Consider the following 72089-nt stretch of genomic DNA (forward strand, 5'->3'; position numbering starts at 1 on the left):
ATAGGAAATATTTAGATGTGTGGCAACAATATCATACATCAAGCTACCAGCTGCAAATACATAAGCTACCTTAGCCATTCCATTACGTTTCTTTCTTTTCTTTTCTTTATTATTTCCTAATTGTTCATGTCTTAAACATTACAAAATATTCCAAACCTCCTACATAAGGTATCAAGCCTTATAAAGTCCACTATTCCATTTTCCCCTTCATCCTTGAGTTCACAAATTCAAGATAACTCCTATCTCACTCTCCCACCATCGAGTTGCCAATGTGAGTTTTTCTCAATATAATTAGGGATTACCATGAATATTGCAAAAAAAAAAAACAAACACATGTCCCATTGGCTTTGGAGAAGCACAAAGTTTTGCAAACCTAGAATCGTGGCATTAACTATACCGCTACTTCATTTGTTATGTATACTTTTCGATATGCTATGGCATGCTTTTGAGTTGAGAAACGAGCTCCGTTACATTGATATTGGCTAAGGTTACATGCCTTGGTTGCTTTATTGGCTTATGAAATTTTTATGGGCTTGAAGTACATATTGGGTTTTATGCTTCCGGATGCATATTCTATGGATCTTGGATGTCTGGATGTCATTCAGATGTCTTGAGTTTTGCTTGCTAATTTGGTATTCAACTTTTGCTTCAATGGGAGTTATTTGGCTTCATGCATTGAGCCACATTGGCACTTGGATGTACTATAGAGGGTTTATGCAGTTGAACTTCAGCTTATTATAGTGAGACAATAGGACTCATTGTGATATATATATGCTTTCTTAATCTTTATTGGATGCAGATACCCTATCGTGGGTATATTTGGTCTCTTGACTTGGACATGATCTTATATTTGTTAGGGTGTTGTTAGTGGTATCTAAATGCTTTTGGATTATGTATTGAGCTTTTTCTCAATGAGTTATACATCTAGCAATTCCCTTCATTTACCCTTGAGACCTACGATGTGCATGATGTCTATGCCTATTGCATGTATGGTTTCTAACACACTATAGTTGTGATAGTCTTCAATGCCAGTTATTCCTAGCTTCTTCCTTCTTGGTTGCTCACAGTTGGTTGTTGGCATATTGCTCCAATTTATTATAGCAATCTGTCGTTTCAATTCTATGCATTCTATTTGAGGGCAATCACCTAGACTTGAAAGTTTTTTGCTTACAATTTATGGACAACTCATTACTTTGGCAATATCTCCAGCTTGATTTAGCAATGGTCTTGGGGCTGATTTGCAGGATATTATAGTAACCCTTCTGTGTACTTGCTTAGTTTCATTATGGATAATGGTTCTCACAACAATGCTATCTTTAGAGTATCTTCAATATTGTAAAATTGGATGAGACCAATTACAGCTATTGAAAGACCCAAATATTGCAAGTTTTAGTGCAAAAATTGCAGGTAAGACCACTTAAAAATAAGGATGCCAAGCCTGAAAACATTGTAGTCAAGGATTGGGATGAATTGAATGAGCTATGCAAGTCCACAATCATTTATCACTCTCTAAGAAGCAAGTTCACTACAATTTTATCACTGAAAATCAAACTACATATGAGCTTTGGACACATATTAATAATCTTTATGACAAGAAAAGTCCTGCATCTCAAATGTATTGGCTGAAACAATTGATGGACCTTCGCATGAAGGAAGGGACTTCTATGTCTATACACTTGAATGAGTTTCATTCCATCATTAGCCATCTAGCTTTGCAAGAGATTGAGTTCAAGGATACTTTGCATCCTTTATTTCTACTTGGTATTCTACCAGAGTCATGGGACACTTTCCACATGCCTCTTTGTGCTAAGGATGGGCTGAAATTTCAAGATGTTGAGAGTACCCTCTTAATAGAAGAGGTGAACATAAATAATGTGGATGCTTCCCATACATTACATGCATTGACTATGAGAGGCAGACATGATGGAAATGGGTGTGTAGAGACTCTAATAGGTCTCAATTTAGGACATGTGGACAATCTTGCAACAAGTGATATAACCATAAGTCTGATCTTACTTATCACTATTCTGGAAAAGTAGATAATATTCAGCCACAGTGTCATAAAATGCACGAAGATGAGTGCAAGGAAAAAGAAAAGGGTAAAGTGCATAAAATGAACGATGATAGCAACATTCTGTGTGTCGAGAAAGCCTAGTATCAAGATTAAGGAGATTAATGTGGTGCAACCTGATGTATCTTATGATCTTATCTTGGCAACTTCTTCTTTGGATACTTCAAAATTGACTAATGCTTTGTTAGGATATACTCAATGTTGGCTGATAGATTCAAGGGCTTTCATTTATATAACCCCTCATAGAGAGTGGTTTCACTTCTATTGCAATATGATTGGATCTATTATTTAGGTAATGACATGGCATTGAAGATATTTAGTATTGGTGATGTCCAGCTGTGTTTTGGTTCAGGAAGGATATTCACACTATATAATATACATCATGTACTAGCTCTCACAAAGAGCCTTATCTCTGTTGGCACCTTTGATTATGCATGCTATGTTATCTCTTTTGATGATTCCTCATGGAAGATTACCCGTGGGAATCTTGTTATTGCACGTGGTGCTAAGTCTAGTACCCTCTATGCTTTGCTTGTATCTAAGTCAGTTGACCATGTTTTGGATATGGCTGCAATTCCACATGTATCTCTTTAGCATCTTCGCCTTGGATACATGTCTTTGAAAGGAATAAAAATGCTTACTAGTTTGTAGTATCTTCCGCACATAGACTATAAGTGTTTTGAGTCTTGTGATCATTATTTATATGGCAAGTAGACACATAGTACGTATAAAAAGTTTGATATGAAGCACATGGGTGAGCCTTTGGCTCATGCTCATTCGAATATATGTGGTCCCATGCCCTGTCAATCACTTGGTGATATGAAATACTTTGTCACATTCATTGATAATTATTAATATAAGGTCTGAGCTTACCCTATTAAGCATAAATTGGATGTCTTGTCTACCTTTTAGTGTTAGCTTGCTCTTGTTGAGAATCACTCTAGATATAGGATGAATTGCCTAAGGTCAAAAAACTGTGTGAGTATATCTCAAATGCTTTTGAGCAGTTTTGTGATGAGCGGGGTGTTAAGCGTCAGTTGACCCCCTACACCCCTTCCTAGAATGGTATTGCCGAATGCATGAACGTGATGATTCAGGAGAGAGTCTGCAGTATACTTGATTAACCGGTCCCCTTACATTGTTATTGATTGCCAGGTTGCAGAGAAGGTATACACTAGAAAACCTCCATCCTATGCTTATTTGCACATCTTTGGTTGTGAGGCATCCTACCATGTTCCCAAGGACAGGAAAATAAGTTGGATCCTAAGTTCGTGAAATGCATCTTTCTTAGTTATAGAGATGCATGTGAGATGGGCTATAACACAATATTAGTGAGTTTGGGGATCTCCCAATTCCCATTTTTTGAATACTAAAAAGGTGGCACCCAGATAACATGCCCATAAGTTTCCCAAAACCATATGATGTGACCTATCATTGGAAAGTGCTTGAAAAATGGAATCTGTTGAGCTATAGAGTGCTCAATTTGGAGTTATAGTATTCAAGTTATGACAAATCCAAAGATTTGACCACGTGTCCCAAACTTATGGGAAATTCCCATATTTCCCAATATGGCATTCTATCATCTATAGGATTCGTCGGCTTGCAAGGTTATCTGTAGCCATGGTATCCTTTTCCACGAGGACAAGATGCATAAGCATCTTGAGCATGTGGTTTAGGTATACAATGTAATATTTTAAGAGGAGCCTCTTGCTCTTGTAGTACAGCCAGCTAGGCAACCTCCGGTAGAGGATGCTCCTATGGCCCATGCCCCACCTGTGGTGTAGGATCAACCTAATTTGAGATACTCTACTAGAGCTAGACATCAACTTGAGTGCTTTACGCCCTCCATGGATTATGTTATGGTGATAGGTGCAGGTAAGCCTCTCTCTTTTGATGATGCCATACACAGAGATAATAGTCACTCATGGGACATGGCTATGCAATCAGAGTTTGATTCCTTACAAACTAACCTAACATAGGATTTAGTTCATTTGCCTAGTGTCAAAAAGGCCTTGCTATGCAAGTAAATATACAAGCTGAAAAGTATCCCTCAATGCCCCAAACCTATTTATAAGGCTAGATTGGTAGCTAAGGGTTTCAAGCAGGAATATGGTGTTAACTTCGATGAAGTCTTTTCTCCTATGGTCAAAATGATGACCCTATGCTTGGTACTAGCATTGGTTGCTCAACTAGATTTGGATCTTTATTAGATGGATATCAAGACTTCGTTTCTACATGGGGACTTGCATGATGAGATCTATCTATAGCAACCAAAGAAAGGCTTTGAAAACAAGGTAGAAAACATCTAGTATGCAAGTTGAGAAAGAGCCTTTATGGCCTTAAGCAGGTACCTAGGGAATGTTACCACAAGTTTGATGCTTTTATGCTTTCATAGGGATATAGACGTAATGCTACATTAGGGGAGATTTGAGGTCTCAAAAATGCCCTGTAAGCGATCCTAGAGAGAGAAAATATTTTTAAAAATAATATCTATTTTTTATTTTTAAAAAAAATTATATTTTGGTAAGTAAATATATAAAAAAATGTTAATAAGTCATTGTCGCGATATTCTCGTAGTCACATCAAACCTAGAAATCTAGGCCACCATAAAGGTGACAAAGATTGTCATAATCAAGATCTTACTCATGCTCATTAAAGTGAAAACTAATATTTAATTTGAATTTTTTTTAACATTTGATTACTTCCCTCCATTCTCACTCTCTTCTTTCTTTCCCATCCTTGCTAGTTTCTTCTTCGTTTTCCTTCTTGTTTCTAATTCACATACTTTTTCAATCCAGTCTTCTAATCACATCCTTAGCTATGGATCAGTCATCCAATGATCTCTGTAGCTCTAGTAAAAGGCCTCTCTATCATCTTCATATTGAGTTGGATAGTGAGTATGAACTTATAAGGAAGAGAACAAAACCCATTACCATTACAGAGTCTACAAGACATATACTCAGGTTTGAAGGAAAGAAGAATCTTGATCTTTGGTTAGATGGCAGGCTATATCCCAAAGATCCTAGCAAAAATAGCACTATGTCATTCTATAATAACTCTTCATTGTTGAGGTTCATTGGTGATGGATATAATGGGTTTCTAGGTTATACACTTAACTTGGTTGTTGCAAAAAAGGATGTCCTCAAATTGGAGAACCATCTTTTATCAAAACATAACAATGAGTTACTATCGAAGCTAGAGGGCTATCAATAGAGAATTCATCCATTGGAGAAACACATCATATCTTATCAATGAAAGCAAACTATTTTAGAACTTTGAAATCGACAAAAGGCTCTTAGAAATATTAAGAGTCTCAAACGAGGAGGAGGTGGTTGTAGTAAAAGAATCCAAGCAACAATGTACATTTTTGTTCCACTTTAAAAATATGAAATATGACTTTGTTTATAATTAATTGTATTGATTTGTGATAGTGATTTTGTTTAGGTCTCTTCTTTAACCAAGTGCAAGTGAAAGAGATTCTTTCAAAGCATCTCAGTTTTCAATAGATTCAAAAGATATTTTGGAGAAGAAGAAATTTAAAAAGGCAAAGAAACAATGCTTGGAGTCATTTATAAAGGATCTCTCATTGGATACTAAGTTAATGCATAAGACACTAGATAATATTGGTATCAGTCGAGATGCTTATATACAAAATTTTCAGCTTTTACAGTTAAATATGAAGCAAGGACAAGTTCTCAATTGCATATTTCCAAGGCCATTTGTGATTAGAGCTATTAGACAGAGAGTGAATAACAAGGTAATGGAAATTCTAGATGAGCCTTTCCATATCAAGGCTAGCTTCAAGGGCAAGAAAAATGAAAATGTATTCAATGAATTTAACAATATTTTCCTTGACTTTCCCACCCTACAATGCTTAATGATTAGATTCTATGACTTGTCACTAGAAGAGACAAGAAGTTGCTAGATTTGTGGTTAAACTTGATGAAAGTGAGATTCTAAAATGTACAAAACTAGAGAGGGTCTCTATTACCTTGATGAATAGAGCACTTTCATCAGATTATTACAATCACTCAATGTCATTCAATGTTCAATCAAAACACAACATCTGGTGGCTAAGAGCATTCGAAGTCGATATAGAGGATTTTGATATATTGTATTGGGTTTTTCATCGAACACTAATACCTGATGTTATTAAGAGACAACAAGTAGGAGAAGAGCTATTTGTTGAAGAATTTGGAAACTATAAGATTGAGTGGCATATAGCTGGTGACTTAAAGACACTTAAATGTATGTACAATGTATCAAAGGTAGCCAACTCTAGATCTCCTTGCCTATATTGCATGTCCCCAGCCAGAGAGTTGAACTCAAGCAATTGGAATAGAGCTCCCTCTATGCACAACAAGGATCCACAGTTTAAGCCAGTCCTAGATATTCCTTTAGTGAATGCCGATATCTGTACACTTTATGCGCTTTGTTCAATAATTGAAAAGCTCGTTCATCTTTATATAGGATTGGCATGGAAGTTGAAGCCATTATCAGCTAGAAGAAATGTTATAACAAAGATTATAAAAAGTTTTATTTGCAATTGGTTTACATGGTGGTAATGTTGTTATTAAACCAGATCTTCAAAAGTCTAAGGATGGCAAATGTGTCCCCAAAAATCCATCTATTGGTAGAGTGAAGACGAAAAGTTAGACTTTCATGGGAGACTTGGTAAGATAAACTCTAAGAATAGTGGCTCAACTATTAGGTACAATCAATGGAAGTGTCTACATAATGCAGTTAAGGATCATGCTGATAATGGATAAGCTTAGAATAGAAAATCCAATGTTTGAAAAACACTAGACAAAGTATTTTTTTATTGTGATAAAATAGAGTGGAATGATGATAATCTCAAAGACTTCAAAAACCAATTAAACTTTTTTAAAAAGGAAATGACAGAAGCTTGGGATAATCAACACTTCACTCACTATATGGTAAGAAGTTTGCATATGTATGTCTCTTTATTGTCTAACTCATATAGGGTATTCTAATTGAATTTCTTTATTTGTTAACTATGTAGCATATTTTATACAACAATGCTCCATATTTTATCAAGAATATGGATCTCTATCTATTTGGTCAACCCAATGTATGGAAAAATCACATTATCAAGCAAGAACAAAATACTTTAGACACACACGGCATGGAGGTGGAAGATACAAAGCAAACAGTTTATTAGAGGTCTTTCAATGGTTCTATAGACAAATTTGACACAAATTCAAGCTCAAAGATACAACCACATCATGTAATACATCATCTTTGGCAAGAACTATATCCACTATTACCCAAAGAAGAAAAGAGGGACATTTAAACTCTTGTGCATTAGGAGAAATATGGACTCTCTTTTTTGCCCCTTAAGGGGTTTCTCTCACCTCTCTCTCTCTAAAAAGAGATTCCAAAATAATATTATAAAAAGAGATCTTCTACAATCAAGCAAATCTCATTTTTGTGTTTTCAATAGATTTCACCTATTATTTTATTCCCAAGCTGCAGGATAAGGTCACTTTTTCTCAAAATCCTCATAACTAAAAAAATACAATTCTATTTTTTCAAAAAACGCAGCCAATCATTGATACATGACTCTTTAATGCCCTCATGACTTTTCAACATTAAAATATATTAGAATCATTCTCATTCTCGCTTCTTAAAAGGGCGGAAGTTAAAAAACAATATAAAATGACGTACACATCACATTTTAAGATTTTTTTTTACCCAGAGATACCTTTTTTACTTGAGAGTTTTCTTGTAAATTTTCATCTTTTTTGGACAAGTATATACCTATTTCTGGGCATTTTTTCATTCCCTCAGAAAGCTCTAGTTTTGTCTCAAATTTTGTGCATTCTTCTCTTTCCCTCCAGAATATGGTTTCTTGCATACGAGTTCTTCTGAAGCAGCATTGAGGAGTAGTTTTGATACCATTTGTTGAAATCAAATAATCTCTATCTACAACACACTCTACCCTGCTACTACAAGCCATCTTCCTCTTCAGAAATATGCAGTAAGAAATCTCTGTCTTCAACAGTCTATACTACAAGCAATCCAGTGATAATGGAGGTATCTTTATTTTTTTAATCTTTGTGATGTTATTATTCTTCACAGTTGTTGTTCAGTCCTTAAGCATCAATTCATAGAGAGAGAGAGGGGGGGGAGAGAGAGAGAGGAGGGGAGAAGTGGGGGACAGAGAGGACTGTGTGAGATGAACAAAGAAAATAAGTGATAGAGTGACAGATAGTAAATTAGGGCAGAATATAAGATGATGTTATTGTTTTCCACTAGCCAAGCTTTGGTATGAATGTGTTTAGGGTTTCCTTGATGAATTTTTGTTGTGAGAGAGAGAGAGAGAGAGAGAGAGAGAGAGAGAGAGAGAGAGAGAGAGAGAGAGAGAGAGAGAGAGAATATTTTGGATAGAACAGAAGATAAGATTTGATGCTAATTAGAAGTAGATTAAAAGCCAAGATTACAGGCTGATTAGGGCTTGATTAGGGTCTATCAAAACTGAAAGCAAGAGAAAGAGACAAGAACCAACTGGGTTTTTAAAAAAACACAGATATAGTGAATCAAAGGGGTATAGTTCTCCGATTTGAATGTTAATCCAAGTTAACATTTGCATACTTTTTTTTTGCAGAATGCAGGTGTAGGATGTACCAAGAGAAAGAGAGATATTCACTTTCAATTGGAGGATGAATATGCACCAATGTTCAAAAGAACTGTGGAAAGAGATGATGCAATAAGATGCACGATGCAACAAGAAAGAAATGCAGGGAAAAAAAATGTGGACCTTTGGGTTGATGGGTGCATTTATCCACCCGATCCACTCACTCGAAAGCCACCACAATTTGAAGGGCTTACATCATTTGTAAAGTTTGCTTATGAAGGCAATGAAGGATTGTATGGATACACATGCAGACTTGTCACACAAGGATTAGCAGGGGCTCATCAAACCTTGACAAATATGCAGACAAGATTACAAGGGAATATGCAGTCTTTGATGGAAAAGGATAGATTATTGGCTGAGAAGGATAGAGAGAACCAGAACCTACAACAAGCAATGTCTGTCATTGAAGATGCTATGCATGCTACACACGTGCAGAATATGGAGTTACAGTCTAAAGTCAATGACTTGGAGAAGGAGAATCGAAACATAGAGAGGAAGCTCACAAAAACTTTGGAGATTGGGCCCACTTTAAAAACTAAAGAGGCACGTCGGTGCATCCGATCCGTTAAACCAATTCACCAATTAGCCAAAGGAAGTGGACAATATCATAGACGGATATATGCTCAATCTACTACAATGAGAAATATGTTTCCTTATGCAGAGAATGATACTATTGCCAAAGTCCTTAGCAAGGATATGGTCAAAAATGCATTGGAAAATCGTAAATTTAGGGACATTGTGGATGGTGTTGCTAGTGAATGTCTTAGGGATGTGAGCAACTTGTTTACTGCTACAGATGCTCAGGGATTATGTGACAAGGTGGGAATGAGTTCTGAGTCATATAGTATACTCTATCAACAATTGGATACAGGTTTTAAGCAAGTCTTCAATACTAAGCGAGTAATGCCTCTGCCAAAACCATTTCACATGAAGAAGGCTCGAAAACAACTAAATGAGAAAGTTTTAGAACTAATTGGTGAGCCTACGCATCTGGAACACACACACATATTGAAGTATGGTTCCAAAGAAGTTGCCTTTGTATTGAATGCATCCAACAACTTTGTATTGGATATATGTAGGGTTCAGATTGCTATGGTCAAGTTCTACAATATGTCTATGGAAGAATGTAGAGGCAAGCTTAAGTTTGTCCTCAAACTTGATGAGAGTGAGATTATCAAGGGGCAAAAACTTGAGCGTGTGAGTATAACACTTATGAATCGAGCATTGGATCCCAACATCGATGAAAAACATCCTTTATACTTCAGTGTACAATCGGAGAATGAAATATGGTGGCTTGCAACATTTGAAGTACCAAAGGAGGACCATGAAGTACTTAAAGTTTTTTTTAACCTCACTAATATACCCAGTGTTATTCAACAGCAAAATAATGGAGCAGTTTTACACGTTGAGGGGTTCGGGAACTATCAAGTTGAATGGCATCTTGCAGGTGATTTAAAAACATTGAAGTGTATGTTTGGTTTATCAAATGCAGCAAATGCAAAATTTCCGTGCATATACTGCATGCAAACTAGGAAGAAAGGGAAAGATGGAAAGAAAGAATGGCTTGCCAAGGCAGGACAACACGGTGCTCCGACACATGATCAGAAAGTCATGAGAAATGGAATGCTAATTCCAGTGGATCCAAACTAGCGCCCTATTTTGGAAATACCACTAACAAGGGTTCACTTTTGCACATTGCATTGTTTGGTTAGAATAATTGAGAAGTTAGTATATGAATATATATGCTTTGCATACAAGATGCAGCCCGTGTCAGAATTTGATGCTACATGCAAGAAGGTAGAACAAGTCCTCTCTGAAGTTGGATTGCACGGAGGCCAAGTAGAAATAAAAAAGGACGAGAAAAAATCGGGGAAGAGTGGAAATGTTCCTTGTAAACCATGCTTTGGCAGACCCAAGGCTAGGAAGTTTTTGTCTCCACCTCGAGATGAGGAAGGCAATATACTAGTAAAACAACCAGAGAAGTACGAAGCATGGAAAAAGTTGCACCTTGCTGTTTCAGATTGGAGCAATGGGGGATGAACGAGGATTGCGAAGGCAGAAGTGTGGATACACCTAGATAGATTAGCAGCTCTCTTACAGAAGTTGAGGTTTATGGATGGTGATGCCAATGCATTTAAAGAGACAGCTGCTAAATTTCATAAGTCCATGGTGGAGGCATGGACTACAAATAGCATAACACACTACATGGTCAGTATTATCATCATTGCCAAAAAAATCATCATTTCGAATTACTTTGTGTTTCTAATCTCTTTTCTTGTGCAGCATATACTTGAAGCACACGGTCCATACTTTGCAGATCAAGGAAGTTTGGCAATATGGTCAACTCAAGGCATGGAAAGATCTCACTAGCAAGTTCACTGTGCTTTTCAAAAGGCAACTGATCATGGAGGTGGAATCAATGATTCCAATTCTATGAGGCAATTATTCCAATGGTGGTATATGAGACTAGAGATACGATACGAGGAAAAAGAAAAGAAGTCCAAAACATCTCAAGCAGAATCTATAAGTAGGGCAATATATGAAGTGAGAAAAGCAAGATATGAAAACAACACAGCTAGACAACGGCACGCAGAATGGTTGGCAACCCAAGAGAGAGATAGCAAAAAATGGAGACCTAGATAAAGATAATAATTTTGATGCATTTAGAGTCCACAATAGAGCACAAGTCCCAAGGATATGACACATCAATACTCATATCTCTAACACGAGATGTCTTATAAATTTTCTTTAAAATTTCAAAGGTTTGTCACTATGTTTTTCAAAGTTGATTTCGAACTTTGTTTTTTAATTATGAAAAATCGATTTTGAAATCCTAAGACAAAGATATGAAAATTCCAAACATTGGAACATTCACTGGCCTAGAGAGAGAGGGGGGGGAGCATGAGGGGGGTGTCAGGAGATAGAGAGAGGTAGGGATGGGGTGGAGAAATGAAATGAAATGATAAATTTAAAATTCATTTACACCACAGTAAGTTTGAAAGTTTCGTATTTAAGTCGTCTCTCCTTTCATTTTTTCCCATTGCTCTCCACTCTACCCTCCACCTTTCTATCCTTCATCATCACAGCCATGGCACGTTCCAAGCTTCCTATCAAAAAGGCGCCTGCGAGAGTAAGAGCTCAACACTCTTCCGAATCTAGTGAGCGTACTGTGAGTGACAAAGATCCCCTGGTGACCGATAATGGTGGCCCTACTGCAACCAATAATGGTGGCGCTATTGTGGCCAACAATGGTGGCCCTAGTGTGGTCGATAATGATGGTTCGCCATTGTCCAGAAATGGTGGTCCACATGCTCCAGCTGCTCCACCTCCCACTACTGCTCTAGCTCGTAATACACACCCTCCAACACATAAAAAGCGAAGATGGAGACCAGGCACAGGTGCGCTATGCGAGATAAGGAAATTCCAGAAGAGTGCCGACTTGATTATTCCTAAGGCACTATTCTCCATGTTGGTGCGAGAAATACTGCAAGATCTACAGTCAGGGCATCATCACGAGTTCTTTTCGAGGAACCAGGCAAGGAATGTGGGGCAATGGTCAAGCCAATCCTTGCTTGCTCTCCAAGAAGCAGCTGAAAGCTACTTGATTGATCTAATGAGTGATGGTCAACTTTTAGCCATTCATGCCCGATGTATCACTATTAAGCCCATAAATCTGGTTCTTGTTCACAGGATCCGCAATAACAAGGATGCATTTAATCTTAATGTCAACAATATGCTTTGAGAAGCTACCTTGTAATTGGATCTATGTTTTTAGCTCAGGTTTGGTTGTAGATTGTAAGGAGCTTAGTTTTGGGTTATCTTTCCAATAGACCTTCAAGTATTTGATAGTAGTGGCCTGCAAAATGGAGCTAAAATTTCCCTAGCTCTAGTTGTACTTGGTGTGATGCACTATCTACCGTGTATTTCATAGTTTCGCAATGCTAAATCCAATATGTGATATTCTATTTTGACCATGTTTCGCATTGTGTGAATTTTCAAGTTTCCAATTTTGTAAGTAGTTTTGTTGAGGATAAATTCAATGTGCAACCACGTACACGTCGGTGATCGGTTGTACATGGGCCGATGCACTATATCCTTACTATATTTAGTGGTTTGGCAACAGTATATCTGATATGCGATATTCCATTTTACCCATGATTTATTTTTTGTCAATTTTTAAGTTTCCAATGTTTCGCGTTGCGAGGTTGACAATGCATTTAATCTACAGTTGCGCACACTCATTATTAATACATTTAATCTACAGTTGCGAGGTTGACAATACATTATCAGTGCAGTATAATGCAGTTAACGCATTTTCAAAAAAAGATTGAACCGTCAAATTTATAAATCGGAATTTGGTGAAACTTCACCCTCATGATGGGCATTAGAAAAACTCGTTTATATTAAAAATTTGGCCCCATCAGAAGCCTCTGGGTCACCTGTCCGAAGGGTCGCGTCTGGGGCCCTGAATCTGGGGATTCATGGCCCCAGACGCGAGCCTCAGATTCAGGGCCCTAGACGCGAGCCTCCGGACAGGTGATCCAGAGGCTTCTGTTGGGGCCAAAAAAATTTTGGGTGGTTGATGTGTCCTTGAGGAGTCTACAGGTAAAATTTCATGTGAATCGGAGCACTGGTGATATTTTTCCAAAGCATGGATTCATTAATTAAAATTTTAGGGTTTTTGAAAAGTTTGGCTATAAGTTTAAAGTTTCACCTCATTTTACACATTTCACTTTTGAGTTCTGAGTTCTCTCTCCTAGAAGACATGGTACGCACCAAGCAAGCGGCCTGGAGATATCCCCCTGGAAATTCCATACGACAGCCACGTCCTCCAGCTCCACCACCACCACCACCACGCCAGCATCGCAAGCGTCGATGGAAGCCAGGCACAGTGGCTCTTCGCGAGATCCGCCACTACCAGAAGACCAGTCACCTCCTGATACCGAAGGCTCCATTCCAAAAGTTGGTGCGGGAGATCATGGAGGGCATATTGATCAGGAACAACACTATGCAGCGGTGCATGCAAGGAGGGTCACCGTCACCAACAGGGATCTGCGGATAGTCAGGTTCTTTCGGCGATGGAAAGATAGTCCTCGCGGAGGTCAGCAAGGATAGAGGTGTACAACTCAAAAGCACATGGAATGTAGCTTCTGAAGACATTTTGTAAAGCCTTGGTTGTAATGGACCCCATGTAAAATTGTTATTAATACAAATACAAAGTTTTTGGCGCATCTTATTTTTGTTTAGTCGCTTGATATTTATTTTATTTACGTCGTTGAGTTATCGTTACATACGTTCGAACAAATACATGTTGCGCACGAATTCGATAAAGCATTGCGTATTAAATTTAGGGTACGAATCGTGTTACGTATAAATTCGACAAATAAACGTAACATTCAAGTAAAAAACAACAGTAAATGACACGTATCACAAACTACATTGCACGCGAATCCAACAAACATCGGTTTTCATTACTTGAAGAGAATATTACAAAGTGCAGTACATCAGTGATGCAACATCAGTAGGCAATAAGTACATCTATTCTCTCCTAGGCTTCTTCGAGCTAGGCTCCCCATGGTCAGAGCTATTCTTGATCATAGGCAACAATACATTTTGCCCCAACAGTTCTTGTCTAATGACAGTGGGGTCTTCAACACCGGCAACCATGCCACGGGCCACCATGGAGAAAAGTGGGCCAGACCTAGTACTCGTGAATAAGTAGAGTAGCTTCGAACGTCGAAGCAACACTACTTTCTCCAGGCTGGAGTTGGTCGAGATGGTCTTGAAGGGCCCAGCCTTTGTTAGTGCCCTCAACTTCAAGAAGTTCTCAGCAAAAGAAGGGGAGCATGTCTTATGAAATACAATAATGTCGTTGACAAGCTACCCAATGTACTCCTTCAATGCCGAGTCTTGCACCCTTCCTTGGCTACCAGATCGGCCACCCTGCCTAGATGAAAACTCATCTATATAGACAATCTCCTACAACACACAAGTTCAGTATCAGACTCACTATGCATGGAGTGTGCTGAAGATATATAAATCATATTTATATGAAACTTAACCAGTAGGTCCTCTAGGGCATCAGGAGCGCACACATGTGTTTTTGTCGGGATCGGGCCCCCAGATGTGCCCTGGTCAAAGGCTCGCGTCTGGGGGCCTGAATCTGCATCATCTATCTGCCGCTGTAATGGAGCATTACCTTCTTTGCATCATCTATCTGCCGCTGTAATGGAGCATCCAGGTCTGCTCCTGCCACTGGGCCGCCCTCGTCTCTCTCCTGGGTAGGCACTGCATAGTCGGGTCGAGGACCAAAAAGGCTTTCCTGCAACCGCTCGAACTCCTCATCCGAGATATGATACTGTGGTGCTGCATCCTCAATCTGCTCCTAGATGCTCACAATAGCAGAGATGTCATCGATGCTCATGCCATCATAACGAGCCACCTCATCAACATGTGGTGGGGCATCCTGTAAATCAAAATCTATGAAATCACTAGGTGCATCATGCACCATGATACAGTATAGTTCTTCTTCCCTAAGCTCCAACAACTCTAGCACATGCTGCATGAGTAGATATTCCACCCCCTCGATGGTGATAGCATGGAGAGAAGAGAGGGGTGGCTCTTCACTCGTGGGCATCTCATCAGGGCAGGGAGGTGGGTGCACAATGGCCAAGCTCTGTGCTGCCTCAACACTCAGATCGAGAGTGATCTCCTCAGGCTCCCTCTCAAAGTACTCTAATAGTGGCCGAGAGGGTGCGTCGATGTCCTCGTCACTGTCCTCTTGCACCTCAGTGCACATAACATATATGGCAAAGGCGGCATCCCTCTCAATGAGATCCATCGTGACGTGGTCCTGTGACGAGGTGGGCACTGCTCTAGCGCGGAGATGTTGCCCCACATGCACCAAGGCTCGACTTATCACCTTTGCATGGCTGGATCCGGCACGCAAACTATACAAAAAATCCATGGGAACCCACCTGAGAGTGGAGTCGGGAATAGAGCAAGTAAGAGGGTTCACTGCATCACAAAACGATGCTAGTATACTAGAGTCAGGGTCTACAGTGGAAAGCGAGCTCTCTAGACTCAAGGTCACACAAAACCTAGGGTATATCTGGTCCCCTATGTGCGCGTAGCATGTGGAGCTGATCCATGCGGCGAAGGCGAGAGTGGTAGCCATGGCACACAAAGAGAGAAGGAAGGAGAGCACAAGTGTAGGGAAGTGGAGAATGAAAGTGAAAATGAGTTTGGAGTTATAGCTTTTATGTGTCTAGGGTTTTAAATAAAGGTTCTTTATAAAGTTATTGACTCTAAAGTTTCAAATTAAAACTCTTACCTTAGTTTCTTTATTTTAGTACTTTAAAGTCACTGTTAAAATTACTCATACAGACAAACGCTTTGTTCTACATTATTATATCCTCGAATATGTTTGGGTCACTGAGTATATTCAAGTCTAACGAGAGAAAATATATAATTTTTTAAAGAAAATAAATCTAAAAGGCCTTGAAATTCCCTTTGGATCCAATTTAATATTAAAATTTAAGAAACGAGCAGCAGAGATGCGCTACAATATATCATTGTGCAAAGACAATATTCTATAGATTATAGACCTCTAACCTGCAATTTAATTATGATTTTTAACTGCACGATTGAGTAATTACAGTATGTATTATCGCACGCTTGGATCACAGTAAACTAAAATTTAAAGTACTCAGAAGTTCAAAAAAGGTATGTATTCGCTCTTTATAAAGTTTTTTTACAAGGATTCCACTATCTCAAGGATATGTGGAGAAGCACATTGTTTACATGTCATGGATTGCTCACTACGAGTCCTGACTTTTCTATTATCTAACTTGAAATAGAAGTTGTAGAGGGGCTCACTGGACATTAATTGGATTTCTTGTCTCAGAAAATAAATGGGCCAATGACTCTCTGCGCTGACTACGAAAGGATTATGACCACTCCACAAGATTACCACATCTACGAGTGCTGTATGTGTGTCATCTCGGATATCTTGATCCAAGCTTATCCACTCCCCTCGCAAAAGTCGCCATCTTCTATATCGAAAGCGAACGCACAGAGTTTGTCTAGCAATGAAATACCTGTAATAAAAACAAAAATAATGGTAAGTGAATGCGACTAACATAACAATTCATCTAAGCGAGACCTATGTCAATTAAATCAAGGTATGCAAAGTAGTAAAAAAAGTTTTACCTGAATGTAATATCAGATTGGTTGACCCTGCACTCAATCGTCTCATCAAAATGTGTTCTTTTGACTTGCCAAGACTCACCCAATAGCTGACTCATCCATTCCTCGGATGGACACTTGCATTGATAAGTAATCTTTGTTTTCTTCAAAACATCACATGAACCAAACAAATGTGCAAACAATGAGAATGGAATAAACCAACTAAGATGCACATCTTTGGAGCCTGTGGTGGGTTTCATAGCACTATTGATGTCAGATTTTATCTTCGACTTGCAAGCTCCTGACAACTCCAAGCTACCAATGAACCATTCACCACTAGACAGTGGCGGCAATGGGACATGCTGCAATCTCTGGCTTTCTACCACATACAATGAATTATAAAAAAAGATATTTTGAGTGGCAAGTTGACTTGCAGAGGTATTATCATAGATCAAAGAACCTATCTCTTCATGCCAAACATGTATCTTGCCGCTTAAACATTCCACATTCTGCCATTCATGCAAAGTCGATGGATATAAAGCTGTCAATCAAACAAGACTGAATTAGAATACTGCAAAGACTTTTAAAAACAACTCTGATACAAAATAATAATCAATGATAAAATTTAACAACTTACTGTTTTGTTTATAATTTGCAATGTTGTTCTCGTCGTGTACAGAGATTTGTTTATGCGTATAAACATGTTGAATCAACACTTCTGTTACTGCACTTGTGCCATTAAACACTTTTCTGAACTCTAGAATTCTACCTTTCCAATGTTTGCTAGGGTTTGCAACATCCTTGTGCTTGACCTTGAAACTCCCTCGAGTACTTGGGTGCATCAAAATCCAATCCAACTTATAATACTTATCACAAATCCAATTACCGCCATTTCCTGTTGAAGACCTCCACTGCAAGTATGCTACTAATATTTTTCCTCCGTGAAGACATCTGTAAACAACCAAATACAAAAGTTACCTATCAACATGTGTATAATTTGCAAATGTTCTCTCCAAATGAAATTAAATTTAAATGGATCAATTTAAAAAAGAAACATTGTACCTGTAATTTCTTTCACAAAGATCCCTAGATATGTTGAACAAGAAGTTAACTTATAGCAAGACCATTGTTCCTTCACTGACAGATTCCTGCAGTACAAAAACAAAAGAAATCTTGGGTCAACGCATACATATAACTTATATAGGCTTTGTCCAAATGCGTTGAAATTTAACCATGGAACAACAGTAAAAAATGGCAATATACTTGTGGCTTTCTCTGCAAAAAATCCCAAAGATGTTGTAGAAGTTGAGTTCTTAATAAATCATTATTCTTCACCCTCGGAGATTCTTGGAGTAAAAAAACAAAGGAAAGCTCAGTATGCATGTAACTTGTATACATTTTGTCTAAACGAGATAAAATTTAATAGTGGAGCAACAAAAAAACAAGACAATATACATGTAACTTTGTTTACAGAGAAACCCTAAGATGTTGAAGAAGAAGTTGAGTGTTCAAAATATCACTATTCTTGACTGTAAGAGACTCCTAGAGCATCAAAACAAAAGAAATTACATGTCAGAGAATGCACATAACTTGCATAGGTTTTCTCCAAACGAGATAAAACTTTACCATAGAACATCTATGGAAGAGAAAAATATACCTGTAGAGTTTTGTGAAGAGAATCTTAGGGCTTTGGTAAAATAAGCTCTGCTCTCATAAAATACATGAAACTCTCTTTGTGCTTGTGCAAAGCAAATGAAATTTTACAGGGTTACAGACAGGGCAAGCAACAGTGAGACTGTAAAATTTCGTCAGGAAAGAAGAAGCAGGGAAAGAGATATGACAAATTTGAGTTCCGCCTAAGAAAGAGGGGGAAACTGAAAAGGGAAGAAAAGAAGAGTCAAACATAAAAAATAAGAAAATGAAAATTCGAGGCACAAACTTCCAAGAAGTGGCAGCATTGTAGTCCCCACATTTTCCCTTATTTTATTGCTAAGGGAAGATTTGGTCCAAGATATGGCTAGAAGATTCATGTTACATGAATCTGAAATCCCAGCTCTCTCATTGGTTAGGCCTATATTTGTTTATTCACTCCTTAAGGGGCAAAAAAGAGAGTCCATATTTCTCCTAATGCAAAGCAAAGATATTCTGAATGGCTACAAACTAGACAAAGAGATGGAAAAAGATGGGTTTCAAGAAACCCTTAACGTCTTTTAGTCTGACTCTGTTGCATAAGAGTCTTTAGTTTCAAGGAATTCACTTGGTCCTCTAAGGGAATTTGTTATTTCATCCCACTCTATGAGACCTCTACATTTTAGGAACTCTTGTTTCCTATAGCTTGAAAGGAGCTTCAAATTCTTGGAATCTTCTACATGGGAGAGCAAATAAAAGGCAAGAACTCCAAAGTATCCTGCCCTAGATCCACTATATCTAGGCATGAAGCCAAAAACTCTTATAGCTTCTTCCTTCTCCACCAAAATTATCTTGTCTAAACCTCTATTGAAAGCTTGTGATCCAATCACCTTGGAGATAGCTTTCAAAGCCATTATTGGTAAGCTTGGAAAGCTTGACAACCTACTACGATAAATTGCAACTATTTGATTATTTAAGCTTCCAATATAATGACCAAGGCCTTGACTTTTGCCAAGCTTGAATGGCCTTGAGCCCTTGGCTCTTCCAAGAAAGTTATCTACATCTTCAATTTCTATCTACACAATAAACCACAATAGTATAAGATGTTAGTAGATAAATATCCAATAATATTTGTCTATAATGCATAACATACTCTAATATAAATCACAATGGATATCTTAGAATTATCTTTCATATCTTAGGGTTTTCATCTTCTTCAAGAAGACTATCATCATATAGATTTATTGAACTTTTTGGTTTCTCCTCTAATGGAGACTTCAGTTTCTCTTCATACCCCATGTTATCAATACCAAGTCTCTGTTGAATTTGTAAGTACTATTCCTCTGAAGGTATCCCCTCCTTTTCATATTTCACGATCTGATTAATATAAGAATGCAAGGCTACAAAACTGTCTTCAAAATTCTCTCCCTCTACATCAAGAGTTGCTAGCAATTTCTCTTCGTAACCTATAAAATTCTTATCATTTTGACCCCATGCAACAAGGATTGCCAAGCAGTAATCTTCTCGAATATCAACAAGGATTGCCAAGCAGTAATCTTCTCAAAGATCAAAAAGATATTGAATATCATTTAGCAATACATATCTCTTTTTGTTGATGAGATAACTAGGAAATGTTGGGACACATTCAAGAGAACATGTTTCAATCTCTGCACTCAACTCTATCTCCTTTTCCTCCACTTTTGTAATGTTCTCGCTTTTAAACAAAGCAACATCAAATCCCTACACTAACTGGTTCTCAATATCCTCCTAAAACATTTCACCCTTCTCTTTAACTTCTTTGTCTTTGCATGCAATATTCTCCATCTTCTTCTCTTGTATTGTATTTGAATAACAACTATCCATATATTGAAGATATACAAGAAATCCAACATCCTTTTGTACAAGAAGACATTATTGTTGATTCTGATGAAAAGAGCAATCCGCTTTCCACTTCTTGAATTCTTTATCAATAAGGCTAAACCTTGTTTCCAAAGTTGTTCTAGCAACATTAGAGACTTCCATTACATCGCTATAATGGACAAATCCCTCAATCTCTAGGCCTTCCACATGTCTATCATAAACACCTTAAAATCCTTCCATTTATATTCAAGATCCTTCAAAAGCTCTTGCCAATCAAAGGGAACATTGAGCATATCTTTGATGTAAATAAATCTAGATGAATTTTTAGTTGCATGAAGAAAATCAAACAACTTTTCATCATAGGTGACCTCCAGATCCTCCTCCTCCATTCCCTCTAATGAAAACTTCCTTTTAGTCATCCTGAGATTACTCACAAAAGAAAATCCAGAAAACAAAAATAAGAGTCATAATATAAAAATCCGCATTTGCTCATATGCAGTAGACTAAAGAAAGATTGCTAAGAAAATTTAGGAAATACAAGATGAAAGAAATGAATTAAAACTTTATGCAGCAGAGAAAGCATGAAATTCCAAGTCTCACCGATCAAACTTTGTTTAGCATTTTCGACTCATGAAGCGCAAAAACAATGATTCAGACTGTCTCACAGTTCACAAAATTATGTTTGATACGTCACTTATAAAAAAAACTTGATGAATTTGTGTTTTAAACATCTGAAAAATTTGAACAAAATAATGCCTCAAGAATATCAAAACCCCATCATTTTACATATTTACCAAACCAATATTTCGAGAAAAACAAAGTAAAACCATTACAGAATTTCTAAGTCCTTGATGTATCTTTCTCCTTTTAAACCAACTAACATCTTCAATGCCTCAAAATTCAAGATTGTAGAGAAAAATATTTAAAAAAGTGTGATACCTGATATTTACAGGCCTTGCTCTTGAGAATAAATGGTTTCTTGTAAGCATATGTTTGGTTTGGCTTGTGATGCCTACAAGATAAAAAGCTGGTCGGAGACAAGACAAGATACGTGAAAGAAATAGTAACCAAAACGCGAACCTGAGTGTTCATATATATATGCCAACGGTCACCACATCTTTGTTTAAAAAGTACATTGCACTAATTCAAAGGACATGCGCTTAAAATGAAAATAAAAAAGAAAAAAACTTGAAAATCAAAGCCATAAAATCGCTATCATGCTGAAAAAGTAAGTGACATTTGACACTACTTCCTAGGCAAAACAGTCTTTAGTCGCATGTGTGAAATTAACTACGCATTACAACCACATGTGTAAACCAACATCGTTATAAACTCGATTTTTGAATCGCAAAAGAGTTTTTTCAAAGACAAAACCCTCTCTATGCTCATCCACACCAACACAACGCTAATTTGATTGCAATACAAAATTATTCTTCTGTGCAATGGTACTAAAGAAGGTTTCATAGACATCATATGCACTCAACACTCAAGAATTTAATTTTTTTTCTAAAATATGAGTAAGTTCTCAATCACTTGAACACTCCTACTAAATCATCCTCAAAAATGCCAAACATATCAAACGCGATGGGTACTAGGTTTCTCTTGTCCACATGAGGCCTCCTTGCATTTCATACGACTAAGGCATGCAAGTTTCTGTTGTAACGTGGGTGCTGGGTTATAGAACTTTGAATCTCTTTTAAGTTTCATAAATTATAGAACTTCAAGCTTCAAGTAAATAACTAAGTTGAAATGAAAGAATCTCTTTTAATCTTTCAAATGCATTTGTGTCTGTTGGATAAAGATGTTTACCGTAAATATTTCTGTCCAAAAAGTAGTCTAAAAGATGAGTTGATTCTCCTAGAACATATGAAACGTGAATGTTGTTATGTTATTTTTTCTCAGTAAGGTCATACCACGTTTCATTCTACTTGACCATGCATTGTTCCCGTTGTGCCATATGAAACGCGATATCGTGTTGAGTTTCCTCTTTCTTCAAGGCCTACTTGTGTTTCATACGTTCTCATACTATTTTATTGAAATTGGATTTAGGTTTTGTGATTAGTGTTTGCCTGGTGCTTCGTGATTGTAGATATATTGATATGAGAGATTAGGAGATCTTTCCTAATTTGTTAGTATTATTTGTTTTTTTGGATGTTTCAAATGGCTAGAACTAAGTCCATTGCAAGGAAACAAAAAGTTGATCCTAGAGGTCTTGCTTCAAAGATACATCGGTCCTCTAAGCCTTCCAAACTTTCAAGGAAATCAAAGCCAAGAAGACGGTTCTCACAACATGTAAGGTGCCTTAAGGAGATTAGAAGTGCAATGAAGGCTCTGAATAATGCAATTCCAAAGCTATCTTTTCATAGGCTTGTCAGAGAAATCTATGATAAGCATATTCTACAGAGATTTAGATGGACTAGGGCAGGTCTCAACTGTATTCAGGAGGCTACAGAGGAATTTTTTGATTGATTTTTTCCAAGATTCTTATATCTGTGCTGCTACTCATGCATATAGGCTTACGCTTATGGATAAAGACATGATTATTCTCAGGAGATTGAGATACAGGTTTTCAAAGGTCCTTGAGCCAGTCCCTCTTTCTAATGTCAAGGCTTTCAATATTTTAAATGTGCCTCCATATAAAAAAAAGAAAAATGATACTAGTCTGAAGGTTGAAGATGTTATGCATGAAAAGGACACAAGACAGCATGAGAAATAGGAAAATGCCACAGTAGAGCACGGAGATAAATGGAGGAAGTTTAAAAGAAAGAAGGAAGAAGAAAAGGAAGTTGAGAAACTCCCATCTTTTGAAGAGTTATCTACCCTTCTTGAAAGGGCTGACCCTAAGGGCTTCAATGTTTCTTACTTTTTACCTGTTGATATTAACAAGAGATCCGATATGGTATTTTTGGACCATGATTGTGTTCAAATTCTCCAAAATAAAGTGAGAGAAGTAAATGGCTCGATTCTTCTTGTTGGGATGAGGTATAGCTTAACAAAATTTGTTTAAATTCACCGATTTTTTCTAACAATAGACTTTCATGTTGATGCTTACTATCTCCATTCCTTTGCCAAGTGTGTAATGCAGGAGCTCCCCTTTGATATACAACAAAAGATTGAGGTTCTTGATCCATCCATCTCATACTATATGAGGAGTGAGCTTGATGCAAGTGCCTTTAACTATTGGTTCAATTCAATTGACTTTGAATCTTTGGAGCTTCTTCTGATTCCATACAATAAAAAAGTAAGTAATTTGATATTTTTTTAGATTTTATGAGATCTTGTTTTGCTAGACTATTAAAATATTTTTGTTTTTAGTTCTTATTGGAGCCCAATTGGAATAGACTATGTGAAGAGGCAATGTTTCCTCATCAATTCTATAAAAAAAAGCCATGGAAATGCCAAGTTGTAAGTTATATAATCTAGGGTCTCCTTGATATTTTGATCTTTTTGTTGTAGGTAATCTAAATATTTTTGACTTTCTTTTATAATAACTCTAAAGTTTTTTTCCTTTTTGGTACAGAGTTTGCAAAAGATTGATTGAAGTGCTAGAGAAAAGGCCTCCCATGCCTTTTGACTTACTTGCGACAATGCAATATAGACAAGTTGCGGTAAGTTCTTGATTAATATGGTTTGAACTTATCGTAACTTACCATATTAATTAAGAACTTACCGCAACTTGTCTGTATTGCATTGTCGCAAGTAAGTCAAAAGGCATGGGAGGCCTTTTCTCTAGCACTTCAGCCAATCTTTTGCAAACTTTGTACCAAAAAGGCAAAAAATTTTATTCTAAAAACTTACCGCAACTTGTTTATGGCAGTTTTTAGAATAAATTTTTAGAATAAAATGAAATAAAAACTTACTCATTTGTTATTAAGTTGGAACACCAATGAGTATAGTAGTTCAATATCTTCATTCTATAAATCCATTCTCACTTGATGTAGCGTACATGATGATCTAACCTTTAGGGTTACAATAATGTCCTCATTGTACCAAACATCAAGATTTACTATAGGATCTTTGCTAAAATTATCAAGATTTTGGTCTAAAGCAACCAAACTACCACCAACATAATGTTATCTACTATAATAAAAGCTAAGGATGAAATTTTGAGTAGCAATCATATATTTACAAGCTATAGAGTCTTGATCTATCTTACATATAATTTTCCCTTCTGTCCTAGTATCCCATCCCTCATTAACAAATTGTATAACATGACCATATATTAGTCTCTTCACTAAAAGCATAACCTTTGATTTTCTTATTTCAACATTAGAAAAGAAGTCAACAAATATATTAATAAGCATGAACAAAGTAACTTTTCTTAGCCTACTTGAGATACTAGGTTTTAATGCTCTCTGTATCTTAGAAAATATTTTATATCTATAGCCCTCACTAGTAGTTGGACTTATCAAAGACCACTCAAAGCTTGAAAAATCTGGTAAAGGAAGGGGGGATATTTATCCCCATTGGCTACGTTGCATGGGGACAATATAAGGATGGTCATAGAAGAATATCCCATTCTCTGTAAGCTTTGTCTTCTTTCTATCTTTGTACATCTCTTCTTCAATCAAGCCATGCATCACATCAATCGCCTCAATAATAAACTCGACCGGTTTTGCCATTCCTCAAGATTAGAGAGATAGACATCTACAAGACAAATGAACAAATGTTATAATGGAAAACCTTAAACCAAGTTCAAGAAAAGAAAGACTTTAAGAATTAAATCCTTACAATTTGGTTTATGCATGGAAGATTTGAACTTCCAGGTTCCAAATATAGCTCTCTATGCATAAACACATATTGCACTAGAACCTCTTTTATGCTATTCTTATTTACTCCAAGCGTGAAATCTCAGATTCTACCCTTCCAAGCAGAGATGAACCACTACAAGATATAGATCTTATACCGACGTTTAAAGCGACGAAAATATAAACAACAAAATTTGCCCCCGTCGTCGCAAAAAGCGTCGTTATTGACGACGCCATAGAAACGTCACTATTGGCGTTGCTATTGGTGTCGCTATTAGCGACGCCAATAACGACGCAACCAGTAAATTTGTGACGCGCATAGCGACAGTAATAGCGACGCGAGCAGTAAATTTGCGATGCTAATAGCGACGGTAACATGGATTTAAAAAAATTGTGGCAGGAAAGCAAGCTGCCCTGCCACATATAGCACTGTGTGCTGTATGAGAGCCATACAAAATAGTTTTCGCACTATTGTATACAAAGCGCTTGCAAACAAAAAGAATGTATACTGAAATCATAAAACTGATACATGAAATAAATACATGATCGCATAAAAAGCGATTGGTACAATCATGACAGGATATCACTAATACATAGAAAATGTCTACATAGATCAGGCGACTAAAAAATAAAGGTGTGTGAGCTCCAAGGATCCAAGGGCGAGCTACAAATCCTCGTCCCCCAAAAGCTCGTCCCGTCGCAAAGGAGCATCGAACGGATTCTGCAGAAAAAGAAACAACACATCAATCCACCATACAATAATGCATTCAAATATCTCATGGTAACTACGAACAAGAAAGATGAGTGACTTACAAGGCCGCCGCGTCTATACAATCGGTCGATCAATGCATTGAGACCGTGCCTCTCTGCATATCGAGTCTCAAGGCCTTGCGGATCGCGATTTGTAGTGGAGTGCTACAAAGAAAACAAAATGCTAACTATTAGAAACATGATTGTCAGTACAAAGAATATTTCAAAAAAACAAACAAGCAAAACAAAAGAGAAACTTACAAAGTCCTCCAAATATGTCATGTGGCCGCCACTCCCAAGATGATGGACCACTCCGGCCTCGAGTCGTGCCCTCGCCGCCTCGCACTGCTAACTCCAACGTCCTGGAGAATCTGTAGCCTCCTCCCTCAGTCAGCCCCAGTCGTCTGCATCTAACCACTCGGGCTCTGCAGCCCCACTCTTGATTGCCTTGCGTGCGTCGGATCGTCTATGTGACATGTATGCACGCATGCAATCCATCATCCAGCCCGTAGAGAATCTATCTACTACGGCTGGCATCGGAAACTCCTCGTGCAAGGATGCTACTATGTAGTCCTTGCTCCCCTCCGGTATGTTCTTCCAATGATCCAGGACGTTGTGCTGAAAAACTTGTTGGCATAACTCTCTCATGCGAGCCATCACCCTCCTCCCCTCATCATTCATGATGATGGCTCCTGACCTACTATCGACCAGATATCCATAACCCCTAGGATTCTGCCTAAGATAGGTCCTCTCCCATCTCCGTCCATGCTCCTGGGCATATCCAGGAGACCCCTCTACATCTGGTGTACCGACGGGGGTAACCTCTCTCGGAGTGGTACCCAAAGGGGTACCACTTGCTAACGGCTGCACAAAAGCCGAAGTAACTGGAGTAGACGTCCCCACAGGTGTGACAAATCCTGGAGATAACACAGCTCCAGCTGAACGACGAGACGGAGACACCACATTCGTGTCTCCATAGCAGCATCCCCCTGATCCCGATGCAGTCCCTCCCTCTGGCCCAAGTCGTGAGCGTCGAGATCGCCAGCTCAAAGCCAAAGCATCCGATCACGCTGAAGTAGATCTAGCAGAGCGCCCTGACGAAGAACGAGACAGCTCCTCGTCTGCCATCTCTCTGAATCTCGCGAGCTGGTTTGGAGACATGCGTGCGAAGATATCCTGCAACTCCTCATCGCTCATCCCTCGACTCATCCTGAAAATGTCACCTACACAGATAAAAAATGGTGTTAGAATAATCAATTAAAATTATACAAAGCACAGTAATATAAATCATTTTTAAAAAATCCCTCTTAAAATGCATATCTTATGTACCTTTATAAGAGATATGGTCCCATGTTAATCTCCTGACACAACTCCGCATACACTAGAAGGTCAATAGACATGTCACCACAAAAGAATGAGTCCGCCTCGTTCTCAAAAAATTCTTGGACTCATGTATTTCCATCATTGTTAGCGGATGCGGGCTCCAAGCTTTCGACGGCCTCCACCCCTTGTAATATCGACCCCTCTATTTGCATTGTATCTTCATCTATGCTCAGAACATCGCTTTGATCATATACTCTCACACTTCGGGGAGTTGAAGATATAACATACCACCATTGAGGTTGTCGGGGGTTTCGATAGAAGATTACATGTTCACAAATACGTACAAAGCGAGTTCAAACCATTGTGACATAAACCATGTCATATTACAATTAGCAAGCAAATGACTTCATGCACCTGTTCACAATGGGTCGGCAATACAAAGGTGTCGCGTAAATCCGTCCATTTTTTTTCGGAATCTATTTCGAGAAATCCCGATGGATCTCGTCGAATTGTTGCTCCAGCTCCTCCAAGTATCACTTTGAACCACTGCACATCGAATAGTATCATGGAGAAGCTACGATAATCCACTGTAATAATACTTTGCAAGTTCCCAAAATACTCCATCTCATCCACAACCGTGTTCGGATCCGTTGCTCGTCGTCGACTCTCTTGCTCGAACCTTGCCATGATACCACAGTCCATTGTGGAGCGCATTTTGTCAATACGCTCCACGCGAAAATGCCGTCCACGCGACCACGCTGTACTATATATTTTGTACTGTACATTGAAACACTCAAATTAGATGTCGCATATAAAATTTAGATACGACAGATTCTAAACCCCTCATCACCTTTGGACTACATCCCCTCAAGAATTCCCACTCCTCCATTGAGACCTCTGCCCCTTTGCTGGATGCTGCGGTCAAGGCTCCATGCAACCATCGTGTTGACATAAACCGCAGCATCTCCTCCGTGCCTTCGTGATATCGAATCGGTCGATGATGCGTACTATGTCGGAATTCAGGTCTCGCTTCCTCTCGATCTTGCCTTGCAATCTGGTACTTGGCGAGCCACGTCTCCATGGAGGCATGGTGCAACATACAAAAGCGATTCACCTTCTCTTCCATTGAGGCATCCATTCTTTTTTCTACCCCATTTCCAACCACCACATCTCTAGTAAGTCTATCATCGTCCTTCAGCGTCCATAGCATTTCATTGTATGGTTCCACCGTTGGTAGCCATTGTGAGATATGCACTAACGCCTCTGACACCAACCAACCTTCGGCCATGCTACCTTCTGGCCGAGCTCATTGTCGCACAAAGCCTTTCAGGGTTTTCATGAAGCGCTCCAAGAAGAACATCCATCGCGTATGGACAGGTCCAGCAATCTCCACTTCGTCCACAAGATGCACAAGAAGGTGGACTTGTATCGTGAGCATGCTAGTGGGTATGTATTTCTCAAAGAGACAGACCGTCTCCACTGCTCCCCGCCTCGCGGATTCAATAGAGGACGTCTTAATCTCTTTCTGTGAGATCCGTTGCACCAAAGTCGACAACTTGTAAATGGCCCCGCGAATTTCTGAAGTAAGGCATCCTGTGATCGCGATCGGTAGGACAAACTACCACAAATGAGAAAGCATTATGAATAATGGCCACTTTTCAAATTGCAAAATGCCCACGCTAATTACAATCCATTCGTAGCACAAACCTAACATATCTTATGCCAATCATGGGATTTTAGCCCCGACAATTGGTCATCTTTAGAAAATGCGGACCTGAGAGAACGCATCATACCCATCGGAGCAAATAGCGACGCAAATAATGATGCCAATAGCGACGCAAATAGCAACGCTGCTACCCGCCGTCACTACCAACTCAAATCCTTGTAGTGAACGAGCTCTGATATCTTCACATTTTCCCATGTTTTGCATGTTGCATGGTGATGCAACTATCTTTGCTAATGATTGTAAGAATCCATCTTCCATCTTTTTGGAAAGAGTTAAATACTAATATGGATGTGATTTGGGAGCTTGGACGCCTTGTTGAAGGTCGTATTTCTGTATCCATAGCACATATACACACACACACACACAGAAAGAGAGAGAGGGAAGACTAAGCTACCATGAGAGGGACAAAAGAAAGGAGAGAGAGAGAGAGAGAGAGAGAGAGAGAGAGAGAGAAGACTAAGCTACCACGAGAAGGACAAAAGAAAGAAGGGAAAAATACGAGAGAGACAAAATAAATGAGAAAAAAATATGTATCAAGCTTTTTACTGATTTGAATTTAGAGTAAACATGTCATTATCATTAATTTAGACATATCATTAAATAAAAAAGACCGAGACTGTATATCATTAATGCAAAGAATGTCATAATCACGAATATAAGAGGCTAAAAATAGATATTGATAATACAAATTCGTAATATTATTATATATATATCTTTTTGTAAAATAAATTTTTACATTTTTTTAAAGAGGAGTTCCGTTACAGAGGCCTTGCTCCTATTGGTCTAGAGCAGTTCCTTTTTATCTCCTAAAAGGCATTTTCAAGACCTCAAAACTCCCCTAATATGGATCTGTATTTATATACGAAGAAGGCTCATGATGGCAACCTTGTGATTTTGGCACTCTATGTGAAAGATATGCTTATTGTTGAGAGCGCTCATGATGAGCTAGATGCCTTGAAAACTTAGTTCAAGAAGAGCTTTGAGATGAAGGACATAGGACAAGCCTCGAATATTCTTGGGATACGCATCACACACAATTGCTTTAAGGGGATCCTTTATCTATCATAGAAGGAGTATATCTAGAAAGTCCTAGAGCAATTTCACATGCAGAATATCATCTATCTTCTTATGTGAAGGTTAGTTAGACCGATTATCTACAGTCTAATGAGCAAAAGGCCGAGATGACCAAGATCCCTTATGCATCTACCAATGGCATGGATAGTTTGATATATGCCATAATAGCCACTCGTCTTGACATAATATTTGCAATGCAAGTTGTGACACGCTATATGGCAATACTTGGCAGATGACATTGGGATGCCATCAAAGATATTAGAAGATACCTAAAATGCACAACAGTTATGTGCATATGTTATGGTGCCCATGATACAGGAGTTATGGAATACATTGACTTTGATTATGCAAGACATGCAAACAGTAGGTAGTTTACCTTTGGCTATATCTTCACCTTTGCTAGAGGTAGAACTTCGGAAGCTCTCTAGTTAGGCTGGCCGTCTCTAGTGCCAAACCTTGGTATTACTGATGTGATCTCTACACTGCATTCGAATTCTATGAGTGCTATCCAATTAGCCAAGATTTCAATCTTCCATGTGAAGATGAAACACATTGAGGTGCATTACCACTTCATCAAAGAAGTCGTTGAGGACAGGTCTATTAATCTTGACAAGATGTCAATTGACCAAAATCCTACATATCTACTTATGAAAAGTCTCTCAATTGAGCGTTTTGCCCTTCTTAAAAAGTTGATGGATATCGGATAAGATGATGTTTTTCCTCATCTTGTTGTGCTAATGTACATTTATCCTTTGTCACTTTTTTTTTCTTGTTCTCTCCTCACTAGGGATGTATTCACCTTTAAGCAGGAGGTTGTTGGGGGTAAAGGTACATGTGCATAGCTGCCAGTGTATTACTACACTGGCACTACCTTCACACCTATATACTACAAGTGGTAGATACCTCTTATTGTCACTTCATTCTTTATTCTTTCAGTGACATTTGAATAAAAGAAAGACTGGTCACACATTGTGATGGCTAGAGTTCCCACACCTCTCTCTCTCTCTTATTCCTTCCACCATAGCTATTGCTTTCACTCGTATGCTTCCACTCCGAGCTTACTCCCTTCACATCTAAAGGTGTGAAAGTACTACCACCAATAGTGTTAGAGATAATTTATGTGTAGATATATGTGGCAACAACTCGATAAGACCATACTGCAAAAAGTTTTTTTAAAAACATCTTTCAAAATTTTCATGTGCAATGTTGTGAGAAAATCTTTATTGAGTGTTTTTTGTCTACACTTATGCATAATATCATGTGCACTGTGAACCCCATGTTGTAGTAGAATATGGATAGAGACTAGAAGAGCATTTTACAAGGAGAAGTTGAATATAATACGACGCATGTACACATTCATAATTGTAGGAGAAAGATCTTGTTGTAGTTTTACAAGTTACAATTTAAGAATACAATTTGTGAGGCGTTCGGAAAGTGAAGTTGATATAATTGAGAGCCAATGCCCAAGGTGACCTTTTCCCATATCAGAGTTTCTTTTGGACACATCCAAGAAGGAGCAAGCAAGGGGGGGGGTGGGGGGGGGATTGGATTTCTCCTCGGGGAGGGGGACCTTCTTCTTCTTTGGACAATTCATCATCGTTGGACCTCGTTTTTATAAGAACGTGCATCCTATCTCAAAACCGTATGTATCGTCCAATCTCATTCTTACTTCAAATAGGCTTCCTAACGTGGCAGGAGCTTAATTTCTTTCTTCTCTCTCTTTTTTTAAAAACATACCAAAGTTATCACATCACTAAGGCATACTTACAGTTGCTTAAAGTATACATCAGGTTTAGAACAACGCATAATTACTATAGCTGTTCGGCGGTGGTCTATTGGGCTCCCAAAATGCAAGAGGGAGGGGAAGACGTCGCCAAGGTGATGAAATTATATCTGCGTCTCCTTCATATACATCAGACTGGGCGCTGCTGATGCTTAATGCCGCCTGATTATGGAGCCGTCAGTATCAGCCTTTAAGTTCACATGGGGTAGCAGGTATGGTGCCACTACCACAATCGCCATGACTAGGGTAAACTGTGTACATATTTTGCTGGTTATCAATATCTAGCTCACCAGGATATCACAAAAGCACGAAACAGTTGAATTCTAGTGGATCGTGACAGTAAAGAGTTATTAGGGCTCACCAGCATCGGCACTGTCAAAATCCCCCAAATCGGCCAGAGCGCTGCAGCAAGCCTTTTATAATATCGACCATTCGATCCAAGTAGGTGGGCAGGTCCAGTAACAACGAAGTTAGTTCCTTCAAACAAAGCCTTGTCGGTCCGCGCGGATAGAACCGTTACGGAGCAGAGCAGAGTATAATACTGTTTCTGGTCATTAATTATTCTGAAACGGAATGGAGAAAATGTTGCAGGCAAGTACTCACAGGATGAATGCTGCGAAGCCAACCACGGTTACGAATTGGATGGCTGCCAGATCCACCTTCTCCTCCTCCGTCGTCTTTTTCATGCTCTCAAGTCTCATACCCAAGTAGAAACAGATGCACAAGTCCAATACGAGGAAAGCTGAGCCTATGTGTAAAGGACCCCTGAAAGAGACCAACCACATAATATTACTTCTGAGCTGCGTCATATCTCTTTTGGCTTTACAAATTTTAAAACGTCGTATTACACACGCTATCTAGAATGGACAAAACCCAAAGAAACCTTTATTTTTCAAAGGAAGAAGACGATGATTGGATTCCATCGCAGGCTCCTCACAAGGACCTATGCAAACCTCAGACGCAAGGTGTTTCTACGATGTACCCAGAGCAGGGTTTGAACTCACCCACTCGTATGTAAACCCCCACCCACACTCAAACCACTTGGGTTGCAACCCTATTGTTACCCATAAAATGCTTCAAAGTCATTAATGGCAAACAGGGAAATTGCACTGCAAATCTGTAATTTGAGGCATTGGACTAATGGCATCAGAGCTTGGAAGATAAGAGTACTGATTTCTGAACGTTTCAACCGTTAGATGGTCGGTGACAGTTATCTCATCGACTGGGAATAAAACGAAGGAGGGTGATCCATGCCAAGAGATTTTATGCAATACCAAAAATTGACACAGTTTACGACAAACTGCAACTTCCATCGAGCCTTGAAATCAGCCCCAATAAACTTTTAAACAGGTAACCCACGAACCCCAGACGACATTATCGTGAAATTACCTCAAAACTCTGGGATCGTTAGCTACCAGATAGAAGAAGTTGGAGCGCAGATCGCCATAATAGAGGATGAAAATGGCTGACGAGATCCACAACAAGTCTTCGGCTCTGTGTCTCCAATGCGGGCGGTAATCAGTGGCGACGTCACTCGGACGGTGATCACCATAGCTTACAGTACCAGTACTATTCTTGATACTCGAACTCCGGGAGAGAGGGGAAGATCCGATGCTTTTGGTGAAATGGAGAATTGGACTTGGGCTGCAATGATTCTGCTGCTGTTGCTGCAGGGGCTCTACTTCCACGCAACAATAATAATTCGACGACGGGAAAAGGGCCTCATCAGCAAGGGCAGACCTCTGCCTGATCATTTGCGATTGATAATAGAGCGCCGCAGAGCTAATTTTACAAGACTAAGAACTATGATCTTGCGGGATATTTTCGGACCTTTAATTAGGTGCGTGAAGCAATGAGGAATTATCGGCGAGAGGCACGGAGGATGCGCGAAAATTTGCGGAAGGAAGAACAGGAGCTGAGAGAGACGCCGTGGCCTTAATATCCTTGGGATTCTCGTCGGGAGAGTGTTGAGAGCCGGCTAGTTGTCGCAGAACATGCGAGTCGGCATATACAGATGGATCATAGAAATAGTGAGAGGGAGTGGTTGGTGGGTAGGGCCTTGGGGAGGGAGTGGGGCCGGAGGCTGAAGAGAGGCCCGGATGTCAAGGCTTTTAATCGAAGCGTATTATTTACAGCAGGCCAATCCAAACCGACAGTCGTTGACCTTTGCGTAAGCCTTCCCGATCTCTTGAAGGCTGAAACGCCGAGCCTCGAGGTTAGGGGAACCCCCCCGGGCCCCCCCTGAGCCCTCCCCTCCTCACACGGTCGCAATCATGCGAACAAGGGAGTGGCCCCTGGGGTTTCCGTAGCCTTTCAATCCCTTTGCTTGCTATGCTAGGTAGTACTAAGTAGGCTATGATAACCAAGCGCTTCCCAGGTCACCCAATTCCATTGGTCGATACAAAAACAGTAGAGATCCGATACCCAAACCAGGTGCCAGTTTTTTGACACCTTCATTATGATTTCTCTGTACCTACTTCAGAAACCTTTTGTAGAGGGATTCGGTGCGACTCGAGTGGAGTGTGTAATGTGAAATTTGAATTTCATAAGAGCCCCAACTTCACCCCATTACCCCTAGGTGCGATGGGGCTCTTAGCGTTGATTAATGGGGTGAGTGGGACTTACTATCCCTCCTAACCCTCACTTGCGCTAGGTAGGTCTGGGGACAATGGAGTTTCCCTGCTAGCACCCCTGAGAAAAATAGGGTGCTAGCATTGTGCTGAGAGGGTGAATTCATTTTTGTACCTCCTATTGGACAATGCATGCAGGCGAAAGATGGCAGACCCAATCAAATTTCCTCCCTTTTGCTTTTTCAGGCCCAACACTAAAGTAGAAGCCATTATTAATAATTGCATTAAATTTTCTCCATCCCTTTAAGATTACTAGCGTTCCACGCGCGCTTCGCGCACACAAAATGCTAGGCCACTTCGCAGCAGCTTCGCGTGCAGGTTTGGGGCTTTCCAAACCTATAGCTAAAATAATGTAATAGTAAGATGGTGGCATGACTGCAAGGTTTAGTGTGCATAAAGGAGCGTTGTTTGCCCTTGCTCACCCTAGGGTGACTCGACTCTTAGAGCCCCACCACACATAAGTAAAATACTTGCAACAAAGGAACCACCCATTTGATAATGGACATGCCATGCCCAAGTCAAGACTTTTGGGGATCTGATAGTGCATGCATGTTAAATAGGTGAAAGGAGGGGAGAGAAAATATGTTTAAGGTGAGAGAATTAAGAATGTGACAATGTCTATTAGACATGTTAGCATGTGTCGTGCCAGTAAATGGAGCAAAGCTTAGTACCCTCACTAAAAGTTAGGACTCAATTAACCTGCAAGAGTTCCCCTTTATCCCAAGCTCAAGTCAATGAGCATGCGACATGAAACTCGAGGACCTACATCAATGGCTTTGTAACTTTAATATAAGAGCCAAGTCACACATAGGTAAATCAACTTGCATAGGTCATGAGAGTCAAGTTTTTGAGTGTGTGATAGGTTTACTCAACTTAATCTTCATAAAAAAATGAACTTTTGAAAATCAACTTCGTAAGCTGAAAAATGAGGGCACTATGTTTACATGCTAGATTCTTGCCTACGTGGCATGACTACGTGGTCAGCTTGGCATCTTCTCTCTCCTCCATTACTAGGTTTGCTACTTTTCAACGATTTGCAATATGGGGGTCCATCATTTTAATGTTTGCATGTGGTCTTTGCAATTTATTTATAGCTAGGATCCCATAAAGATCAATAGACCTACATGGGACTAGGCTCTTAAGCAATAGTTAACCAAATATTGTGGCATTAATACAAAGGAACTTTGTTTGTGCCCAATGCAAAGAGCCTCTAAGAGTCTTGTCTTATGCAAACTTGTTTACATCAATCTCATACATGCAACAACACTTTTGTAATTTAGTCCATTGGTTGGAATTGGTAAATCACTATCAAAGGAAGGAAATGTGTTATGCTTGCTTTTTAATGTGCAACTATTCATATAGTAACATATGTACTATCCTTTACAAGGAAGTCTAGCTCACAAGGAGTCTTAAAGCTTTCAAGACTAAGTAAACTTTTGAAAAAAACTTCTACAAGTAACTATTCGTGCATATTTTAGCAAAGGCATTAATGAAGATAGAAATGGCCATCCTACAAAAGTTTGACCAAATCCCACACTCTAGAGAGTGAGGATGATGAAGGCCCATCTTACTCCATCATAGGCCTTGTCTATGTCAATATTCAACATAACAATGTCTTTATCCAAAAGGAGGGCATGACCAATGAAGAAGATGAGATTTGACATTTCCTCATGATGTTGTAGAAAGCTAAACTTCTTTTTGTGGGAAACTTCAACCAACCCAAATGGAATTCTCAATGCTAAGGTCTTACATCTTGGTTAAAATCTTATAGGAAACATTCAAAATATTTAATGGTCTCTAGCCCTTGTACACTTGTCTCTTAGGGTCCTTTGAATTAGTTTAACAATACCAATATTTGGAGAAAAGGAAAAACAACAATCTCTCCTAATTTCATTCAACATGATTGGCATACATATTAATTACAAATATCCCACATCTCTCGATAAAACTCAATTGGCAAACTAGTAAAGGGCTCTATTATTAAGCTAAGTACTAAGAAATCATGTATATATCAAGTGTGTTCATGTAGTATCCCTTTTGTTTCTAGACTTACATTTTTTCCAAATATGATTTTAAAAACCCCTCTTATAAATTTAAATGTGCACATTGATTTTTGAAGAGAAAACAAAGCCTTTTACTCACATATTCTAAGGTGAATCCCCCAAGAAAACTAGAGATTTTGTTTCTTATCACATGGAGAATGTAACATTCTTGATTTTAGATTCAAGAAAAACCAAGGATATATTACAACATCATTAAGACATGACTAGAATAGACCAAAATCCTTCAAGCCCTTGATTTAGAGAGGAGCTTAAATGTAGGAGAATGTCTTCTTAGGAGATCCCTGCCTTAGCAAAGTGTCTTAAAAAGGTCTACTCAACTTTTAAGATTCATTTGCATTTCTTGTCACCTCGGATCTGATGCATTGCTTAGTTAACTCAAGCATGTTTAAAAATAAACTTTAGTATAATGTAATGGCTTTGATAATGGTCTTTCCAACTTTCACACTAATGTTAATATACTATGATGGCCTAAGTTATTACTAACTGAGGGGAGAAGGTCTATTACTTATAAAGGCAATACTCATAACTAGCCCTAGGTAGTCATAAGTGTTACATGAATTTTCTATAATAGCATGCTCATGTGTTCAAGGCTTATTACTTAAAAAGTCAATAGTCATAACTATCCTTAGGAAGTGATAAGTATTACATGAATTGTTCATAATGTCATGCTCATGTGCTTTTTAGAGGCTACCACCTTTCAAAACAAAATGTTTGAGCCATCTCAAATTCATATAAGCTATTTAAGCCAATTTTAATAGAAGTCCTATAGTTCTCACGACCGTTCGTCTTTTGGACAATAACCTTTCGAGGCCTAGATGTATATTGCAATCACATTTCTCTCTTTCATTATCATGGTGTGCTTTTTCTCATGTATTTTGAATTTGGACACAATTTATAGCTTTGAAGGCCAAAATGGGCATCATGGCCATTTTGGGCATTTTACAACACTTAAAAGTCTTGGGCAAGGCCCATACACACAATTCACATGCATTTACACACACATGTATACCCATAGTAATAACATGCATACACACCATTAAAGAATCAAATTCTAAAGCATGAATACATAAAACTAATTTTCCCATTTTCTATTTAAAAAGTGGGCATGATGACTTACTACATTGACCAATCGAAATTTGGACCCAACGTTTTTAATTAGTGTGGAAAGAAGCTATCAACTTAAAAGTTTCGTAATTCCGTTATACCTTCAAAGAATCCTTGAGAATCAAGCAATTATTTGACCCAACTATTGACAAGGATGGCAAAAACACTCCAAAATTTACAACGTCCACTAGAAACCAAATGCACTTTTTTTAACCACATGGAATCTCTCTACTTAATAGAATGAATACCCATAATATGGTGACAAATAATCTATAATAACCCCATAAGTCAACGATATGTCTCACCCTGAAATCATTAGACGAATCTATTATTGTATGTTCACTCAAGTAGATAGCATAAAATGTCAATTTTTGTGAGCTAATATATGTCACCAATGAGAAGTGACTCAATATAGTAGGTTAGATTGTTGGTCGTAGTCATGTTAAACCACTGTGGTCATTAGTTGCATTGGTAGGATGATCTTACTTAGAAATCACAAATAACAAATGCAAATGTGTTGTTTTGCATATTAATCTATCTAACGAGCTCCACATAATTATCACCAACTTTAATTATCTCAATCTTGGAAGGCACACAAAAGGCCAATTATTTACCTCTTTGCCCTATTCTTTTGTATATAACTTATAAGAATTAGGATTAAAGGATTCTTTATTGGTCCCTTTTGGCTCCCACCTTCAAAAGACTTTCCTCCATGCACATGGTTGTACCTTAAAATATGCTCGTTTTCATGGTGTCAATGTCCTTATATATAGATAGGATGCTTTTTCTAAACATAATGTTACATGTCCCCTCTTGTAATTTTCTAGAACTAGTTCGTAGTTTAAATGTTGCACATCACTCAATGTCATGATATCAAACAATTATCTCATCGGTATGATGGAGATATTTGAAATGTAACATATACCTAAGCCATTTGCCAAAATATGATTGTGTAAAAACGTAATATCACTAGGATCAAGGTGTCAAATGAGAAATATATGCTAGATTGACTCCCATACATGCATGCACTAAAAAGAAGAACCATATCATAGTAGTGTGGGAAACCCTAATGAGATAAAAGCCACTATGAAGCACAAATATAAAAGACGCAAAATACTTGCTCATTATAGGGGCCAAGGGTTAAAGCACTACTATTGAAGTTCTCAAACTTAAGGGAGTACGTCAGTACAAGGTTTCTCGTTGGAGATTTTGATTCTTCCAATATTTGATAGGCTAGAAATAATGAGTGCTCATCAAATATAGAGTAAAATTTCTCTAAAAGTTTGGAGGATAATAGGATAAAGTAGGAACAACCACTTTGTTTTCTTCAAGTAAGCCCATCACAATAGTTCTAACTTACATTAAAGTTGCTCAACCACTTTGTGCTCTTTATGATGTAAGCCCATCACAATAGTTCTAACGTACATTTAAAGTTGCTCATTTTCACTCTAATCCATAGTGATCACAATGTCTTTTGGCTATTATAGAGCAAGGGCACCTTGAGGAAAATGCTCCTTCATAATGAAAAGAAATAGACATATCATGCCCACCATCAATTGGATCATCCATCACAAATTGTTCATCCACATTTGTCACCATCATTAGTAAAACTAAAGGTTGATATTCTTGTTTATCATGCTCATATGTGCCTTTGATATTAGTACCCATCTTCTTGTGATGCAAGTGTAAAACTAAACAATAGTGGGACGAAGGAACTAAAGTGAAATTCATTTATCTTGTTTTTTCTTTTCTCCCTTAAGAATATATGCAATGATAAGTTGAGGAGTATTTCTCAAATTTTGGGACTAAATTTATATTCCATTCTTTCAATTTTTCTCCCTTCAAGTGTGTTACAAGATTTCGGAAGGTGTAACATGTCCACCTATTCGCTTGTAGGACACGTCTTAGCAGCCCATCGGGAAGAGGGTCTAGAAAGCTCCACCCGACACTCCCATGGAATGTTACGGGGTTTGCGATCTAGGTCTTTCTGAGTCTGCCACGTAGTGGAAGTATTCCAGCCGTTCCCACTTAGGACCGACCTGAATCAGGGTTTTCCTAGTGGTCAAACTCCTAGAACAGCAGCTAGCGTCGAACCTTAGGCGAACTACTTTACGCAGAAACGTTAGGGTTGAAGCGGATTCATGCTGCATTTGGTTCAAGGAGAATGGGAAATGATAGGGATGCAAAGCTTGACCTCTCTGCCCATAAGGCATAGTCTCATTCCGTTCCCCTAAAACAGCATAAATCAGGGTTCCAATAACCTAGATTCTAGGTCAACATTCCCTCCTGTTCATTTCCTTTGAGACCCATCCGTAGGACGGACCCATGGCCACATCCACCGCACTTTCCTCAAGGTTGCTTTACTTGTCTAATTACCTACCACATTTAGTTGGACACGCATAAAACAGCTTCCTTAATTAGCCAATTAGTCACCGGTTCCTTCACGTAATCTTAGCACTTGACATAGAAAAACAATGCCAAACAAGTTCCTTTACAACATTTGATCTTATTTATCTTTGGAAAACCATAAAATCCAGCCTGTAGGCTAATCCATAATCCGCCCGAAGGCAATCCATAATCCGCCCAAAGGCAATCCAACAATCCACAAGGATTACTAATCCAAGATTCCGCCCGTAGACTAGTATGCGGGCCTCGAGATCCAATCCCGAGTCGTGTTTGCCTCTTGTGCAGGGTCCGGAAGGCAAGGGATTTATGGCCAGAGCCCTCCCGGGCACCCAAGCGTCCTCCTGCTCCAAGTAGTGCCCAACGGAGAGGACTCTCACGGCGGGTTCGGTCCACCTTCCCGGCATGGCTAACAACCCCCTTGGTTAGGGTCAGGCAGACAGTGGGGGGTAACTGATGCTGCCTCTCCCTTCAGGCCTTCAACCTGAAGCATTAATTATCTTTCCATCTTTTAGTTCCTTGAGCAAACAATGCAAATAGTGCTCCTAAACTGTTACAAACACAATCAATCCAGTGGTCGTTTAATTGGCCAACTTCTAAGAGTGAATCCTTCTCTCCAAGTGCATCCAACATTCGATCTAGGATCAATTGCGACTTGGCAAGATCCCCAAGGGTTTGTTTGTTCACCCTTTCGTCCCTAGGGTTAGGGCCATACCCTGTTAACCCAACTTAACCAACACCTTAGGTTTCATAAATTAAGACAGTGAATCCTGGCAACCATGTCGCTCTAACTTGATTGATCCTTTGCTTACATGGCAAATACATAACTTCCCTTAACTTGGCAAATCAACCCAAGAAGGGTGATGTAGTAGGATGTTTACTCATCCTCTTGCAAGTTAGACTTGCGTTAGAACCTGCCAACCTCATTCCAAGGAATGGCAAATCTATCTTGTGATTAAACCACAAGGCCATGCGACGTTGCAACTTGTTGCACAAGTATCACACCTAACTCATGGGATTATTTCACCCATTGAACGGCGTTTCCTGGTCAAGGAATTTTGTTTAGACAAGATGCAGGGTTTAGGGTGTCTTCTTACCCAACCCAACCCTAATTGTAGTAGGCCGACAAGGTTTGGTCCTAGGGTTTCCAAACTCAATCCGAGTTTTAGCATTAGGTCGATCAATCCTTAGGGTAGAAACCCTAGATCGTTAGTGTATGGGCATTCACCTAACCCAACCGTTTCGTGCATGTGGGTAGGATCCTTTAGGTTTGAGGGTCTCGACTTGGCAACCAAGTTCGATACTAGGCAGAATTTCTAACGTGCTAAACCCTAGCTAGCACTTGAGGTGTTTATCGTATCGACTAAATTATGCTTTTATGAACCCCTTGAGGGTTATAACATTACAAGGGGTTTAATCAAATCGGTCTACTTGTCTTGCGACAAGAAACGGTTGTTCTAATGGTGTAAGTAGTTGCTAGATATCACATTTCGTGCAAGTAGGCGATTTGTTACCTCCATGTTCTATAAGGTTTGCAATAACCCTTTTCTTTTCTTGCTAAAGTCATGACGAATGATAATTTGGAGAATAACTTGCATGAAACCTACGAGGATTTACATCAAGGAACTATGCCTACATCCTTTCGTTTAATGCCATTGAATTTCATGCTTTGATATGATATGCAAACTTTTTCTACATGCAACTTCGATGAAATGAAATTTACGCATGACGAATATGTAACATGCAACCCTTTTCTAGACACAACATTGTTAATGAAGTTCATGTGACATACAACCTTTAATCCATTCGACAAACATCTTCGCATGCAACGTGCAAGTCTATGGTCCCATTTTCATGCTATGCAAGAGACGTTAACAATTCTTTCCATGCGAGTCATAACAAGGAAGTTATTGACTAAAAGCAAGATACGCTTGTTCTTTCACAGCCAAACAAGGATGCACTTAACAACTTCATCTTTTAACCCTAGGCAATATGTGTTTAGGCTTGTCACTTTGAAATGCACGAAAAGGCATTATGCTACTAAGCTTGTAAGATGGATAGGTAATTTACATTCATAACATTGGAAACGCAAATAACCCAATTGCATGTCATGCATTAATTCTAGTAAATCGTTCGGGTAGGCAATTTTTCCCAAATGCATTTTAACTAGGCTAGGTGAAAAACATGCATAAGTGCTCCCTTTCCAGGAAAGTTATTGTGCTCAACGCATTTCTTTTACGTGGAATTAAAACTCGTGGAACCTGGGCTTGAGGGCTGGTGGGAATGTCCACGTGTATGTTCGAGGAAGAACCTCCCGTGGGTGCGCCTTACATCTTCTTGGGAGCCATCGTAGACGTAGTGTGTTTGGACTCTGAGTTTCCTTCTAGCCTTTATTCTCGCTCTCCGAGGCTGCCTGTAGGTCGATACCTTTTCCCTTGCGTAGGAATTTAGAGCTACTAGTGTGGGTTATAAGCACCCACGGTGAAAACCGTATGCACAAGCTTTATGGGCCTTATCCTTAGAAGATTCCAAGGAAGCTTATAAGAAGCTTCTGCCTTGTGGACAAGATGACATGGGGTAATGATTTGGAGTAGAGGTTGACGACAAAAAGGGGGGGTGATTAGGATGATGGCGGCAGTGGTATCGCAGCAGCGCGGCGTACTGGGCATGGCAGGGCGGCAATTTTCTACGGCTCCCTCACGGCAGGTGGCTGTCCCAAGTAGCACGACAGCAATCGTCCTCTCCTTCTCTCCTCGTTCGTGACCTACCTCAACACGACAACCTCTCCCTTCTTTTGTTTGATCGTACCTCCCCGCAATGCCTAAGGGGGAGGTTATATAGTGCTAAGGGGGGGAAGATGGTAGCCACCACGTGGCCTATGCATGCCTCTCCCCCCTCATGCTCCCCACACACCTCACTTACTTCTTCTCACACTCCCTCTCCTCCAGCCATGCATCGGTTGGGGGAAGGGATAATTAGTAAAAAAAAATTACCTAAATTCTCACCATTTTCAATTTTCCCTTTTTTCCTAGAAGGGAGTTCTCACGCGGCTTTGCGGTTTTAATCCCTGGCCTCATTTGCACAATGTGGATGGACTGGTTATTGCGCGTGCGGGGTAACCACTTGGCCACCGTCATTAGTCAATGCGGAGATGACTTTGCACATCTTTTACATGGGCGTGCGGTGATCAAAGCTCCTTTATATTTCGAACGTAAATATTACATTCTCTCCCCCTTGGAGGAATCAAGATGTCCTCATCTCGAGAAGAACTAGGGGTATTGTTGGTTGAGAGTACTTTCATCCATCCAGGTGGCATCCTCTTCCGGATAATCTTTCCACTGGACAAGGTATTCTCTCAAGGTCCTGGATCTCAAATGCCTCTTTCTAACATCTAAGATCTTGTCAGGCCATAGCTCAAGGATTCCTTGGCTAGGCATTACAACTTATTGATCATCGAGTACATGGCTAGGATTAGGTACATACTTCTTCAGTAAACTGATGTGGAATACATTATGAACCTTTAGGTTCTCAGGGAGTTGCAGTCTATAAGCATTGGGTCCTAGGCACTTGAGGATCTTGTAGGGCCCACAATACCTCAGACTTAGCTTTTTGCATTCACCTAAGGATAGGGAACTCTTCTTTCAGCGCACGCGAATAAAGACCATATCTCCTTCAGCGAAGGTTCTATCTTGACGTTTCAAATCTGCATATGCCTTCTGTCTATCCTTGGTGGCTTAGATGTCCTGTCTTATTGACTTCATTTGGTCGTCCATATCTTCCAGCATCTGCTTTGAAGCTTCAACTCTTAGGGTTGGATCCGAGAAGTTTAAAGGACTTCGACAGTCGTGCCCATAGAATGCTTGAAAAGGGGTCATCTGAATGCTTTGTTGGTAAGCAGCATTGTAGGCAAACTCAACCAGTGGCAAGTATCTTCCAGTGTCTGCTTTGAAGCTTCAACTCTTAGGGTTGGATTCGAGAAGTTTAAAGGACTTCACCTGTCTTATTGACTTCATTTGGTCGTCCATATCTTCCAGCATCTGCTTTGAAGCTTCAACTCTTAGGGTTGGATCCGGGAAGTTTAAAGGACTTCGACAGTCATGCCCATACAATGCTTGAAAAGGGGTAATCTGAATGCTTTGTTGGTAAGAAGCATTGTAGGAAAACTCAACCAGTGGCAAGTGTCTTCCAGTATCTGCTTTGAAGCTTCAACTCTTAGGGTTGGATTCGAGAAGTTTAAAGGACTTCGACAGTCGTGCCCATACAATGCTTGAAAAGGGGTCATCTGAATGCTTTGTTGGTAAGAAGCATTGTAGGCAAACTCAACCAGTGGCAAGTATTGAATCCACCTTTTTGGTTCATGGCAGCAGTGTGCCCTTAGCTTATCCTCAATGACTTGGTTGACTCACTCCGTTTGACCATCGGTTTGGGGATGGTAAGCTGTACTAAAACAGAGTTGAGTCCCAATGGCTTCAAAGATAGCCCTCCAGAAGTGTGATGTGAAGAGATAATCACGATTACTAATGATTCTTCTGGGCAACCCATGCAGTTTGAATATCTCCTTGATGAACAATCTTGCAATGTCTGAGGCTTTATAGTTTGTCTTAACAGGAATAAGATGTGTAACCTTGGTGAGCATATCCACCACAACCATAATGGAGTTGTATCCTCCCTGAACTTGGGGTAGATCAACAACAAAGTCCATACTGATGAATGCCTATTTCATTTTGGGAATGTCAAGTGGTTGCAACTTTCCTGGCATTTTGACATGTTCGGCCTTAATGCGTTGACAAGACAAACACTCAGTGACATATTTGAGAACGTCACCTTTAAGCCTCTCCTAATAGTAGCTCTTTCTGACTGCATTGAGGGTCTTGGCATAACCAGGATGTCCTGAGAAAGGGGAATCATGAGCTTCCCAAAGTATCTTTTGCTTGAGTGACTAGCTTGCCGGTATACATAATCTCGTTCTATAGTAGACAAGTCCACTATTAATAGAGAATTCTTGATACTTAGCCTGTAGCTTCGGGTCTTGATCCTTGATAGGGATCTCCCTTAGCATCTTTTGATAGGTTGGATCATGGCATGCTTCTTCTGCTCAAGTATTGGGTTGTTTGGCATGGATACCTTTGTGGCTAGAGATCTAGCTATTGATGGATCCTGCAAGATTAGAGAATTTAGAAATGCCTTGTGACTAAATGCATCGGCAACTACATTCTCCTTTCCAGGCCAGTATTTGATTTCAAAATCATACTCCTCCAGCACTTCAATCCACCGACGTTGCCTCATGTTGAGCTCATTCTGGGTAAAGATCCACTTGAGACTTTTATGATCCGTCACTAGGGTAAACTTGTTACCCAGCAGGTAGTGTCTCCAAAGCTTGGGAGCATGGATGACAGCTACAGCTCTAGATCATGGGTAGCATAATTCTTCTCATGGCTTTTCAATTTTCTTGAAGAGTATGCTACAGGATGACCTTCTTACATAAGCACACATCCTAAGGCAAGGCAAGTGTGCTAGCATCAGTTACTACTTCGAACTCCTTATTGAGGTCCGGAAGTTTGAGGATAGGTGCTGATACCAAACTTTGCTTTAGTTTATCAAAGCTAGATTGTTCAGCAGTTGACCATACAATTGATGTTTGCTTCTACAGTAGATCGGTCAGTGGCGCTGCAATCAAAGCATAGTTTTTTATAAAGACCCTGTACCATCCTGTCAATCCAAGAAAACTGCGTATTTCTTTAACAGGTGTTGGTATTGGCCATTCCAAAACATCTCTGACTTTGGCCAGGTCTACTGAGATTCCTTCCACTGACACGATGAATCCCGAATATTCAATTTGACATTTGAAGAATGCACACTTCTTCATCTTGGCATAAAGCTTGTGTGTCCTCATTGTCTCAAGGACAATCCGAAGTTGGGGTTCATGATCTTCTTCCTGTTTGGAGTAGGCTAGGGTATCGTCGAAGAAGACAAGTACAAAGTCGTCAAGATATGGCCTAAAGATATCCTGTATTAACCTATTGAAAGTGGCAGGTGCATTTGTCAACTCGAACGACATGACTAGGAACTCAAAGTGTCCATATCTTGTGTTGAATGCCTCTTTGGAATATCTTCCTCCTTGATCCTTATCTGATAGTATCCAGACCTGAGATCAATCTTAGAGAAGATCTTCGCACCTTGAAGACAGTCAAGAAGTTCATCTATTCTTGGAATAGGGCACTTGTTCTTAATGGTTGATTGATTCAACCCTCTGTAATCAATACACAGCCGAAGCGTTCCGTCTTTCTTCTTCTTGAACAACACTGGAGCTCCCCATGGTGAACTGCTAGGACGGATGTAGCCCTGATCTAATAGTTGCTTGAGTTGCTCCTTCAACTCAATTGCTTCCGGGATGGACATTCTATAAGGCCTCTTTGCAATTGGCACAGCTCTTGACACTAGCTTGATTTCATGATAAACTTCCCTTTGAGATAGAAGTTCTGTCAACTCTTCAAGAAATACGTCTGCATACTCCTTTAGCCATGAACGTTCTTCATTAGACTCCTGATTCTGATCTAGCTTATTAAGATTAATCAAATAGACAGGTAGTCCCTTTCTAACTCCCTTTATTATCCACCCGAGATGCTTTGGCCAATTGAATTTTTGGCTTTCCAGCCTCTCCTTGAGTTGTGACCAATTCCCCTTCGGAGTTTTGAAAGGAAACTTGACACTTTCCACAATGAATGTGGGCATCATTAGGTTTAAGACAATCCATTCCGAGCAAACACTCATGGATACCTAGGTTCATGACCCTGAATCTGACCAAAATCGACATTTCTCCCAGTAGGAATTCCTCCTTGCATTACATGTCCACTTCAGCTTTTAGCCAAGTGTCCAAATCACTTTACTTCTTTATCAATATTCACAGTCAAGGCAATCATTGATAAAAAGAAGTCTTATTTCATTCATATGGGCATAGACCTTTCGGAATACAATTATCCTTGGAGAGATGGAACAAGCTGATACATTAATTCGGGGAGAATAAGGTTGTGTTACATTCAGCTATGGGAACTGGGTAATAGTATGGATTTGGGTCATGGATCTTCAAGAATCGATAAGTCATTGGAAGATTAGGGTATCCTTTCCTTTGGTACCCGTTCTTCTCGTAACGTCCCAACACCTTGATTAGGGTCACTTCCTCGTACACATACGTGTTCAGCTTGACCTTTCGACCTTCGACGTGTAAAGTTGTGTTTACGTGAGCCTCAACAAAGATGAACAGCTTCACGATCTTCAGGTCCTCCAACCACTTGATTCTCTTTAGGTTGGTTCGAAGGTACACAAATCGGTGGGCAACTATGTAATAGATCCTTGAATCACCCGTCCATCTTCGTTCCACGTACAGAGGCGATGGACTGTAGATGCGGTCTAGGATGTTCATCATAGCAATCCTCCATCGATAATCTGAAGCATGCATCGTGGTCATAAACATGACCTGGAACACCAAGAATCTGTTCCATGCTTCATGACTCTGCAAGTCAGCATTGATAAGTAAGTAAGGAGACGATCTTATCGGCAACATTTGCTCTACTTCACCTTATTTAGCTTTCTTATAAAGACAGATCCTTCGTTGGTTCTCTCTGATACCAACTGTAATGTGTCCAGCTGTTCGCTCGTAGGATACTCTTAGCAGCCCATCGGGAAGAGGGTCTAGAAAGCTCCGCCCGGCACTCCCATGGAATGTTACAGGGTTTGCGATCTAGGTCTTTCCGAGTCTGCCACGTAGCGGAAGTGTTCCAGCCGTTCCCACTTAGGACCGACCTGAATCAGGGTTTTCCTAGTGGTCAAACTCCTAGAACAACAGCTAGCGTCGAACCCTAGGCGAACTACTTTACACAGAAATGTCAGGGTCGAAGTGGATTCATGCTGCACTTGGTTCAAGGACAATGGGAAACGAGAGGGATGCAAAGCTCGACCTCTTTTCCCATAACGCATAGTCCCATTCCGTTCCCCTAAAATAGCATAAATCGGGGTTTCAATAACCTAGATTCTAGGTCAACGTTCCTTGCTATTCATTTCCTTCGAGAAGAGTTCCCTGCTGTCGACTTCGTTTGAGAAAAGTTCCCGGCCAACTGGGACCACTCATTTGTAGGATGGACCTATGGCCACATCCACTGCACGTTCCTCAAGGTTGCTTTAGTTGTCTAATTACCTACCACATTTAGTTGGACACGCATACAACAACTTTCTTAATTAGCCAATTAGTCGCCGGTTCCTTCACGTAATCTTAGCACTTGACATAGAAAAACCGTGCCAAACAAGTTCCTTTACAACGTTTGATCTTATTTATCTTTGGAAAACATCATATAATCCAGCCCGTAGGCTAATCCATAATCCGCCCGAAGGCAATCCATAATCCGTCCGAAGGCAATCCAGCAATCCACAGGGATTACTAATCCAAGATTCCCCCCATAGACTAGTATGCGGACCTCAAGATCCAATCCCAAGTTACGTTGGCCTCTTGTGCAGGGCCCGGAAGACAAGGGATTTACGGCCAGAGCCCCCCTGGCACCCAAGCATCCTCCTACTCCAAGTAGTGCCCAACAGAGAGACCTCTCGCGGGGCGAGTTCGGTCCACGTTCCTGGCGCAGCTAACAACCCCCTTGGTTAGGGTCAGGCAGACAGTCGGGGGTAAATGATGCTGCCTCTCCCTTCAGGCCTTCAACCTGAAGCATTAATTATCTTTCCATCTTTTAGTTCCTTGAGTAAACAATGCAAACAGTGCTCCTAAACTATTACAAACACAATCAATCCAGTGGTCGTTTAATTGGCCAACTGCTAAGGAGTGAATCCTTCTCTCTGAGTGCATCCAGCATTCGATCCGGGATCAATTGCGACTTGATAAGATCCCCAAGAGTTTGTTTGTTTACCCTTTCATCCCTGGGGTTAGGGGGCCATACCCTATTAACCCAACTTAACCAACACCTTAGGTTTCATAAATTAAGACAGTGAATCCTGGCAACCATGTCGCTCTAACTTGATTGATCCTTTGCTTACATGGCAAATACATAACTTCCCTTAACTTGGCAAATCAACCCAAGAAGGGTGATGTAGCAGGATGTTTACTCGTCCTCTTGCAAGTTAGACTTGCGGTAGAACCTACCAACCTCATTCAAAGGAATGGCAAATCTATTTTGTGATTAAACCACAAGGCCATGCGACGTTGCAACTTGTCGCACAAGTGTCACACCTAACTCATGGGATCATTTCACACATTGAACAACGTTTCCTGGTCAAGGAATTTTGTTTAGACAAGATGCAGGGTTTAGGGTGTCTTCTTACCCAACCCAACCCTAATTGTAGTAGGCCGACAAGGTTTGGTCCTAGGGTTTCCAAACTCAATCTGAGTTTTAGCATTAGGTTGATCGATGCTTAGGGTAGAAACCCTAGATCGTTAGTGTATGGGCATTCACCTAACCCAACCGTTCCGTGCATGTGGGTAGGATCCTTTAGTTTTGAGGGTCTCGACTTGGTGACCAAGTTTGATACTAGGCAGAATTTCTAACGTGCTAAGCCCTAGCTAGCACTTGAGGTGTTTATCGTATCGACTAAATTATGCTTTTATGAACCCCTTGAGGGTTATAACATTACAAGGGGTTTAATCAAATCGGTCTACTTGTCTTGCGACAAGAAACGGTTGTTCTAATAGTGTAAGCAGTTGCTAGATATCACATTTCATGCAAGTAGGCGATTTGTTACCTCCATGTTCTATAAGGTTTGAAATAACCCTTTTCTTTTCTTGCTAAAGTCATGATGAATGATAATTTGGAGAATAACTTGCATGAAACCTATGAGGATTTACATCAAGGAACTATGCCTACATCCTTTCGTTTAATGCCATTGAATTTCATGCTTTGATATGATATGCAACCTTTTTCTACATGCAACTTCGATGAAATGAAATTTACGCATGACGAATATGTAACATGCAACCCTTTTCTAGACACAACATTGTTAATGAAGTTCATGTGACATACAACCTTTAATCCGTTTGACAAACATCTTCGCATGCAACGTGCAAGTCTATGGTCCCATTTCCATGCTATGCAAGGGACGTTAACAATTCTTTCCATGCGAGTCATAACAAGGAAGTTATTGACTAAAAGCAAGATACACTTGTTCTTTCATGGCCAAACAAGGATGCACTTAACAACTTCATCTTTTAACCCTAGGCAATATGTGTTTAGGCTTGTCACTTTGACGAAAAGGCAACATGCTACTAAGCTCGTAAGATGGACAGGTAATTTACATTCATAACATTGGAAACGCAAATAACCCAATTGCATGTCATGCATTAATTCTAGTAAATCATTCGGGTAGGCCATTTTCCCCAAATGCATTTTAACTAGGCTAGGTGAAAAACATGCATAAGTGCTGACTTTCCATGAAAGTTATCATGCTTAACGCATTTCTTTTACGTGGAATTAAAGCTCGTGGAACCTGGGCTTGAGGGCTCATGGGAATGCCCACTTGTATGTTTGGGGAAGAACCTCCTGCGGGTGCACCTTGCATCTTCTTGGGAGCCATTGTAGATGTAGTGTGTTTGGACTTCGGGTTTCCTTCTAGCCTTTATTATCGCTCTCCGAGGCTGCCTGTAGGTCGATACCTCTTCCCTTGCTGCGTAGGAATTTGGAGCTACGAGTGTGGGTTATAAGCACCCGGGGTGAAAACCATATGCACAAGCTTTATGGGCATTATCCTTAGAAGCTTCTGCCCTCTGGACAAGATGACGTGGGGTAATGATTTGAAGTAGAGGTCGATGACGAAAAGGGGGGGGGGTGATTAGGATGATGGCGGTGGTGGTATGGCAGCGGTGCGACGGACTGGGCGTGGCAGGGCGGCAATTTTCTGCAGCTCCCTCACGGCAGGCGGCAGTCGCAGGCCGCACAGCGGCAATCGTCCTCTCCTTCTCTCCGTGTTTGTGACCTGCCTCAACACGGCAACCTCTCCCTTCTTTTGTCTGATCGTACCTCCCCCCAATGCCTAAGGGGGAGGTTATATATTGCGAAGGGAGGGAAGATGGTAGCCACCACGTGGCCTATGCATGCCTCTCCCTCCTCATGCTCCCCACACACCTCACTTACTTCTTCTCACACTCCCTCTCCTCCAGCCATGCATCAGCTAGGGGAAGGGATAATTAGTATAAAAAATTGCCTAAATTCTCACCATTTTCAATTTCCCATTTTTCCCTAGAAGGGAGTTCTCACGCTGCTTTGCGGTTTTAATCCCCGACCTCATTTGCACAATGCGGATGGACTCGTTATTGCACATGCGGGGTAACCACTTGGCCACCGTCATTAGTCAATGTGGAGATGACTTTGCACAGCTTTTACGCGGGCGTGCGGTGATCAAAGTCCCTTAATATTTCGAACGGAAATATTACAGAAGGGGCCCCTTCCATTGTGATGCAAGGCCCTCATCCATTTATATTTAATACTTCCTTCTTAAAGGATGATAAATTGTTGGAGTTATTACAACAAAATTTGGAGAAAGTTAGCTAGCCAACTAGCAACCTAGTTAAAGAAGTCCAAAAAGGAGTAGAGGCCATAATTGAAATGGCCAAATAGTATGCAAGAAATAAAGCTAAACATGGCCAAAGGGATCACCATTCAACTGTTAAATGTAGAGGATTTTTCTTGTGTTCTCCTATTGATTATCCTAATGATCGCTTTCTTATCATGGTCCTATGGAATTGAAGATTTCCTTAAACTAGAGGAAGGGAGAAAATTTGTGGCCATCAAAATGCAAGTAAAAGGAAACAATATTATGAAAACATATGCCCCTATTTCTACTTACTTTAAGGCACTTCAAAATAAGCATACCAGAGAAGCTATTCTTAGGATAGAGGATAAAGAAGCTAATACACTTAATGAAGATGTCTCTATTGCAAGGGTCTTGGTTGATCAACAATATCTCCAGCATTGTTGGAGTCCAACCCTTCGAAAGTTCTAGATACCAAGAGAATATGGTAAAATTGTTGGAGCTAGTCCAATCTATCATTGGGAATGAAGAAGCTACCTTGTTAGCTAGGACCTTTTTGGTTGATGTGCTACATCTCATTGTTTAAAACATGAAAATAGAGAAATCCCCTAGGCTAGATGGCATCGGAGCGAAAGTGTATGAGGCTTTCTAGAAGACATGTGACAAGGATACTTGTACCTTTGCAAACACTTATGTCAAGAGGTGGCATATTCCAAAGGATGTTAATGAAACAAGGTTTAAATTATTGCCAAAATCATTAATCAAAACCAAACCAAGGTGATGGCATCCGTTGGCCATGCTAAATGTCACCTACAAAATTATTTCCAAACCCATTGCCTAGTGCATGAAGTTCCTATGGGGAAGGGTGCATTTCAATGGAAGTCCTTTCATTGTAAGCATGGAAATAAAGAAATGTGGCACTTAGTTGCCTAAGATGTAGTCACTTTTATAGAAAGGATTGAGGGCTAGGTTTTAAGAAAGGGGCAAAGAAAGCCAAGAGCCTTGTGTTCAAGCTACTCTTGTAGTTGGAATGTAATGAATTGTAGGCACAATGTTCAAAGTTGCCATCTTGCAACCTTTACTTCTTAGAGGAAAGTGGCCAATGTTTAACTAGGAGGAAAAAATGTTGGCATTATGAGCCAAATTGAAAATCAAGGGATACGACAGTTTCAAAACACTGGTGGATATATGGAGATTATCTCTACAAGAATTGAAATGATAAGGTGAGGAAGGTAGGAAATGGGATGTTATTCTCCTACAAGATATATATGGACTTGCCCTTTTGCATATGTGGAAATCGTTCCCCACTTGTAGAAAAATCCAAAAAGCCTACCAAGTTGGTAGGTAAAGGGATGGTTAGATGGACTAATATTTGGGAAGGAAATGATGTTTTCATAACTACAAGACAAATAGTTGATAAGTTCGGACTAGAAGAAGGAGAGAAGAGCTTTATTGAGGGGGTACTCCAAAAGAAAAAGGAGAATTGGCATGTGTCTTCCAAAGTTGGGCCCATTACTATTTGGTAGTGCATTGTCAACCCCACTAAGGCAAATTGATGTGTTCTAAAGTTGGGCCCAAGACTATTTGGCAATGCCTTCTCAACCACTAAGACAAACCTTGGTAAAAATGAAGAAGATGGACTTCAAACCTCCAATTAGCCCCTTCTTCTCAACCAAAGTTGCCGATGTGAGTAGAAAGATAGCTATCCCCAAACTTCATTCAATACATGGAAAAGAAGACTAGACTAGCCATGTCATAAATGAATAGCCCAAGTTGCCAACTAAACTACTATTATGGATGGTCGTGGGCAAAAGGCTCCCAACTAAAAATTGAATCTAAAAATTTGTGAAGGTTGGAATGCTATGTTTTTTGTGTTCCATACATAAAGAATCAACTACCACATGATGTGCCATTGCAAAGAGGCAAGATTGCTTTGGTGTAGCATGAAGGAGTGGTCCAATTGTGCATGCCTTAACAATGTAGTAATGACCATGAGAATAGCCTTTTTTAGAGAAAGAGGAAAGTTAAACGAAGAAATTATTAAAATTTAGAGCACAACTTGAGCCATAATATTTTTTAAAAAAGGCAAACAGGAATAGGGTTTGCATGTGAAAAGAAAGTAAAATTTCATGGAAAAATAAAGTGTTGAATTATAAGATAGAAATATGGACCATTTTGAAAGTTTTGAGTCCAAAATAACATTTGTTAAAAATAGATACAAACATCTACATAAAAGCATATAAGTCTAGGGCATGCCCATCCACCTTTTTTATGTACAAGTTTCTTTATTCAATGTGTAAGCACATTATCTTTTAAATAGAAAAACTACATTCATAGAGCATTAAGAAACATTAGAAGTGATGAATGATATGGAAGCCGATTATCAAGATCAACATTTCAAACCTATGTTTCTTTGGCTATCCAACGATGATGCATCTTGTAACCAATTTGAATACAATGATCAATCCATTATGAGTGCAATCTTTCCCATACAGTGTGCTTTTTCTTCCATACTTTCTTTTGTGAAGTTCATTAATGGATTCATCTTCCACTCTAAGTAGTATTTCATTATGCCAATGAAGTCAAACTCCTTTCTCACCTTGTGTTGACTCTAAGTTGTGTTTTGTTCTCAATCACAGAGTGAACAAGTTTGGAAGAAACAAAGAGATAGTCTCAAGCTTGATTATCTAAGGAAAATAACCAACTCATTCTACCTTTTCATACTTGTAAGCTAATGTACTCATGATTTGTCTATTGAGGAGCATTGTGTATAACAAACCCCTTATTATTCATAACAAGCCCGTTACAAAGGAATTCTAGGATGGCATCTCTTATTCTTAGGGTGGAAAAAACCCTTATTGTTCATTAGAAGCCCATTACCAAGGAAGTCTGGGATATCATCTCTTATTTTTAGGCTAGACAATGACCATTTCTTACAAGTTGTTTTTTTGTTATGTGTTTCACTATATTGCTAATTGAATGTAAGTTATTGAAATTTTAAATTAGTTGTGAAATATCATTGCCTTCTTTCAACCACCCCAATAGCACCATAGAGTCAAGCATCAATTGTGAACTTACGTAAATAATCCATCAAGTAGTGCAACTCTTTACAAAGTTCACAATCATGCAATATGCTTTCAAGTACTTTTTGTAGAACATGATCAAAGACTTGAAATACCATTTATTTCAGAGAGGATAAAGAGCAAAATAGAAATGTTGTCAACCTTAATGAAACCCTAAAACCACCTTTACTTAACAAATGGGAAAGAAAGAAGAATATGGATTTGTATCACCATTTCTCTTTTAGAATGGAAGGTTTGCAAATGATTGAGGCTAATAAATATGTTAATACTAAAGCCTAAAATCGGTGGATCATTGTACAAATTTCCATGTCCACATACTAAGTATGATTTCAAGCATAATCTTGTCGAGAATTTTTATGTAAAAATGAGCAAGATAGAGGATAAGAGTATCCAAGATACATGAAGCATAAGTTGAGAGTATAAAACCCAGTAGATTTTTCAAACCCATAACTGCATAAGCCACTAAAGTAACCAAGGCATGTAACCATAGCCAAGATCAATGTAACAAAGCCCAAATCTCAGCTCGAAAGTGTGCCATTGCATATTGAGAAGTATATATAATAATTGAAGTAGCGGTACATCTACTAAGTATCCCATCAAGTATCAATGAGCATTAGACATAAGCTTTTCATTGACAAGTACTTGCTGACCTAGTATTACAGCACTGAAATGATAGTGAAATATAAGCTATTTCAAGATTAAATCAATCCCAAAAGCATAGCCATACCATTCATGCACCAAAAAAGCATCCCCGAAGCATCAAACATACATTAGGGAATTTACTATTTGTTATACAAACCAGAACTATACTATTATGTGTAAAATAGAGAATACACAATTGCACAAAATTAACTCTATGAGTATCCAAATTTGTAGCCCTCGATGTGCTCTTTGTTTCTAGCTATAGAACGCCTAAATTGGGTACCATTCATAAAATGTGTTCTATAGTAGAGGAAAGCCACTCTTAAGGATTTCTTAAGTTATAGTACATTCATTTGAGGTTTTGTAATGGGATTGAGAGATAATCATTAGTTTGAGGTCTAATGCAACTCATTTGTTTATCTAAACAATGGCACCAAGTTTTTATTCAGCTATGGTATAAATAAGCTATGTCTAGTGTGGAGGAGACTACCATAAAGTTGAGATTTATTTGTAAGAAGCAATGTAATTACTTATATCAAGCAAGAAAGTCTCTTGTTTGTATCAGGAAGATTACACTCACTTTAACCTATTTAAAGAAGATATCAAAAGACTTGTCAAAACGCTCTTTGTTTTATTTAATTACGTAAAGCATGTAATACCATGGATTTTCCAAAAGAAAAGAAGGACAAATGTCCCTCACTAATGCTAATGAGTACAAAAGTAGGATTGAGCATCTACTACATTTTGTGCAATATACTCCCATTGAGTATCTAGTACATCTTTGTGTAAACACTCCCATTGAGCATCTAATACATTCTATGCAAACATTCCCATTGAAGGTGCATTTAAAGATTACAAAATATCAATCTACCATATGGATGTAGCTTCAGGGGGTACACTCATAAACATGTATGTGTACCATGTGCAATCAACATAAGGGTTATTTTATTTGACAAATTTTCAATAACTCTATAAGATTGCCTTTACAAAAGGGGATTTTTATGCGGCTATTTGAAAATGAACCTATAAGTTTCCTAAGAAAAACGGGATCATTTTATTACCTTATAGCATATAAGTACATAAGGTTTTTAAATATCCTTTGAACACACATGATATGGATGGTTTCTTATATGTGCACCCCACAAGAATGTTATAAACAAGTATAAACTCTAATAAACATGTGGTTGTAAACTCCAACCTTCAATTGCATGGTAATCCATTCTAGAACATAGGGTCCAGATCTTAGTTAAGATAGAGAGCCACACAATTTTATGAGGTACTTATTAGTATAGGAATTTCAAGTTTCAAGAGTTCCCAAGTGGACATACGAATGTGGTCCAATTAGTCACAAGGATATGGATCAAAGAGTTTGAAATGCCTAGGTAGGAATGTGGAAGTGAAATTTTATAGTTATATTGATTGTTTGACATTTTAGACCACAGATTTGGAGAGGAGCTACATGTATTAGACCAATATAGTAGATTTATGAAGATCAATTTTGTTGTGTAGTTATCAATACAACACATTTCATTTTGATATGGGAGGTGTATATGTTACAAATCCAAGTGAAACATGATGTACCAAACTACTACTTGTTGGTTAAAGAGATTAAAATTGTAAGAATTGGGATGAGCCCACTTGTACACAAAGTAGCTATGTTGTGCTAGTCATGTTTATTACAATAAATTAAAGTCTTGTTTTTGCTAGCATGTCACATGCTCAATTTAGCTTTCCAAACTAGATTGTTTCATAACATAATTGGTAAGCCAAACACTAACTAAACTGCCTAAATGGTTTGAAACTCAACTCGCCATAGCTTTAACCCTATGACATACATAGCATATACTTGGATCGCCAAGTGTTGCATTATAGCCATGTCTTTATGTGGCTTGTTTACTATTGGCTACTCATTAGATGTGTTGTGGGGCCCATTGTATCCAAGTTTTGTATATCCAATTATTCCAAGCTTGATTATAAGGGGTAACTTTAATTGTTGAAAAATGGTTGATTCTAAATTTGAGTAAACTACTAGTATCAATGAAAACCAAGGAGCCTAGGCCACCTACAATCAAAGGTATGCAATCTATTTGCAAAATAGGTATTCCTCGTGTGTAAGGAATCAAAATGTAGCCTACTTAAGCTAAATCAATAGGCATTGTTTAGTTCAAGTGTTGTCTAATTCCTATGACCCTAAATAGCTCTTCAAAGACTTTTGAAGGGTTCTTTCTGGCTTGGTTATAAGGCTAAAAATTTTTGACAACTAGTTGCATAAAGTCACATATAAGATTATATTACACTTGGTGCCAGACCACAATCTAATAGTAATAGATAAAGTGCTTTTGACTTTTGATAGCAACACATGGTTAAACTAACTTTGTGCCATATTTACAGACGACTTGCATAAGTAATTGTCACCTAGTATAAATTTTTATCATGTTCTACAAGTTCTACTATGAACTAATTTGATCAACACAAGCCTACTTGAAATGCGAATGTGTTTCTCACCAAAATTAGAGTTCCAAATAATACTTATCTCTTAAGATAATAAGTGATGAGCACTTAGATTATTTTTTAATGAATGCATCGTATGATTGGAATAGTAAAAGATAGAGTTATTTCTAACGTATACTAGGTGTAATATTTTTCAAGATAAGTTCATAAGGTGTGATATACTAGTTCATAAGGGAAGGAAAAGAGTGAAGTCAACCACACATTAGAGAGATGAGCATATACTTTATTGGTTATTTTAAGTTCGATTATTAAGTCAAACTTATTAAGAATGGGGAAAAGTCCTTATAAAGTTTCTTAAATATATAATATAGTGTACCCAAGGAAAGGTAGCACATTGATATATCTTTTAGTGCACCAAATAGTTCAATGGCACATCATTGATTAGGTAATAAAGTTTTAGAATATTGTGACTTGTCTATCAAGTTTTTGAAAGGTTTATATGTTTTAGTACTGGTTACATGTTTAGACTAGAAGAGTAACAACTACATGAGTAAACTCTTTGAGATATAAATCAAATAGTGTATGCTAAACTATTAGAACTAGGACACGAGTAGCTTTTGACAATGATCATGGAATTTTGCCATAGTTGGGTCATATTAGATGCAACTTCAAAGTCCTAACAATGCTCCCATGGATGAACATCATGTTCTATGATTTGAAGATGGCATCACCAATTGAAAGGTGCTAATACAATATAATGTCAAATCATGAAAGCATGTGGTACACGACTAATTAATTAGGAAAGAGAGAATGGATGAGCTCCTTGAGCTTAAAATCGTAAAGTGGCATCCTTGATGGGTTTTCAAGGAGATAAATAATTTTTAGGTGTGGAAGTGTTTATATCAAATTCATACTAATGAGACATGTCTATGCATCATAGACTTGATCATACAGTGTGAAGAATGAGTTGTAGGAATAAAAAATGGCTAGGTTTAGGGGAGTATTAAGTGACCCCATGGCAAACTCATAGACAAGTATATTGATGCTTCCCAAAATAGACATCATTTCAAAAATAGCATGCTTGGATCTATATGAGATTATGGCTAGGTGAACAATATTTCTTTGCTCCTATATTTTAAAATGAGGCATCAAAAATTGAGTAAAGAAAGTTGGGTATGAAGAAACCAAGAGAAGGAACATAGGAAACATTTATCTTGTAAATTGACTAACCAAAGAAGCTTGAGAAGTCTAGCTTAAATTTAGGAAGTATGATTTAAATTAACAAGCATCACTTATCACAAGTTTTCAACATTTACATGAGATTTCTAAATGCTCATACTATTTATGATAAAGTATATTATATTTGCACCTCTCTCCATGCTAATTATAGACTTGTTACCATTGCAAGCAAGAGGTTTTACAATACCAAGTGATTGATCCTCATTATCTAAGAGTCCATCTTCAAGAGCCTAGGTGTAATGTACTCGAGAAACAGAACTTAATAGAAGGGAGAAGGGGAGGAATATTCTCTCTCTCTCTCTCTCTCTCTCTCTCTCTCTCTCTCTCTCTCTCTCTCTCTCTCTCTCTCTCTCTCTCTCTCTCTCTCTCTCTCTCTCTCTCTCTCTCTCTCTCTCTCTCTCTCTCTCTCTCTCTCTCTCTCTCTCTCTCTCTCTCTCTCTCTCTAACAAACAAGAGAGGAGAGAAGTGAAGGAACCAAGAGTAAACACACAAAACAATGGAGACTTGAGCACACAGAGAGACCTGGCTAAAATCTTCTTCTTCTTCTTCTTCCACAAAAAAGGACTGAGTTTACAACATGATAAAAGACTAATATGAAAGTACCACAACTTATGTGCATGCGATCACTAAGTGTGAACTTGCTAACAAAAGAACTTGAGATAGCACAATGAATGTGCCATAACTAAGGGTGGACTATGTGGGTGTAGTCCAATTGTAGAATCACTAGTATATCCTCATGTCAATCACCTAAAATGCAAGTGAGTAGTATCCTACAACATCATCGAGATACAGAGTGGATGCGAGCTCATGTAGAGCTTGATATCTCAACACTCCCCCTCGAGCTCAATATGAGCTTGTGAACTCCAAGCATAATCTTGAAGTGTTGAAGCTTCTCAACTCCCAAGGCCTTGGTGAAAATGTCAGCAACTTGAACCTCTGTGATGACATAAACTAAGTCAATATCACCTACCAAAACCTGCTCCTAAATCCAATGGTAATGGACCTCTATGTGTTTGGTCCACACATGATACACTAGGTTCTTAGCCAAATGAATGCTACTAAGGTTATTGCAGTAGATGATAACCTTTTTGTACACCTACATCCCCAAATCACCAAGCATCTTGCATAGCCAAGCTACCTCACACGCTGCAATTGTAGTACCTTTGTACTTTGCCTGTATATTTATGCATGCCAGGGTCATCACCTCCTTGTCAAAGTGATGTCTAGACCCAAAGTGTTTCAAGACATTATCTGCCATTGATGAGATGAAGCTAATCCATATAAAGGTCTTGCAACTAGAGCGTGGCATAAAACTCATTTGCATAAAGCTCACTAGCATTTTCTGTTGCTTTACTTTTCGCTAACCCATCGTCGTATGGTTTCATTTGCAGACCCCCCATCACAAATGCGATTTATTGTGGGTTTTATGTGATGGCATACATGAAGGCATTTATTGATGGTGGTGTGGTGGGGAAGCCAACGAGGAACCGGGTATGCATAACTTTACTTTTTATAGATATTTTTGTTTGGATTTGTAGCTTGCCTTGCTTAGTTGCATTAGCCTTTGCTCATTGCAGTTAAGGAGGACATGGTTCGATAGTACGTATGTGGCCAAGATCAGAGAGGACCTTCACAAGTGGTCTCTTGACGTGCTAGCAAAGTGAGGATGTGGTGATGGAAATTTATGCTAGGTTTGACATTTCCCACCCTGCCATTGCCTCCCCCTTGTGGCCTGGACTTGCAGTAAAAATGTGTATTTGTGGAACATCTAGATAAAAATGAATTATTTAGTTTTTGATAGTAAGAAAGTTGAGGAGCTCTCTAGATTGAAAGTACCTATCACTTGAATTACATCAAAATCCTTGGGATTTGCTATACATTACCATCATAACTCAAACATGCCATGTGATAGCTCACAATGAGAGGACTATTATGAGTGTTGGGGGTAAAGGTGCCTCCGCCTAGCCGCCCATGTATTACTACACTGACAGTCACCGCCACTGCATACTATAGGTGGCAGGCGCCCGTCGCCATCACTTTATTCTTTATTCTTTTAGCGATAGTTTGAATAAAGGAAGGCCCGGTCACACATTGTGGCTGTTGGAATTCCCATTTCTTGTCTCTCTCTTTCTTGCTCTTACTCTCCCGCCATAGCTCTCGAGTGCAAGCTTCGATCCTTCTCACCTTTCAACTGGTATCAGAGCACGGCTTCCCAACTCTTGAGCTTGGCTCGTGGCATTCTCAACTTCCCATCGACTCCCACTCGCATTGGGTCTCCTTCCCGACAACCATAGCTCATTCTCTTGAGCTCCCGTCACTCCTTGGCTTCCCGAGCTTCTTCTCGGCCTATTGAGGCACCATCAGGGCATTGACATTGAGGTATTGCTTCATTATTTCAGAGATTTATCTCAGTCCACAGGTCTACGTAAATAGGGTTTTCACAGGTTGTGGGCAGCCATAGCTCACACCTCTTGGAGCTTCCTTCACCTGGATCTTTCTTCCAGCCTATCAAGGCTTGCTTGGTGTAGGCCTTCTTTGGCCCCCATTTGTGCCCCCTTTGGGCCCCATTGTTGACACGTGGGACAGCAGACCCCCCTAGCCAGCTCACGTTTTTTTTGTGTGCCTGTTTCAAAATCTAGCCCAAAAATCACTCTTTTTGTCATATCTCGGGCATTCAGAACCCGATTCAAGCAAGCTAAGAGTCTAAATTGGGATTTTGGCATGCTCAGATGCGATGATGATGTCGGATTTTCCAAATTCTGATGACAGAATATTCTGCAATAGATTTCAAGTCTGAGATAGCATGTATTTGTATGCCTATGGCTTATGTGATGCTTCTACTGATGTCTATTGATACCGGATCACTTGTGGATGTTATGCCTCTTATGTGAGATGCATTTGGAGCTGATTTAGCTCAGCCATTGATTGTTTTGAACAATCCTAGATCTATTCAAAACAGGGCAACCACCTATTACTTCAATTTTATGCTTACAGGTCTTGGCATTTGATGCCCAATTATGCCCGGTTGGTGCCTATACATACGAGAATGTATGCCTATGGTTTGCCTATGGATTTGAGGTTGGATCGAGCACTGATTTGCTCAATTTATAGAGGTTATATGCTACTGGAAACTTCAAGGATGAAGCTATTTATGCTACAGTTGGGTTATGCCTATTGGTCACGGGGTGCTCCCGGCTACTCAGTATGATGTCATGATGTATTTGGACTATGCACATGTCTTGTTTATGCTCCGGAATGCTTTTGAGTTGAGATTAGAGCTCGATTTGGGTTTGACTGTCACTTCTTTACAGCTGGAATTTCATCTATGACATGGTTTATGCCTAGGCTACCCAGTACGGGTTATGTTGTCTTGGTGAATGCTTTATGATTTGGCTGTGGATGGCAGTTGTTTGAGCTCTTCTCGACATTCATGAGTATTCCCTTGAGTAGTTGGACATTGACTTGGACTTTTCCATTACGACTTGGCTTTTTCCATTACGATCTTGGATGCTATTGAGGCATTGTCTTGGTTACCTGTCTTTGGTACTTTGACTTGGTTTGCTTGAGCTGTTGAGCTCGTTTATATGCCTTTTGAGCAAGTGGAAGCATCTTGTATACTTGATCGACATTGAGCAGGAGGTTTATGCTATTTGAGAATTTTGCAGATACTTGAGAATTTGGGATCTCTTACACTTAAATGTTGCATGGTTCATGCATTGATATCTTGGAGTTGCTTTTGACCTAAGCTTGGGCTTTGCACTCTTGTGAGCATACACCTACTGGTGTCAGGTTTTGCTAGTATTATGTATACTTTGCCCTATTGTCCAGGGGGTATGCCTACTCACTGACGGATGCTTTGGTGACATGTTTGGGTGTTTGCTCAGGGTCTTGATGACTGTTTGGTGCTGATTTATGCCCATTTACGGCGGCTGGTCATGTCTTGGCTGTCATTTCTTGACTTGGTGCAGTGATTTGGTTAGCAATTGCCTCTCATAGTACCCTGCTGTCATTTATCAGCAAGCATATAACTCCAAACTGACATGGATTTTTCATGCTGAAATATTCTGAAATGATGTATTTTCACTAGTACTTGGTGGGCAACAGCTTTGTTTACACTTTTCTCGCCATTTTCTCTCGATTTTCGTGATTTTTTTGTCATTTTCTACAATAAACAGCAAGCAATTTTGAACTGTCTACAGTCTTCCAGACTGCATTATGGCGAGTTCATCAACTGATCATGCTATTTTCAACATCACTAAGCTTGATGGTATAAATTACTATTATTGGAAGAGCCAGATTTGGCAGGTATTGGTGCAGAAATCACAGATCAAACCATTGAGGTTGAGCGGGCATCCGCCTGCAACTATGCCAGATGAGGAATGGCTTGAGCTTGATGAGTTATATAAGTCCACTATTGTATTATCTCTCACAGAACAGGTTCATTACAATGTATTTGAGGAAGAATAGAGTGCATGGAAGTTGTGGGATAAAATCAAGAATCTCTATGACAAGAAAAGTCTAGCGAGTCAGATGTATTGGCTGAAGCAGCTTATGGATCTGCGTATGAAGGAGAATGTGACTATGTCTGCTCACTTGAGCCAGTTCCATGCTATACTCAAGAACTTGACTTCGCAGGACATCACTTTTGCAGAGGATGTCACTCCTCTTTTCTTGCTTGGTACTCTTAATGAGTCATGGGATGTATTCCGCACTACATTATGTGCCTCTACTGCTACCTTGAAATTATCTGATGTTGAGAGTACTCTTTTGTAGGAAGAGGTTAACCATAAGAATTTGGATGCCTCTCGTGTGTCGCATGCTATGATAATTAGAGGTAGGAATGATGGATATCGAAAGCATGGCAGTGGTAGTGGCCGTGGATGGGATTCTCAAAAATCTCAGTCCAAGTCTTGTGGGAAGTCACGTAGCAAATCTCGTGGCAGGAATGCAGATAATACTTGTCACCATTGTGGAAAAAAGGGCCATATTAGGCCACAATGCCATGAACTACGCAATGAAAGGCGCAAAGATAAGGGGAAAGACAAAGTGCAGGATAAGTTTTCTAATCGCAGCATAGTGCCTACAAAGTCCAGTGTTAAAATTGAAGAGATCATTGTTATGCAGCGTGAGGATGTTGATGATGATGATTATATCCTTGCAGCTTCTTCTAGTGCTTCGCAGATGACAGAGATACACTCTATGTATGCACAGTGTTGGCTCTTGGACTCAGGTCTGTCCTTTCATGTGACACCTTGCCAAGAGTGGTTTCATTCATATCGTACTGTTTCCGGTTCTGTGCGCTTGGGTGATGACAGCTCTCTTGATATTGTGGGCATTGGTGATGTTAGGCTGCAGTTTCCTTCTAGCAGCAATTTTGTTATGCAGGATGTACGTCATGTACCTGCTTTGACACGAAGTCTCCTGTCAGCTAGACAGCTTGATGATGCAGGTTATCATGTATCTTTTGGAGACTCTGTATGGAAGATCACTCGTGGCAGACTTGTGATTGCGAGAGGTGCCAAGGCTGGCAACCTCTATCCCTTGATTGTATCCTCTTCTTCCCTTGATCATGTTTTGTATGTGGGTTCTGTCCCCCATGTATCTCTTTGGCATGCCTGTTTGGGCCATATGTCTTTGAAGGGAACGAAAATGCTTTCTGGTTTGCAGTACTTACCGCCCCTTGATTATGCATATTTTGATTCATGCGAGTAGTTTCTTTATGGCAGGCAGACTAGGTCTACACATAAGAAGTCTGGTAGGCCACGCACGAGTGAGCCCTTGGCATTGGTACATTTGGATGTCTATGGGCACATGCCTTGTCAGTCTATGGTTGGTGCAAAGTATTTTGTTACGTTCATAGATGATTTTTCATGGAAAGTTTGGGCTTATCCCATTAAGCTGAAATTCGATGTCTTGGCTAAGTTTCAAAGATGGCTTGCATTGGTTGAGAACCAGTCTGGTTATAGGCTCAAATGCCTAAGGACAGATAATGGGGGTGAGTATGTCTCATGTGCTTTTGTGTAGTTATGTGATGAGAGGGGTATTAAGCGTCAATTGACCGCCCCCTACACCCCCCCCCAAAATGGTTTGGTTGAGTGGAAGAATAGAACCATCCAAGAGCGTGTACGCAGTATGCTTAGCCATGCAAGCCTACCACAGAGCTTTTGGGTTGAGGCAGTTAGTACAGCTATGCATATCATTACAAATCACCTTCTAGTGGTTGGGATTTCTAGGTTGCAGACGGATCACCTTCTAGTGGTTTGGATTTCCAAATCACCTTCTAGTGGTTTGAACTGGAAAACCTCCCTCTTATGCGTATCTCCATGTCTTTGGATGTGAGGCATTTTGCCATGTGCCCAAGGACAAGAGAAGTAAGCTGGATCCTAAGAGTGTCAAATGCATTTTCCTTGGTTATGGGGATGCAGGTGAGATGGGTTACCATCTCTGGAATCCGCAGGCGCGGAAAGTCATCCACAGTCATGATGTAGTCTTCCATGAAGACAAGATGCATAGGTAGCCTGAGAGAGTTGTTGAGATCCTTAGGATCATATTTCAAGAGGAAACGAGAGCTCCCGCACAGCCAATTGGACAGCATATAGCTACAGCAGATGCTTATGGTCAGGGTATTGGACAGGTAGCTGGGCAAGCAACAAATCCAGCCGTGAGACGGTCTACTAGAGACAGATGCCCACCTGATAGATTTCAACCTTCGATGCATTATGTCTTGGTTATAGATGCAGGAGAGCCTTTCACTTATGATGAGGCTATGCGCAGGGGTGACAGTCACTCCTGGGAGAGAGCTATGCAGTCTGAGATAGACTCCTTGCATAAGAATGAGACTTGGGATTTGGTTTCCTTGCCTAAGGCCAAGAAGGCTTTGCCATGCAAGTGGGTGTACAAGCTGAAAAGTACCCCTAGACACCCCAAGCCGGCATACAAGGCTAGATTGGTAGTAAAGGGTTTTAAGCAGGAGCATGGTATGGACTTTGATGAGGTCTTTTCTTCTGTGGTTAAGATGACTACCCTGCGCTTAGCCTTGGCTTTGGTTGCTCAGCTTGACTTGGATTTATACCAGATGGATGTCAAGACGGCTTTCTTACATGGGGGCTTGCATGATGAGATTTATATGGAGTAGCCTAAGGGCTATGCAGAACCTGGCAGGGAGCACCTAGTGTGCAAATTGAAGAAAAGTCTTCATGGCTTGAAACAAGCACCTAGGGAGTGGTATCATAAGTTTGATGCCTTTATGCAGTCACAGGGCTACAGCAGGAGTGCTATGGATCCGTGTCTTTACACGAAGAAAGCCCATGATGGTTCTTTATTGATTTTGGTACTCTATGTGGATGATATGCTGATAGCAGGGAAAGCTCATGATGAGCTAGATGCTCTTAAGGCTCAACTCAAGAAGAGCTTTGAGATGAAAGATTTGGAACAGGCCACTCACATACTTGGTATGCACATTAGATGCGACAGGCATCAGGGACTCCTCTACTTGTCATAGAGAGAGTACATTCATAAAGTCCTTGAGCGCTTCCGCATGCAAGACGTAAAGCCTATCGGCTGTCCATTGCCTTCTTATGTGAAGGTATCACAGGCTGATTGATTGTCCACAGACAGATGAGCAGAGGGCCAAGATAGCCAAGATTCCCTATGCATCCGTAGTGGGCAGTCTTATGTATGCCATGATCGCCACTCGTCCAGATATTGCCTTTGCAGTTGGTGTTGTGGCACGCTATATGGCTACACCCAGAAAGAAGCATTGGGATGCCGTGAAGGGTATCATGAGGTACCTGAAGGGCACTGCAGATATGTGCATATGCTATGGCAGCCAGGATACAAGAGTCGTGGGGTACACTAACTCTGATTATGCAAGACATACAAATAGTAGGAACCACTTCCAGCTATGTATTCACCTATGCTGGAGGTGTTGTTTCTTGGATATCCAGGGTGCAGCAATGTACGGCCCTTTCTACTACAGAGGTTGAGTATGTTGCAGCCACTGAGGCTTGCAACGAGGCCATTTGGTTGGGTCGTTTGGTTGCTGACCTTGGTATTGATGTTATCTCTACACTACATTCAGTTAGCCAAGAATCTGTCTTCCATGCGAAGACGAAACACATTGAGCCGAGGTATCACTTCATATGTGGGGTCGTTGAGGACAAGTCTGTTGACCTTGTCAATATCTCAACTAACCAGAATCCTGCAGATCTGCTCACGAAAAGCCTCTCTACAGAGCGCTTTGCCTTCCTCAGGAGGTTGATGGGCATGGGATGAGATGACGTCTTTCCTCATCCTGTTGTACATGTTGTACTGTCTTTTTTCTTTTTCTTTTCTCTCCTCACTAGGGCAGATTCGCCATTAAGTGGGAGGTTATTGGGGGTAAAGGTGCCTACGCCTAGTCACCCGTGTATTACGACATTGACAGTCACCGCCATTGCACACTACAGGTGGCGAGCGCCCGTCACCGTCACTTTATTCTTTATTCTTTTAGTGACAATTTGAATAAAGGAAGGCCCGGTCACACATTGTGACTATTGGAGTTTCCATTTCTTGTCTCTCTATTTCTTGCTCTTGCTGTTGAGAGTGAAAAAAGACTGAATTTTTGACTAATTTTTGTTGTTTTTGAGGTCTGAATGATTGATTTTTGGTGGATTTAGAGTGATGTATGATTGTTAATGGAAGTATTTGAGAGTGTTTTGGATTATATTAATTATGTTTTGGAAGTTCATGATGATTTTCAGTAGAGATATGAGGTTTTGTGATGTTCTAATAGGTTCTGATTGGTTCTGTATACCTCATGTATAGCTTCTGTTTTGTTTTGATTGTCTTCTATATGAAGCATGGATTGATGATTGATGAAGATTGAGATCTTGTGAAAGCTTATTGAATAGTTTTTGAGAGTTTGGAATGGTTTGAGTATGAGTTATGAGGTTTTGATGACCTTCTGTAACCTTCAGTAGATCTTCTGTAGAGCCTCTGTCTCTGCTCTGTCTTTGCTCTATCTCTGTACTGTAGCTGTTATGGTACTGTACTGTGACTGTTCTGTAGACCTTCTGTAAGTGTTCTGTAGAATGTATGTGTGACTTTGGGAAAGTTTTCTAACCTTTGGAAAGAATGAATCTAAGTTCAAAAGAGCTAAAACAGGTGGAAGAAACAGGTGCTGAAGACTGAAGAGAAGACTAAGTGAAAGTGATAGTAGTGAGATGTGAAAAGACACTGTAGTGGCTCTGGTGACTCTTCATATCAGACATACCTCTTGGCAGGTACATCCACGACCTAAGAAGGATTATTGAGGGTTATTATGAGAGAATTTTAGTGAGGATATGATGTACTATTGATGGAGAGAGAGAGAGAGAGAGTCAGAGATAGTCAAATCTATCGAAACAGTGTGACTGTATATGAGAGATTGAGAGAGAGAACTATGAAGATATTGAAGATGAATAATATGTGATGTATTTCCATTCAAAGATGGTGTATTTCTTTGTATTCTTTGTTCTATTGATGGATTTCGTGAAGATGTTGGGGAATATGGTTGATTCTATCAAATCCGTGGGAGATATCTACTATGATGCTGCGTGAAGAATTGTTGTTTTCTTTGTTTTGATGATCAAAAGAATGAAATAAAAGCTTGTTGATGTTACAAGATAGATTTTCTTGCAAGAGAATTCCATTTTCCTTGGTGTTCCTCTTGGGGCTCCATGTTTTTGGTGCGCAGCCGGGGAAACTTGCCATCAACAAGCACCAGAAGAGGCTGAAAATAAAGGAAATGGCATTGCCAAGAAGAGAAGAATTCAATGGATGTTTGTAAAGTTCCTTCTTCCACTGAAGAGTTGGAATTTCTCATAATCAAATCCACTTTCCACAAGAAGTTCATCCCACAATGGCGAAAACATATCACCATCATGATGCATGCTCTATGTGGTGGGCTATTTCCTCTTCCTGTTGAAGCAGCAGAAACTTACATCTTGGTGGCAAACTGTTTGGGAACAAACTAAAGAGCAGAAACAGAGAGAATGACCATCCATGGAAGATTTTGTAAAATATTACACGGCGCAGCGAACAGAATCTGAGAAAGAGATAGAGAGTACACAACAGATAAGAGGAGAATCAGTAAAATTCTTTAACTCCAAACAACTGATACAAAGATGGCTCTGTCCACCCGTGCGCTTCCACTGTGTGAAGCTTAGATGGCGATCTAGACAGAAGATAGGTGAAGAGCTTAAGGCTAGCTGGAACAACAACTCTGACTGGGTGAAAGATGAGTGTGAGATGGCTGCGAAGGGGTTTAGCTTTTATAGCCCGCGAAGGTCGTTAGGTCGGCCTGCTGACCGACCTACCATATGAGCCTCCACTAGTCGGCCAGGGAATATTCCAGGGAATATTCCCTTTACCATCGGGCCGGGGGCGCTGCCCCCGGACCCCCGCCAGGGGGGCCGCTGGCCCCCCTGGGACCCCCCAGCCAGGGGCCGCTTCCGCGGCCCCCGGACCCCACAATAGGGGCCCCTTTTAACTCCCTTACCACGCAACTCAATGCAATGTGCCTCGAGTTGCTACCAGCTTAACCACTCCGTCTAACCCAAAGATTAGACCCACAACAGTCACCTTTTTGCCATCCGGTCACATAGACCTCATCTGATATACAAGTCAGGACTCAACCAATGTCCGAGCTCACATTTGGCTTCTCCTCATAATGGGGGCCTTACAACTTTGAGCACCATGGATCATTGGTAGCACCTAATGAGGGTGGGGCATTGATCATATCTAACACCCCCCCTCAATGTCCACCCATAGGTGAACTATCTCCTCGGCCCAATGCCGAGTCTCTGAAGATGAACTTGAAGCAGATCCTTCGTAAGTGCTTTGGTGAAGATATCTGCTCCATTCTCCTCTGTTGGACAGTAGACCAATTCCACTATCCCATCCTCCATCAAATCACGCACATAGTGATACTGGATCTCTATATGTTTGGTGCGTGCATGAAACACTGGATTTTTGGCAATGGCGATGCAACTCTGATTGTCACATCTCAGCACAGTTGGTTCTTCATCCTGCACTCCCATATGCCATAGAATCCTTCTCAACCATACGGCCTCACATGCAGCAAAACAAGCTGCCTTGTACTCTGCTTCGGTAGAAGACAATGCCACTGTTGGTTGCTTCTTACTAATCCAAGAGAAAATTCCTGAACCCAAAGAGAAACAATAACCAGAAACTGACTTCCTGGAATCAATGTCTCCTGCCCAATCTGAGTCACAGTTCCCCACAAGAGAAGTTCCGAAACTGTATGTGATACCATAGTCAAGAGTTTTCTTCAAGTATCTGAGCACCCGCATCCCAGCCTTCCAATGACTCTCATGAGGTTTGTTTGAGAACCTGCTCAAAACACCAACAGCAAAACTGATATCTGGTCTGGTGTTACACAAGTAGATTAGACTGCCGACCAACCTCCTATACCTCCCAATGTCTGCTAGTGCTGATGTATCCTCAACGGATAACTTTACATTCACCTCCATAGGTGTAGCTATCTCCTTGCACTCGGTCATGCCAAATGCCTTCAAGATCTCCCATGCATACTTCTTCTGAGAGATGAAGATCTTTCCTGGCTCTTGCCAGACTTCAATCCCCAAACAATAGTGCAGCAAGCCCAAGTCTGTCATTTCAAACTCAAAACTCAAAGCCTTTCGAGTTTGGTTGATCATATCTTCATAGTCACCTGTAATAAGAAGGTCGTCCACATATAGGACAATCACTACAGACTTTTTACCATCCCTGTAAACATACAAGTTAGCATCTGAGGCACATCTTTTGAAGTTTAGGTTTAAAAAGAACCTATCTATCCGCTGGTACCATGCTCTGGGGGCTTGTTTCAGCCCATACAATGCCTTCTTCAGTTTACACACTTTGTTCTCAGAATGGGGGGCCTCAAACCCTGGTGGCTGAGCCACGTACACCTCCTCCTTGAGGTCACCATTTAAGAACGCTGACTTAACATCCATTTGGTACACTGGCCACTTCTTGTGGGCAGCCACTGCAAGTACCGTGCGAATAGTGGTCATTCTGGCAGTTGGGGCAAATGACTCTTGAAAATCAAACCCTTCAACTTGTGAAAATCCTTGGGCAACCAGTCTAGCTTTGTACTTTTCTAAGGTACCATCAGCCTTGTACTTTACCTTCCAGATCCACTTGGTGCCAATAATCTTCCGCTTTGCTGGCCGATCCACTAGCTCCCAAGTGTCATTCTTCATTATGCTGTCATACTCCGCCTGCATAGCAGCCTTCCATGATGGATCTGCAAGTGCTTCTTCTAAGTCAGTTGGCTCCTTTACTTCTCTCATAATCTCAACCATCAAGGCCATGTTGACTATGTGAGCAGAAGCCCTCCTTTGCTCCTCTATTCTCTGAGACCTCCTTGGTCCGTCTGCCTTCTCCTCAACAGATGCAGGCATAGGATTATTGTGGTCATAGAGCTGCTTCACCCAGCGCGGCAATGGCTTTTCCGGTGGGGTGATGTCAGGTTGGTGAACTTTTTCCTCATCATCTGAAGATGATGCTTCCTCCTCCTTAAGGATAGGGATAGCTCTCGGGACAGGTTCATAGTGGACTACTTCTTCGCTTGATGATAAAGTGGAAGACCTTGCCTTCTCCTCCTCCACTGTATGCGGCTCCTCCTTGAACACCACATCACGGCTCGCGATGATCTTCTTTGCCTCTTGGTCATATAACTTGTAAGCCTTCTGCTCATCACTATAACCCAAGAAGATACATTTTCTGCTTTTTGGTTGTAACTTGTTTCTCTTCTCATCTGGAACATGTGCATAACATTCACATCCAAAAATTCTGAAATGTGAAACAGATGGTTTCTTACCAGTGTAAGCCTCATGAGGTGTTTTTCCCTTGAGAGCCTTTGTGTAGCTCCGATTTAGAATGTAGACTGCAGTATTAACAGCTTCAGCCCAAAAATGGTTAGGCAATCCCTTGCCCTTTAGCATGCATCTTGCCATCTCCACAATGGTACGATTCCTGCGTTCCACAACACCATTCTGCTGAGGTGTGTGAGGCGTCGTCAATTGACGCTTGATCCCTTTGCTCTTGCAAAAGCCTTCAAACTCCTTTGAGTTGAACTCACCACCACCATCTGTTCTAAA

At 40.0% G+C, this 72089-nt stretch overlaps 1 protein-coding gene and 1 long non-coding RNA gene across 2 annotated transcripts; both read right to left on the reverse strand.

The window, feature by feature from the left end:
• Positions 1–25711: 25711 nt before the first annotated feature.
• Positions 25712–29561, reverse strand: LOC148021633 (uncharacterized). Its single transcript, XR_015694359.1, has 3 exons — positions 26165–29561; positions 25967–26068; positions 25712–25874 (listed from the first exon to the last, which is right to left on the reverse strand). It is a non-coding gene; the product is annotated as an uncharacterized LOC148021633 (long non-coding RNA).
• A 1740-nt stretch (positions 29562–31301) lies between these two features.
• LOC148021634 (uncharacterized) lies at positions 31302–33811 on the reverse strand. The gene is made up of 4 exons (XM_087697098.1): positions 33199–33811; positions 32413–32574; positions 32171–32222; positions 31302–32060 (listed from the first exon to the last, which is right to left on the reverse strand). The coding sequence occupies exons 1-4, from the start codon at positions 33561–33563 to the stop codon at positions 31962–31964; spliced, it is 678 nt and encodes a 225-aa protein (XP_087553224.1). The 5' UTR covers positions 33564–33811; the 3' UTR covers positions 31302–31961.
• Between the last annotated feature and the right edge of the window lie 38278 nt (positions 33812–72089).

This window comes from Lygodium microphyllum, chromosome 17, assembly GCF_053477565.2.
Source record: "Lygodium microphyllum isolate KBCC chromosome 17, Lygodium_microphyllum_v1.1.10, whole genome shotgun sequence".
Lineage (NCBI taxonomy): Eukaryota > Viridiplantae > Streptophyta > Polypodiopsida > Schizaeales > Lygodiaceae > Lygodium > Lygodium microphyllum.

Coding starts and splice junctions, on each gene's coding strand:
- LOC148021634 (XM_087697098.1), bottom strand. CDS start 33,563: ATGATCAGGCAGAGGTCTGCCCTTGCTGATGAGGCCCTTTTCCCGTCG. Junction 32,575..33,198: donor AACGATCCCAGAGTTTTGAG/GTAATTTCACGA, acceptor GGTCTCTTTCAG/GGGTCCTTTACACATAGGCT. Junction 32,223..32,412: donor GGCTTCGCAGCATTCATCCT/GTGAGTACTTGC, acceptor ATATTATAAAAG/GCTTGCTGCAGCGCTCTGGC.